Source organism: Rattus norvegicus, chromosome 14 (genome assembly GCF_036323735.1).
Source record: "Rattus norvegicus strain BN/NHsdMcwi chromosome 14, GRCr8, whole genome shotgun sequence".
Classification (NCBI taxonomy): Eukaryota; Metazoa; Chordata; class Mammalia; order Rodentia; family Muridae; genus Rattus; species Rattus norvegicus.
Window position 1 is genome coordinate 29315201 of NC_086032.1, and position 72089 is coordinate 29387289.

A 72089-nucleotide genomic window follows, 5' to 3' on the forward strand; every position below is an offset into this window, starting at 1 on the left:
GAAACTATTTCTTTTCTTACAATAAGAAAAGAAATGTGCCCCATTTTGTTAGCTCTTTAGAATTACTATCTTCCTAAAGAGAATTTTGTTACTATGACCCCAAGAAATAGAGTTGTACCTTACTAACAAAGGAAATAAACACAAATGTTACCAAGTTTAAAGTGTCCATCTGACATTTATTATTTGGGACAATGTCTTTAAAACAATGTGTTAGTGGAACACATGTACTAAACTTTATAACTATATGAAGATACTCTCGTTTTGGAATTTCCTAATTTATCAGGCGTTCATACACATTCCAGTGTAAGCTGGTTACTTATGATGAGAAAAGCTATTATCTTGACAAATCTGTGAGTCACCAACAAACGATAAATTTGTTAAGTGGAGAATAAAGAAATTTTCATACAAAGGGTATATAAGTGGAGGGAAAATTAAAAATTAATTAATTGAAATTAGAACTATTTGAAAACCCTAACCTATTAGGTTCACATTTAATCTTGAAAGGTCAAAAGTTATTTTTCCAGAAAAAATGTGTATATATATATATATATATAGCTATTTTTCTATATATTGATTTTTCATCCTGACTAAAAGAAGCAAATAATCTATGCAATCTGTATCTGTTTACTTTAAAATATTTCGAAACTAGTTACTAAGTCAAATATACAACTGAAAGTTTGGAGTTTGAATCTTGACCCAATATAAAATTATATGCTTTGGTAATTATATAAAAAAGAGATATATTATCTATACAAATGTATCTATATGAATAAAACACAAATACATATTTTAATACATAGTTATGTAAGCTAAAATTTAAACCCACTAAAATGAAATTAAATTTGGGATAAACTTCTCAACAGAACATTGAAAATTTTACTGATGATATCAAATATGAATTTTTCTGAATATCTGTAATTAAAATTAAAATTAGGGTACTAGAGAGATGAAGTAGCCCTTAAGAGTTTTAGCTGCTCATTCAGAATTTCTAGGTTCTAGGACCCACATGACAGCTTAGGCATTCACTTTGTGCAAAGACATATATGCAGGAAAAACACCCTTACATAATAAAAATAAATAAAATTAAAAGAGATTATAGAACCTTTCTATTTCATCTAATTTTCTGTCAGGAAAATGAAGTTTACAGAAAGAATTTTACATTTACAAATAGGATATTAGAACTCTCTAAATGATCAACGGGAGTCCTATTCTCAGTTCAGTGGTTTGCTGCTGGCAATCGCCTCTGTATTTGCTGTATTCTGGCTGTGTCTCTCAGGAGCGATCTACATCCGGCTCCTGTCAGTCTGCACTTCTTTGCTTCATCCATCTTGTCTAATTGGATGGCTGTATATGCATGGGCCACATGTGGGGCAGGCTCTGAATGGGTGTTCCTTCAGTCTCTGTTTTAATCTTTGCCTCTCCCTTCCCTGCCAAGGGTATTCTTTTTCCTCATTTAAAGAAGGAGTGAAGCATTCACATTTTGATCATCCGTCTTGAGTTTCGTTTGTTCTAGGGATCTAGGGTAATTCAAGCATTTGGGCTAATAGCCACTTATCAATGAGTGCATACCATGTATGTCTTTCTGTGATTGGGTTAGCTCACTCAGGATGATATTTTCCAGTTCCAACCATTTGCTTACAAATTTCATAAAGCCGTTGTTTTTGATAGCTGAGTAATATTCCATTGTGTAGATGTACCACATTTTCTGTATCCATTCCTCTGTTGAAGGGCATCTGGGTTCTTTCCAGCTTCTGGCTATTATAAATAAGGCTGCGATGAACATAGTGGAGCACGTGTCTTTTTTATATGTTGGGGCATCTTTTGGGTATATGCCCAAGAGAGGTATAGCTGGATCCTCAGGTAGTTCAATGTCCAATTTTCTGAGGAACCTCCAGACTGATTTCCAGAATGGTTGTACCAGTCTGCAATCCTACCAACAATGGAGGAGTGTTCCTCTTTCTCCACATCCTCGCCAGCATTTGCTGTCACCTGACTTTTTGATCTTAGCCATTCTCACTGGTGTGAGGTGAAATCTCAGGGTTGTTTTGATTTGCATTTCCCTTATGACTAAAGATGTTGAACATTTCTTTAGGTGTTTCTCAGCCATTCAGCATTCCTCAGCTGTGAATTCTTTGTTTACTCTGAACCCCATTTTTAATAGTGTTATTTGTCTCTCTGCTGTCTAACTTCTTGAGTTCTTTGTATATTTTGGATATAAGGCCTCTATCTGTTGTAGGATTGGTAAAGATCTTTTCCCAATCTGTTGGTTGCCGTTTTGTCCTAACCACAGTGTCCTTTGCCTTACAGAAGCTTTGCAGTTTTATGAGATCCCATTTGTCGACTCTTGATCTTAGAGCATAAGCCATTGGTGTTTTGTTCAGGAAATTTTTTCCAGTGCCCATGTGGTCCAGATGCTTCCCTAGTTTTTCTTCTATTAGTTTGAGTGTGTCTGGTATGATGTGGAGGTTCTTGATCCACTTGGACTTAAGTTTTGTACAGGGTGATAAGCATGGATCAATCTGCATTCTTCTACATGTTGACCTCCAGTTCAACCAGCACCATTTGCTGAAAATGCTATCTTTTTTCCTTTGGATGGTTTTGGCTCCTTTGTCAAAAATCAAGTGCCCATAGGTGTGTGGGTTCATTTCTGGTCTTTAATTCTGTTCCATTGGTCTATCTGTCTGTCTCTGTACCAATACCATGCAGTTTTTATCACTATTGCTCTGTAATACTGCTTGAGTTCAGGGATAGTGATTCCCCCTGAAGTCCTTTTATTGTTGAGGATAGCTTTAGCTATCCTGGGTTTTTTGTTATTCCAGATGAATTTGCAAATTGTTCTGTCTAACTCTTTGAAGAATTGGATTGGTATTTTGATGGTGATTGCATTGAATCTATAGATTGCTTTTGGTAAAATGGCAAGTTTTACTATATTAATCCTGCCAATCCATGAGCATGGGAGATCTTTCCATCTTCTGAGGTCTTCTTCAATTTCCTTCTTCAGTGTCTTGTAGTTCTTATTGTACAGATCTTTTACTTGCTTGGTTAAAGTCACACCGAGGTACTTTATATTATTTGGGTGTATTATGAAGGGTGTCGTTTCCCTAATTTCTTTCTCGGCTTGCTTCTCTTTTGTGTAGAGGAAGGCTACTGATTTATTTGAGTTAATTTTATACACAGCCACTTTGCTGAAGTTGTTTATCAGCTTTAGTAGTTCTCTGGTGGAACTTTTGGGATCACTTAAATACACTATCATATCATCTGCAAACAGTGATATTTAGACTTCTTCTTTTCCGATCTGTATCCCCTTGACCTCCTTTTGTTGTCTGATTGCTCTGGCTAGAATTTCAAGAACTATATTGAGTAAGTAGAGAGAGAGTGGGCAGCCTTGTCTAGTCCCTGATTTTAGTGGGATTGCTTCAAGTTTCTCTCCATTTAGTTTAATGTTATCAACTGGTTTGATGTATATGACTTTTACTATGATTAGGTATGGGCCTTGAATTCCTATTCTTTCCAGGACTTTTATCATGAAGGGGTGTTGAATTTTTTCAAATGCTTTCTCAGCATCTAATGAAATGATCATGTGGTTTTGTTCTTTCAGTTTGTTTCTATAATGGATCACATTGATGGTTTTCCGTATATTAAACCATCCCTGCATGCCTGGAATGAAGCCTACTTGATCATGGTGGATGATCGTTTTGATGTGCTCTTGGATTCGGTTTACCAGGATTTTATTGAGTATCTTTGCGTCGATATTCATAAGGGAAATTGGTCTGAAGTTCTCTTTCTTTGTTGGGTCTTTGTGTGGTTTAGGTATAAGAGTAATTTTGGCTTCATAAAGGAATTCGGGAGTGATCCATCTGTTTCAATTTTGTGGAATAGTGTGGATAATATTGGTACGAGGTCTTCTATGAAGGTCTGATAGAATTCTGCACTAAACCCGTCTGGACCTGGGCTCTTTTTGGTTGGGAGACTTTTAATGACTGCTTCTATTTCCTTAGGAGTTATGGGGATGTTTAACTGGCTTATCTGTTCCTGATTTAACTCAGGTACCTGGTATCTGTCTAGGAAATTGTCCATTTCCTGCAGATTTTCAAGTTTTGTTGAATATAGGCTTTTATAGTAAGATCTGATGATTTTTTGAATTTCCTCTGGATCTGTAATTATGTCTCCCTTTTCATTTCTGATTTTGTTAATTCGGACACACTCTCTGTGTCCTCTCCTTAGTCTGGCTAAGGGTTTATCTATCTTGTTGATTTTCTCAAAGAACCAACTTTTGGTTCTGTTGATTCTTTCTATGGTCCTTTTTGTTTCTACTTGGTTGATTTCAGCTCTGAGTTTGATTATTTACTGCCTTCTACTCCTCCTGAGTGTATTTGCTTCTTTTTGTTCTAGAGCTTTTAGGTGTGCTGTCAAGCTGCTGACATATGCTCTTTCCTGTTTCTTTCTGTAGGCACTCAGCGCTATGAGTTTTCCTCTTAGCACAGCTTTCATTATGTCCCATAAGTTTGGGTATGTTGTACTTTCATTTTCATTAAATTCTAAAAAGTCTTTAATGTCTTTCTTTATTTCTTCCTTGGCCAGGTTATCATTGAGTACAGCATTGTTCAATTTCCACATGTATGTGGGCATTCTTCCCTTATTATTATTGAAGATCAGTTTTAGGCCTTGGTGGTCTGATAGCACGCATGGGATTATTTCTAACTTTCTGTACCTGTTGAGGCCCGTTTTTTGACCAATTATATGATCAATTTTGGAGAAAGTACCATGAGGAGCTGAGAAGAAGGTATATCCTTTAGCTCTAGGATAGAATGTTCTATAAATATCTGTTAAGTCCATTTGGCTCATGACTTCTCTTAGTCTGTCTACGTCTCTGTTTAATTTCTTTTTCCATGATCTGTCCATTGATGAGAATGCGGTGTTGAAATCTCCTACCATTATTGTGTGAGGTGCAATGTGTGTTTTGAGCTTTAGTAAGGTTTCTTTTATGTATGTAGGTTCCTTTGTATTTGGGGCATAGATATTTAGGATTGAGAGTTCATCTTGGTGGATTTTGCCTTTGATGAATATGAAGTGTCCTTCCTTATCTTTTTTGATGACTTTTAGTTAAAAATTGATTTTATTTGATATTAGAATGGCTACTCCAGCTTGCTTTTTCCGACCATTTTCTTGGAAAGTTGTTTTCCAGCCTTTCACTCTGAGATAGTGTCATTCTTTGTCTCTGAGGTGTGTTTCCTGTAGGCAGCAGAATGCAGGGTCCTCATTGCGTACCCAGTTTGTTAATCTATGTCTTTTTATTGGGGAGTTGAGGCCATTGATGTTGAGAGATATTAAGGAATAGGATTATTGCTTCCCGTTATATTCATATTTGGATGTGAGGTTATGTTTGTGTGCTTTCACTCTCTTTGTTTTGTTGCCAAGACGATTAGTTTCTTGCTTCTTCTATGGTATAGCTTGCCTCCTTATGTTGGGCTTTACAGTTATTATCCTTTGCAGTGCTGGATTTGTAGAAAGATATTGTGTAAATTTGGTTTTGTCATGGAATATCTTGGTTTCTCCATCTATGTTAATTGAGAGTTTTGCAGGATACAGTAACCTGGGCTGGCATTTGTGTTCTCTTAGGGTCTGTATGACATCTGTCCAGGATCTTCTGGCTTTCATAGTTTCTGGCGAAAAATCTGGTGTGATTCTGATAGGTCTGCCTGTTACTTGACCTTTTTCCCTTACTGCTTTTAATATTCTTTCTTTATTTTGTGTGTTTGGTGTTTTGACTATTATGTGACAGGAGGTGTTCCTTTTCTGGTCCAATCTATTTGGAGTTCTGTAGGCTTCTTGTATGCCTATGGGTATCTCTTTTTTTAGGTTAGGGAAGTTTTCTTCTACGATTTTGTTGAAGATATTTACTGGTCCTTTGAGCTGGGAGTCTTCACTCTCTTCTATACCTATTATCCTTAGGTTTGATCTTCTCATTGAGTCCTGGATTTCCTGTATGTTTTGGACCAGTAGCTTTTTCCGCTTTACATTATCTTTGACAGTTGAGTCAATGATTTCTATGGAATAATCTGCTCCTGAGATTCTCTCTTCCATCTCTTGTATTCTGTTAGTGAAGCTCGTATCTACAGCTCCTTGTCTCTTCTTTTGGTTTTCTATATCCAGGGTTGTTTCCATGTGTTCTTTCTTGATTGCTTCTATTTCCATTTTTAATTCCTTCAACTGTTTAATTGTGTTTTCCTGGAATTCTTTCAGGGATTTTTGTGATTCCTCTCAGTAGACTTCTACATGTTTATTTATGTTTTCCTGTGTTTCTCTAAGGGAGTTCTTCATGTCTTTCTTGAAGTCCTCCAGCATCATGATCAAATATGATTTCTAAACTAGATCTTGCTTTTCTGGTGTGTTTGTATATTCCGTGTTTGCTTTGGTGGGAGAATTGGGCTCAGATGATGCCATGTAGTCTTGGTTTCTGTTGCTTGGGTTCCTGTGCTTGCCTCTCGCCATCAGATTATCTCTAGTGTTACTTTGTTCTGCTATTTCTGACAGTGGCTAGACTGTCCTATAAGCCTGTGTGTCAGGAGTGCTGTAGACCTGTTTTCCTGTTTTCTTTCAGTCAGTTATGGGGACAGAGTGTTCTGCTTTCAGGCATGTAGTTTTTCCTCTCTACAGGTCTTCACCTGTTCCTGTGGGCCTGTGTCTTGAGTTCACCAGGCGGATCACTTGAAGCAGAAAATTTGGTCTTACCTGTGGTCCCGAGGCTCAGGTTTGCTCGTGGGGTGCTGTCCAGGGGCTCTCTGCAGCGGCAGCAACCAGGAAGACCTGTGCCGCCCCTTCCGGGAGCTTCAGTGCACCAGGGTTCCAGATGATCTTTGGCTTTTTCCTCTGGCGTCAGAGATGTGTGCAGAGTGCAGTCTCTTCTGGTTTCCCAGGCATGTCTGCCTCTCTGAAGGTTTAGCTCTCCCTCCCACGGGATTTGGGTGCAGAGAACTGTTTATCTGGTCAGTCCCTTCAGGTTCTGGAGGTGTCTCAGACGCAGCAGTCCTGCTGCTCCTGGGCCCTCCTCTACGGGAACCCAGAGGCCGTATACAGTTTTTTTTCTTGGGCCAGGGTTGTGGGCAGGGGTGGGCAGTGTTGGTGGTCTCTTCTGCTCTGCAGCCTCAGGAGTGCCCACCTGACCAGGCGGTGAAGTCTCTCTCCCACGGGGTTTGGGAGCAGAGGGCTGCTGCTGGCCGGGATCTGCGGATTTCGAAAATGACTTTTTAAATTCAACAATATAATAATCCTATGGGTATACCATACTTTTAGTTTTTTAATTCACTGTTGGAACTTAAGATTATTCAATCACTTTACTATTTTAATAAAACTGAAATATGCAAGGATTTACAAGTATCTCTATTTGTGTGCCTATAATTTATCACTTATGGATAGACTTAGAAGTAGTATCATACATTCGACTTTCATTTTATGATTTAGACAATTGTTTATACTGTATTTTAAAGTGGCTAGACAACTTTCCATTGCCATTAACGTGCCAAAAGGACTCCCTCTTCCTTGCCACCATTTTTGTTTGTTTATTTGTTTCATTTCTAATAGTCACTATTGTGAATAGAATTAGAGGAAATCTTAAAGTAGTTTTGATTTTAATTCAGTTCTTGGGTAATGACATTGAAAATTGTTTAATATGTGAATTGGCCAGTTGTGTTTCCTTTGAGACCTGTCTGTAATTTGTTTTCATTTTATTGATTGGATTGCAGTTCTTTTGATGATTGCTTTTATCAGTTACTTATATATTTTGTATTCCTAGTCAACGTACAGATTATTTTTCCATTCCATAGTCTCTCTCTTCATTGTGGTAATTGATTGCTTTGCTGTGCACAAATCTTTATGTGAGTCCATCAAAGTTCTCAGTTCCTTCTATTACTTCCAAGTTGTTAAGTGTCCTATTCAGAAAATCATTTTCTATATCGATACCTTCGAATATTTTCCCCATGCTTTCTCTTGGAGTTTAAAAGTTTTGGATTACCAATGAAAGTTTTTTGTTCCATTTTCTATAGATTTTTGTAGAGGTTCTGGGAGGGAGAGGATGAAGCAGGGGTGGCAATTCAGATATGGGAGGAGATGAGGGAGAAGTACAGAGGGTCAGGAATTTGAAAGTAGGTAGGTATATAATAGTGAGATAGGAGGTTCTGGGAGTAGGCACTAGAAAGTCCCAGATGCCAAGGACAGAAGAGGTTCCCAGGACCCAACAGGAAGGACTTTAGCTGAAATATCCAACAAAGTGGAGATAGAACAGAACCTGTGGAGACCACATCCAGTGAAAAGGCACAGTCACCAGTTGAGGGATGGGGCCACCCACCTACCTCTAAAATATTAATCCAGAATTTCTCCTGTCAAAATGAAATGCAGGAACAAAGAGTGGAGCAGAACCTGAAGGAAAGGCCATCCAGAGATTGCCCTGCAGATGCACCCGGCTTGCTGACACCAAACCAGACACTATTGCTGATGCCAAGAAGTTCTTACTGACAGGAGCCCGGTATAGCTCTCCCCTAACTGGCTCTGTGAGAGCCTGACCAATACAGATGCGATGTACACAACCAAACATTGAACTGAGCGTGGGACTCCAAAGGGAAGTTAGGGCAGAGGACTGTAGGAGCTTAAGGGTTTATAACCTCATGGAAAGAACAACATCAACCAACCAGACAACTCAAAACTCCTAGGGACTAAACCATCAACCAAAGAGTACACGGGGGTACCCAGGGCTCCAGCTGGATATGGAGCAGATGATTTCCTTATCTGGCATCACTGAGAGGCAAGCCCCCTTTATCCTGTGGTGGCTTGATGAACTAGGATAGGGGAATGCTACGGTGCTGAGGCAGAAAGGGTGGGGGGATGGAAAACCACCCTCATAGAGGTGGAGGAGGGGGGACAGGAGAGGATGCTTGTAGAGGGAAAACTGGGAGGGGGTAACATTTGAAATGTAAATAAAATAACCAATAAAAAATGAAAAAAATGGGGGGGAGGGACCTAGCACAATTTTCTATGTGTCAATATTCAGCATTCTCAAACACTTGTTGAAGACTAAACTTCCTTCTGCAATGTGTTTGCTATCTTTCTCGAAATCCAATGTCTGTGGATATAGGAGTTAATCTATTATGTTGACTGAATGTTTGTTTTTACAACAGTACTATGACATGTCTAATAGAATACCTATTTTATTATGAAAGGGTTATAATGCCTCTAGCATTTTTCTTTATTCCAGAAAGGCTCATATCATGCAATTCTGGATGTCCTAGTATTTGCGATTTAGGACATGCTGTCTTTAAACTCACAGAGACTCACCTACCTCTGACTCCTGAATGCTGGGACTAACAACATGACTCACCATGACTTAGTTTATATTGTTCATTTTGTTCAGAATTTATGACTCTATAGCCTTTTGTACTGTATGATCAATATGATTTAGCTGCTACACATAATGAAATCTGTGAGCTTTGAAACATTTTGTGCATTCACCTTTAAATTTTGAGGAAAGTTGAGAAACTTTTTATGGGTTAGAAAGTAAAAGGACACAACACAATTTACTCTTAGCATGGATTCCTAAAATAGTTGCAAAAATGTTGTTGAACTATCAGGACATAGTCCAAAAATTAAGTCATGAGGATTATGAATGCTTGGGAGAATACTTCAAGAAAACAAAACAAGAGTCTGGGGCCTCAGTTTCTTCAAAATATAGAATTGGTATTGGAATGTGTTTTTGTATTCCTCCCAAGTGTGAGAATAGGAATGAGGGTTTTTTTGTTTGTTTGTTTGTTTGTTTTGTTTTTTTGCAATTGTTGGTGATATGCCTCTATGGGAAACTGTGTTTTGTCCCACATGTTGCTTTTCTTTATCATTATAAACTTTACTCAGTGAAGTAAGAGTCACCCACTAGTGGCTCTTCTTAACCTCAGAATATAAATTGTCTGATACTAGGAATAAAGGAAGATATTAGATAAGACTTAGTCTGTCTTATTTTTAGGGTCTGCTCTCCCATGTTCAGACTGCCAGTTAGAGCAGTAAACAGATAACTAATACAATTACCCTCAAATATCATTGACAAGCTTTCCTTCTCAGTTCATATACTCTGAGATATTTGCTATTTTAAATTACTTACCCCAAAACAGAATGGGAACACATTACAAATTGCTAATCTTGTTAGACACTAGACTCAAATAAGCCCACAGGAAAAGATAAACTCAGATAAAATCAGGATGGAAAGAGGGAAGGAATAGAGAGCAAAAAGACATTTCAATTCAATTGACAATGGGTATCTTTAGATTAGTAAGCATTCTAGGTCATGAGCGTTTTTGACATTTCCAAGATTTAAAGCATCATAATATTTTAACACTTGGTACATCCCTTTACCCTTTCTAAATCTGTAGGGAGTCAAGGATGTTTAAAACACTTGAATTTTGTAGCACCACAAACGAAAATTTGACTGGTCATTAAGAAACACAGATGGTTCCAAATTCAATAAGGACTTCATAGGAAGCATATTTGGGACAATTCCAGCAAACTCTTAATATCAAGCCAATGCATGGGAATCTAATCCTATTTAAATGAAAATCATTGCAAAGCACGGAATATGTCTACAATACTTCATTTAATTTTTTTGTTCTGTCACTTAAAAAACATTATGTATCTACGGATAAAATGAGAGTTATCTCTTTGATAGATGAAAAATAAACATTCAAGTTATGATTAGTCACAAACTCAAATAGACAAGCCCCTTTTCTTTTTAAAGGATTTACTATCTAATTCTTCTATCCTAAGCAGTTTTATATTTTTTCCAGTTTTACAAATCAAAAGCTGTTTCTTCACTTATCTAATCTGTTCATTGAATAATTAGGTAATTTGTTTCTATTAATTAGAGATATTATATGGTCGTAGATAAAGATGGTAATGTTTCTCATTTATTGGGCACATGCTATTATTCAAGGACATATCAGATACATGTTCATAGGGGCAGGAAGTTCTTCCTGGAAAATTCCACTGCTATAAATTTGAAGCACACTGCTTTTATTGATTGAACTTAGTTTCTGTCCACAGTGTTCATAAACAAGGAGGTACTACACTGCAGATTTAAGTTTGTTTAAAGATCAATTTAAAGATTGTAGCAGGAATTACATCATTTCATTGTACTAAGTGTAATTGGATCATAATTTCCTCAAGCAAAAACAATTTCAGCTGTTGGCTAGAATTCTTTAATTGCCCTGATATTTTGATAGGGCAATCTACTATTTCCTGGGTCCCAAACATTGAGCAAAGGATGACAAAAGAGCATTACTAACTTGAATTTTTTTGGTTGTTTGTTTTATTAATCAATTTATTTGTTTACATTTGAAATCTTATCTCCCTTCGGGGTCTCTGGTCCAGGAACCCTTCATCACATTCCCCTCCACTTTGCCTCTCTAACACACATGTACTTACCTACCTACTTTTGCCTCAATCCTCTAGCATCCTCCTTCTCTGAGGCATCAAGCCTCCCCAGGACCAACATCCTCCCTTCTTACTGATTCCAGATGAGTCAATGTTCTGTCACGTATGTAGCAGGAGCCATGGACCAGCCCCTGTATTTTCTTTGGATGGTGTTTCAGTCTCTGGGAGATCTGAGGTGTCCTGTTAATTGCTATTGATGTTCTTCCTATGGTGTTGCAATCCCTTTCAGCCCCTTCAGCCCTTCCCATAATTCTTCTATTGGAGTTCCCCAGATCGGCTCAATGGTTTGCTGTGAGTATCTGCTCTAGTAAGGTGCTGTCAGAGCCTCTCAGAGGACAGCTATACCAGGCTCCTCTCTGTAAGCACATCTTGGTATCAACAATACTGTTGGAGTTTGGTGTCTGCTGATGGAATTGGATCACTTGGTGGGGCAGGCTCTGGATGAAACTCCATTTCTGTCTCTACATTTCCTTTAGACAAGGACAATTCTGGGTTAAATTTTTAGATGTATGGGGCCACAGGTGGCCATGTCTATCTACTGGAGGTAGTCTCTCCAGGTACTATCTCGTCTCTGTTGGGTATTTTGACTAATGTCATTCCCATTAGGTTCTAGGAGCCTCTAACATCCCTGTCATCTGGGACTTTCTAGTGGTTCTCCAAATCCCCTCCCTCACTGCTACTTATTTCTCTTCATTCTCCTGGCCTTCTTGACTTCTGTCCAGGCTCATCCCATACCTGGTCCTACCAATCTCCCTCTTTTTCCGTCCCTCTTCCCTCTCCCAATCAGATCCCTCCCTCCCTTGGCCTCCCATGATTATTTTGTTTCCCCTTCTAAGTGGGTTTGAAGCATCCACACTTGGTCTTCCTTATCATTAAGCTTCATATAGTCTTGGAGTTGTATCATGGGTATTCTGAGCTTTGGGACTAACATCCACTTACTAGTGAGTACATACCATGTATGTCCATTGGAGTCTGGGTGACCTCAGTCAGGATGATATTTTCTAGTTCCACCCATTTGCCTGCAAAGTTTGTGACATCATCATTTTTAATATCTAAATAGTATTCAATTGTATCAATGTACTACATTTTCTGCATCAATTCTTTTGTTAAGGGGCATCTGGGTTGTTTCCAGCTTCTGGTTAATATAAATAAGGCTGGTATGAACATAGTGGAGTATATGTCCTTGTTAGGTGTTGGAGCATCTTTTGGGTATATGCCCAGGAGTGGTATAGCTAGATCCTCCAATTTTCTGAGAAAACTCCACATTGATTTCCAGAGTGGTTGTACCAGTTTGCAGTCCCTCCAGCAATGGAGGAGTGTTCCTCTTTTTCTACATCCTCGCCAGCATCTGCTCTCACTTGGGGTTTTGATCTTAGCCATTCTGACTGGTGTGAGGTGGAATCTCAATGTTGTTTTGATTTGCATTTGCTCAATGACCAGAATGTTGAACATTTCTTTAGGTACCTCATGGCCATTCAATATTCCTCAGTTGAGAATTCTTTGTTTAGTTCTGTAGCCCATTTTTAATAGGGTTATTTCATTCTCTGGAGTCTAACTACTTGAGTTCTTTGTATATTTGGATATTATCCCTCTATCTGATGTAGGATTTGTAAACATCCTTTTCCAATCTGTTGGTTACCTTTTTGTCCTATTGACAGTGTCCTTTGCCTTACAGAAGCTTGGTAATTTTATGAGGTCTCATTTATCTATTGATGATCTTAGAGCATACGTCATTGGTGTCCTGTTCAGGAAAATTTCCCCTGTGCCCATGTGTTTGAGGCTCTTCCCTACTTTCTATTAGTTTCAATGTACCTGGTTTTATGTGGAGGTCCTTGATCCACTTGGACTTGAGCTTTGTACAAGGCAATAAGAATGGATCAATTTGCATTCTTCTACATACTGACTGCCAGTCACATATATATGGAATTATTATATCTATATATTTGAGTGCCCTATGTATATAAGCTTATGACCCTTTCTTTACATATATGTGATTTAAATATATGCATGGAGCATGTAGAAATTATATAATTCATAACAAATACTTATAATTACACTGAAAAAATAATGAAAGCATGAGAAAGATTTCCTGTTGATGTCTTTCTATTTTCTCTGAGTTATCAGGGAAATCTTTCATATGTGGTACAAAAATATCATAGAATTTTGTAGGAGATGTTTTAGACTCAGCAATACCTTGTGGACAATTTTAAAGCTTTTTTCGTTTTATCTTGAATGACACAGAAAGTCATGTAGTGTTCTGCAAATGAAAAGAGTATACCTTGCCTTATATGTTAATTCCCACCCAATATGCTATGTATAGGAAGATGATAGAGAAAAATGTACAAAAACAAAAGGAAGAGTTCGAAGTCATTATGATAAATAGTCAAGCCAAAGAACATTATTGTCTTTGGAAAAATAAGAGACTTATAGAGCTTCTACATTAAAAAAATAAGGTCTAGAATTTTATATGTGGGTTATTCCTATAGAATTTTATGTTGTTATGTTTATTTCTCACCAGTAGCTTAACATATTCTAGTATTTGTGTTACTTTAAAATGTAATTTTGAAGTATATTATCAACATGAACTATTTTATATATTAAAGCTTATTAGGCATATATGACACTAAAATAGTGGTACATAAAGGTTAACTTACTGTAAAAATGCTAATTACTTGAAAATGATAGTAATAGCATAAAATAAAGATTTTATTCAGTTTTACCATCTAGGTACTAAAACTATGAAAATTCTTATTCATGAATATGCACATTAGAAGGATTATCATTAGTACATTGTGATCTGATTTAGCAAACACAAAAATTTTCATGTATACTAGTATATGTTTAATATTTCTTTCTATTTTAAAATAAAAATTTTATGTCTTATAAAACATTTTTGCATTTTATAATAATTATTTTAACCACCAAATAATTGTTAAGGCCAACTCTTAGAGAGTAGTACTTAATTTTGTCAGAAAGAAAACTGGCAAAATAAATTTCTCCCTGCTTACAGCATGTAGTCTGTGGTAGAAAGTACCTGGTAAGAAAAATATGTAATAAGCAACATAAAATGTAATGAATCATAATAGTATGTTCAAAACTGATGAGTGTAAAAGGAAAATAAGGCTCCTAATGTGCTTTTGTAAAAAGAGGTCCTGAACTGAATGGGCTGAATCAAAGGACAATTTTCTATTGTACTTCAAAAAAATAAGGTCTCACATCTTAAAAATTTTTTTGAAGTAAAATTGTCTTGTTTAGATTTTTTATCATTTGTTCATTTACATTTCAAATTATATTCCCTTTCCTGGTTACCCCTCCACATCACCCACATCCCATCTCCCTCTCCCCTCTCCTATTTTTATGAGGATGCTCCTCTACCCACTCAACCATTCACTCCCACCTCACATCTCTAGGATCCCCCTACATCGGGGCATCAAGCCTTCACAGAACTTCCCCTCCAACTGATGTCAGATAAGGCCATCCTCTGCTATCTGGAGCCATGGCTCCCTCCATGTATACTCTTCGGTCCAGTTATTTGATTTTATTCTTCCAATGGGGTTGCAATCCCCTTCAGCTTCTTCAGTCCTTTCTCTAGTTCTTCCATTTGGATCCCTAGGCACAGTCAGATGGTTAACTGTAAGTTTCTAAATATACAGATAGGTCAGGTGCTGGTAGACCCTCTCAGGGAACAGCCATATCAGGCTCCTGTCAGCAAGCACTTCTTGGTATCAGCAATGGTGTGGGGATTTGATGACTGCAGATGGGATGGATACCTAGGTGGGGCAGTCTCTGGATGACCTTTCCTTTAGTCTCTGTTCCATGTTTTTGTCCCTGTCTTTCTATTGGATAGAAACATTTCTGGGTTAAAAAAATTATGATGGGTGATTGGCCCCATCCCTTAACTGGGGGCCATGCCTATCTACTGAATGTGGTCTCTATAGGTTGTGTCTTCCCTTTGTTGGATATTTCCATTAAAGTCATCCCCATTGGGTCCTGGGAGGCTCTTTCTTCCCTAGAGTCTGGAATTTTTATTTGCTACCCCTAGGTCCCCATCCCTCACTGCTACAAGTTCTATTCAATTTCCTGACCTTCTGTATTTTTCTCTTGTCCCTTCTAATACCTGATCCTGTCCCCATTTTTCCTTCCCCCTCCCCTCTCCCTTCCAGAACCCTTCTTTCCTCTACCTCTTACAATTATTTTCTTCCCAGTCCTATGTAGGATTGAAGCATCTACACATTAGTCTTCCTTCTTCTTAAGTTCCATATGCTTTGTGTGGTTGTGTCATAGATATTCTGAACTTTTGTCTAATATCCACATATGAGTGATTACATAGTGATTACATACCCTGTGTGTTCTATAGGGTCTGGGTTCCCTCACTCAGGATGATACTTTCTAGTTCCATTCATTTGTCTGTGAATTCCATGAAGTCATTGTTTTAAATAGATGAGTAGTACTCCATTGGGTACTGCAGATTGATTTCAGAAGTGGTTTTACCAGCTTGCAATCCCACAAGCAATGGAGGAGTGTTCCTCTTTCTCCAAATCCTGAGATAATAATATATGTACATCATTTTTCTTCCATTTCCTCCTTTTAAACTGTCCTATACACCCTCGTGTATTTCTTGCAAATTAATGTTCTCTTTTGCTATTGACTGCCATTTTCTGTATACATGTATATACATATATGTTCCTAAATATATCCTGCTAAGTCTGAACAATGTTAATTGTATGTATATCTCAGGGGCTGACTACTGATACTAGGTAACCAATTGCCTTTTCCCTGGATAAAATCATTCCTCTCATACTTCGGATTTCATAGTGTCTTTCAGTTTGTGTAGAGTGGTAGCTTACTAAACTTACTTCTGAATTGTATTGCTGTTGCCTTTCTTAGCTTATGATTATGGTATTGCACCACACACACACACAAAATAGGCTAACGGTCTGACTGCATATTTCTGAAAATATGTTTAAGAAGTAGCAATCAGATATATAAAATGTATGTTCAATATCTTACTATCAGATATAGACACATTAAATATTAGCGTTATTTCACCCATATATGTTAGAATGCATAGAAAATGAACAATGACTATCAAAAACATGAAATAACAAGAGTAAAAAACAACACAGTACCACAATATAAAGTTATGTTAATATCAGCACATGTGTAATTCAAAATATTTGTTGAACTTATTTTGTCAAACAACTTACGATTTTTTCTAGATTATTTCATAGGATAATTATATCTTTAATTTCTTTAAAATTGTATATACATAGCAAGTTACTGTAAATAATATTTTCTAAAACTATTTTATACACTACTCAGCAAAGATCAAATTTTCCTTTCAATGACTTTTACAAACTATTAAAGCTCAACAGAATATAAAAAGGACAATTTTCATTTTGAGATTAAACACTAATTATTGACTTTAATTGCTTGATTCTTTTGATACATTTTAACCTTTAAAAAGCTAAAAATACATAAAAGTTCCATTTTTCATTTGGAACAAAGAGCTAATAGACCTTGCTTGTGTTAGATTACATTTTATTTTTCTATTTAGGGTGTTCTATATGCATTAATTAAGAATTTCAGTTCTAGGTATAATATAATTTGTAAAATGTGTATTCTCTTTAAATTTTTGCTTTGATTTAAAATAAATATTGAGTAGCTTACTAACTTATATTTGTATATATTCAAATCTCTATTTCCTTTTCAATTTTGAGCAGTAATTTCTATGAATATATTTCATAATTTAAATCCATAACATATATTTTGATGTAGAACTTATTGCTTCTTTTACTTTTGTGAATTATTTACTATTTTAATGTATTATGATTGAATTATTTTAAAATTATAAGCATTAAATTGGTGTAATATTTGAGAATCTGATCATTTAGTTTGGCCTTCAAGTTTATAATATAATCTACTTCTGAAATATTTTTCTCAGTTAATCGATGCTTTTGTATGCTGTGATTATTTCTACATTAAGTATTCCTTTCAATTATTTCACTACTTTACAAATTATGCAATATTAGAAAACTACATGTATATATAAAACCATCGGTAATGTAAATTTTACACTTTTTTAAAATCTTTTCTGAAATTTCAAATTATTTATTTTTAATCTTGCTATGTAATGACTCAACAGTCACTATTTATTTTCTATAACTTTTACTGAGTATGTGTCTATATTTAATGATGAGATGATGATAATACATTGGATGTATCTGATGGCCTTTTTAAAATATATTTTGAGAAATATCTGATTGGGCCTTTTGTCTATTTTTAAGCAGGTTATTTGAATTGGTTAATAGAATACTTCATAAAAACTTACAAATCATGAAAATGCATTTACCAATAATGAACTACATGGATATTAAAGCGATCGGTAGTAAAGTCATCAGAATACACTTTATCCATACATAAATTTGAAAAAGAATAACTTCACTATGTCATAAACAAGACAGCAACATAAGCAAAAAAGGGGGCTTTCTTTTGTCTTAGAGTATAAAGTGGTATAGAATAAAGAGAGAAATCCTATCATTTGTGTCTACTTTGGTTACCTAAAATCAACTAAGCATAGAAACCCAAAGACTGTATGTTTCTCCCTTTGATGTAAAGTTTAGAGCAATTGAACATCAACAGCAGAAACCCTGATTTTACAAGAATTATGGATATGGGAAGGATGCAGACATACTTGCCAATGAGTTCATTTTAAATTTAGGAATAAATTTTAAGAATTTGTGGTAATGAATACATAGTACCTCTATCCAATCTTTCTGCATTTTCTATATATTGAAGACTTTATAGTCCTACACAAACATATTAATATATAACAAAATATATTTTCAAAATAGGTAACACAATGAACATCTGAGTTTTCACTAAAAAAATTTTGGAGGTAACTGTCATTAAGCTTAACATTCTAAGTAACAGAAATTTTAGGATTTCATAAGCTATCAATGTTTTAGAATTTCTGTTGTCTATCTTTTGTTAAATTCCTTCTTGTAAGATTCAGAAACTGGTGATTTCGTAACTTCTCTCATGATTATTGCTATTATAAGCAAATTATTTTCTATACTTATCTCATACTTGTCATTTTATTACATTTATTTTTTCAGTAGAAAAATGAATTCTTTTTAAAATTGGATATTTTATTTATGTAAATTTCAAATGTCATTCCATTTTATGATTTCTCCTCTGCAAATTCCCTATCCCATTGCCCCTTACCCTGCTTTTATGAGGATGTTCTCCTACCCACCCACCCATTTGTACCTCACTGCCCTAGCATTCCTCTACATGGGGTCATCAAGCCTTCACAAGACCAAAGGCCTCCACTCCCATTGATGCCAGATAAGGCCCATTTAGCTCCGTCACTCCTTCCTCTAACTCCTTCATTGGGGTCCCTGTGATCAGTCCCATGGTTGGATTCAAGCATCTGCATCTGTATTAGTCAGGATCTAGCAGAGCCTCTCAGGAGATACCTGTATGAGGCTCCTGTCAGCAAGCACATCTTGGCATCAGCAATAGTGTCTGGGTTTGGTGTCTACATGTGGGATGGATCCCCAGGTGGGGCAGTCTCTGAATGACCTTTCCTTCAGTCTCTGCTTTACTCTTTGTCTACTCCCTTATTTCCTTTAGACAGGAGCAATTCTGGGTTAAAACTTTGAAGATGAGTTGGTGGCCTCATCCCTCAACTGAGAGGTGATACCTAACCACTGGATATGGTCTCTACAGTTCCTCCCCACACCCCTTTGTAGGGTATTTCAGCTAATGTGATCCCTGTGGGGTTCTAGGAGGCTCTTGCTTACCTGGCATCTGGGACTTCCTGGTTGCTACTTCTAGTTCCCCATCCCACATTGCTACACACCTCTATTCAATTTCCTGACCCTATATACATCTTCTCCATCTCCTCCCATACCTGATTTTGCCTCTCTTTTCCCCCTTGCCCTCCTTTCTTCCTCTGAAGTGCCTCCCACACACTACTTCTCCTAATTATTTTGTTCCCCCTTCTAAGTAGGACTGAAGAATTCACTCTTTGGTCTTCCTTCCTCTTGAACTTCGTGAGTTCTGTGAATTATACTGTGGCTATCCCAAGCTCTTTGCCTAATATCCATTTATCAGTGAGTACATACCATGTATGTTCTTTTGTGATTGAGTTACCTCACTCTGAATGATATTTTCTAGTTCCATCCATTTGCCTAAGAATTTTATGAAGTCATTGTTTTTAATACTGAGTAGTACTCCATTGTATAGATGTACCACATTTTCTGTATGAATTTCCACTGTTGAAGGATATCTGGGTTCTTTACAACTTCTAGATATTATAAGTAAGGATGCTATGAGCATAGTGGAACATGTGTCCTTGTTGTATATTGGAGCATCTTTTGTGGGTATGCCAAGGAGTGAGTGGTATAACTGGGTGTTCAGGAAGTACTGTGTCCAATGTGCTCAAGGCTCTTCCCCACTTTTTCTTCTATTAGTTTGAGTGTATCTGGTTTTATTTGGAGTTCCTTGGTCCACTTGGACTTAAGCTTTGTACAGTACAATAAGAATGGGTTGATTTGCATTCTTCTACATGCTGACCTCCAGTTGAACCAGCACCATTTGTTGAAAATGCTATCTTTTTTTTAATTGGATGGCTTTAGCATCTTTGTCAAATATCAAGTAACCATAGGTGTGTGGATTCATTTGTGGGTCTTCATTTCTATCCCATTGATCTACCTGCCTGTTTCTGTACCAATACCATACAGTTTTTTATCACTATTGCTCTGTAATGAAGCTTGAGGTCAGGGATGGTAATTCCCCCAGATATTTTTTTTTATTTTTGAGAATACTTTTCACTATCCTGGGTCTTTTGTTATTCCAAATGCACTTGCAAATTGCACTTTCCAACTCTATGAACAATTGAGATGGGGTTTTGATGGGAATTGCATTGAATCTGTAGATTGCTTTAGGCAAGATGGTCATTTTTATTATTAGGCCCAGTAAACAGTTTTCATGCTATCCAACGTTGCCAGTATATTTAAATCTGTTTACCACAGTATATACTAGGAAATATTTTATGTGCCTAGCCCTTTATAGAATCCTATGGTTTACAGGGTTAGTTGGCTGTTGAAATTCTGAGAACAAGAAAACAACAGAGGCCAGTCTGCTTCTCCAACTGGGCTGATTTGCAGGCCTGTTACCCTCCCACACCCTATATCCTACCATCTGTCTCCCAAGATGTCTGCAGTAACCAGGGACAACAGGTGAGAATCCCAAATACCCATGCCAGCTGGGACAGCTACAAAGCCTAGCTGACTCAGGACCTAACCCCCCCTCCCCCAAACACACACACACACACCTGAGTTTCATCTTCCTTCAGATCTGCTACTACAAGAGGGCCAGATTGTTTGCCTAATACCCTCCCACATCCCACAAACTACCTCTCTTCCAGGAGGTCTGCCTTAATCAGGAGCACAGTTGTTTTTCACACTTCATCCTGCTCACAGAACCCAAAGTCAGCCTGTCTTCCAGAATATTCACTCTAACTAGGAACACAGGATGTCTGCCCTAACCAGGGTCATAGGAGGCCAGTTCCTAAGGGAGACACAGAAGGCCCTCTGATGCCCCTCCCACGCCTACCCATGTTGCAATTAGAGACAGCACTACATGCCTTCTAGAAGGCGTGCTCTAATGGAGGACACAGAGTTCTACCTGCCTGCAAGAAGACAGGTTCCAGACAGAGACACCTAAGCCAGTAAATACCAACAGTAACAGACAAGCACGAGAACATAAGCATCAGAACCCAATGCCATTCAACACCATCAGAAATCTTTTTTTCCCACCATAGCAAGCCCTGGATACTCTAGGACACCAGAAAAGCAATATTCTAACCTAAAATGCCGTCTCCTGAAGATGATGGAGGCCTTTGAGGAGGATAGAAATAACTCCCTTAAAGGAAAAGAAGAAAACACAGGCAAACAGGTAGAGTCCCTTAAAGAGGAAACACATAAATCTATTAAAGAAATACAGGAAAATGCAATCAAGCAGGGAAAGGAATTGAACAAAATGGTGAAGACCTAAAAAATGAAAATAGAAACAATAAAGACAAATGGGGGCAACTCTGGAGACAGACGACTTAGGATTGAGATCAGGAGCTACAGATACAAGTATCACCAACAGAATATAAGAGAGAGAAGAGAGAATATCAGGTACAGACGATAAAATAGAAGATATTGACACATCAAAGAAAATACAAAGTGTAAAAAGCTCATAACCAAAAATATCAAGGAATTTCAGGACACAGTGAAAAGAATAAGCCTAAGAATAATAGGAGTAGAAGAGGGTGAAGGCTCCTAGCTCAAATGGTAAGAAAACATCATCAATGAAATCATAGAAGAAAACTTCCCTAACCTAAAGAGATGGCAATAAATGTACAAGAAATACAGAACACCAAATAGCTTGGAGGAGAAAACAAAATTCTCTCCTCACATAAAAATCAAAACACTAAATGCACAGAACAAAGAAACAACATAAAAAGCTGTCAGGGAAGAAGGCCAAATAACATATTAAAGCAAATCACAGGAAGCAGAGGGAAGAAGGGACATAGGTGGGAGAGGGGAGGGAGGGGAGAAACGGGAACATGATCAGGTATTGGGGAAAACAGGAAAGAAGCTCACAGCAATTGGAAAATGAATGTAAATATGCAGTCTCAGGATTGGGGGTAGGGGAGACCTTCTAGAAAGTACTAGAGACCTGGGAGGTGAGAGACTCTCAGGACTCAGTGGGGCTGATCTTAGCCAAAATGCCCCAAAATGGGGAGAGGTAACTTGAAGAGTCCACACATACTAGATAGACAGTGCCTCAAGTGGAGGGACAGGATTACTAGCCCACAGTCAACATTTTTGATGGAGAAATTTACTCCTCAAATAATGTTAATCATCTCTTAGCAATTAAGGGAAATGCAAATCAAAGCAACTTTGAGATTTCACATCGCCATAGTCCGGATGGCTAAGTTCCACTAAATAATGGACAACAAACTTTGTAGAGATTTGGAGAGATAGTGGGTCCATCATTTATTGCTATTGGGAAGGCAAATTGCTGTAGAATCTACAGAAAAATAATCCTTAAATGCTAAAGCTAACTCTGTTATATGACCCAGATATACCACCCCTTGGCACATGCCCAAAGGACTCAAAATCCTACCCATAACATACTTATACAAACTCTCATGGCTATGAAGAATAGCCAGGAAATGACAAAATTCTAAGTATCCTTTACTAGTGAATAGGCAATGAAAAGGAAGTTTATAAACATAACTGAATACTATGCAGAAAAATGAGCTTATGATTTATTGGTAGCCCTGGAAAAGATTTATCGTGAGTAAGTTAATCAAAATCTGGAAAGACAAATGCACTTACTCTCTCATTTGAGATTTGTAGCTCCAAATATTGAGAGGTGAGTATTCAACAAGAAATAACTACAGGAACTAGGAAATTAAAAATGTCCTACATGCCAGGTGGACTCAGGGAACTTGAGTGGTGAGTAGCAAGATATAGTTGATATGAAATGGGAACCACCACACCAATGAGAAGGATGTTTCAACTTGGGAAGACATTGGAAGGCAAATATAGAAAAAGTAGGAATGAGGAATTAACAACAGGAAAATTATTTGATAAGACCTCAAAGGATAATATTATATTTGCCTAAAATTACACTAATATTAAATCACATATGTGTGGAAATTATTTCACTTAGTGTGAGAAAGTTCTCCTCATCAATCATAGACTAACAAAACCACAAGTATTAGCCATAAGAAAACTCCTTAAAAGAATGGATTAGTAGCAGAGTCCACATGTTGCCTTAAAAATGCAGCATTCTGCCTTACTACATTCTACATCCTATCATTATACCTACAGTTTAGCATAGCTTCTACTCCTCATCAACGAAGTCTCCCTTTACAGCAAGTGAAGACCATCACAGAAAACCCACACTAGATACAATGCAGACATGAACTGATTCTGGGAAGCTCAACTGTTAACAACTACTTCTGTATCAGGACTCCTACATTTATAGCTCAGTAAAAATCATATCAGAGGAGGTAGAGAGGCTGTAAGAATTGGAATACCAGGAAGTGTGCTGCTAAATAGTGCACCCTAGAAATAGCTGTACAAAAATTCAACAGTGGCAATCTTAAGGGACAGGTTTGTTTGAAAGGGGAAATTTCTCATGGAGTCCCACTCCTATACAAAGAACTTCAAGCAACTAAGAAGTACTTTTAGAGGTAAAATAAGCCTTTGTCCCAGGTATGAAGCCCACCAGTAGGTTATCCACCACCATATAATCAACCCTAAACACTGGAGACTGAGACTCCTCAGGAGGCCAAGCTTGAAATTTTCCTTCACAGAGCAATGCTTGTTTGAGACTCAATCTTGTTGAATTCAGCAAGGCAATGTAAGAAAACTGTGAGCATTAGCATTTACATTTCAATAATAAAATGACACAGAGGCTTCCTTCCTGATGCTCAGAAGTGCTGAGTGAAGTGTCAGCTCTGCTGGGGTTTGTGAAAGAGCACTGTCTCCTAGGCTCTTCTCTGAGGTCCAAAGAAGACAGCAGGTTCCTTGTGTGTTGCACACGTCTTCAGCCCTCTCACAATTGAGTCTTACTTTCCTCATTCTAAAAGATCGTAAGTAATCATAGGAGATTAGCATATATCTGAAGTAATTCATTTCTTTAGTAAAGACTTGTTTGCAAATACATGCCCATTTAGGTTTCTGGTAATTAGCACTTCAGTATATGAATCAGTATATCAACACAATTATCCTTTAAGTTAGTAAATATTATAATACCTTTTCTGTGTGCATATGCTGAGTTTTGTCAATGTGTTTCCAGTACCTGTCATAATCTCAAGACTCTTTCTGTATTGTTTCACATGCTGGCTTCGTTAAAAGATGTTCTAATATCTTTAAAGCTCACTGTTCACGATTCATCATCTCCTTGCGATATTGCTGGGATTTATTGAAGATTTCCATGTTTGTGTTCTTCAGGGATATTAATTTTCAGTTTCCTGTCATTTTCCCATGTTTGCCTACTTTAGTATTAAAATAATTAATAATGAATAATCCTATTCATTTGTAGAGTTGATATCCTCTCTCTTCTGAGCGTTTGCTAGATTGTTTTCATTGGTACTTCTCTGCCTTAGAATTTTTTTCAGGGGAGTATTTCAACTGTAACTCAATTCCACTAATGTATACTGAAGTTCTCAGTTCAAAGGATTTTTCCTTAAATGAAGTATAATAATTTCTCTGTATCTGAAAAATGGAAAAGTAAGGCAGTAGAAACTAAAGAGACAGACTGATGCAGCATCATATTTGAATATTCAATGAACACATTTAAATATTCATATCTTCAGAAAGACAGCTTCTACTAAATTTTAAAAAGAATTGTTTTCTTTTTGTTATTTTTGAGATTTGCAAGTGTCTTTTGTGTAACAGACAGTTTTTAACTACTTTAAAACATATTAGTGCTCCAATACTATTTGTCTGGGGAAAAGTGTCCCCAGTAAAAAGTAAAGAACGTCTATAGTAAAATGCTTTCTATTTTCTTTTTTCTTTTTATCTTTATTAACTTGAGTAAACTTTTCAAGACCAAGAATTCTACTTCTGGAGACTACTAGTGATAATAACACTTCAAAAACATGTTTAAGAAAGGGAAATAGATGTAATGTAATTAAGACAAAGAATTTTTAAAAAGTGAAAATCTGTTCAGAAGTACAGGGTACAGGCTGTGTATGCCTGCTAAATTTACATGTAAAACCTAATACTCATGGTGGGGGGTATGTGTGAGAAAGCCTTTGAGAAATTAATGATTAGGGGAGTCTACTTCGTGTATAAACCATTCTCTCTGCCAAACCTAAAAGCAGAGCTTATTAGAAATTTGGCCTATCTCTATTCCTCTTGCTTCCTCTTGCTCTCTTGTCCTTTGTCTCTTGTCTCTCCTTTCCCCTCCCCTCTTCTCTCCATGTACTCATGGGCAGTCTCTACTCCTCTCCTTCTCTACTCTACTCTCTCTCACTGCCCTACTACCCTCTTAGCTCCCCTCCCCACGCCCTGAATAAACTCTATTCTATACTAAAAAAAAGAAATTAGACCTATGATGTAGAACCTCAGTTCCTAGACTTGTGAGGAAAAAATGTTTTTGTTGTTGCTTTTCAAACTAACAAATACATGAGCTAAGTTCATGAGTGAGAGAGTTAAAGAAGAACGTTAATCTAGTAAGAAAGCTCTTCTGACAAGGGGTCACATTCTAAGACCTTCTCAGTCTGTATAATCTGGGTGGAATATAGACATACAGTTAGCATACAACCTTAATTCTGAATGCGAAAGTAAAGTAGTTTGTAGAAGGAAGCAGCGCTGTTTGAAAGTGATGTCTAATGGATGGAGAGTTTAGTTGAGTTCAGGCAACATAGTAGAGTTCATCTGAGTTCAGTCAGTGCAGTTCAGTTTGTGGAATTTAGAGGCAGCTTTTCCAAGCAGAGCAATTCACTGAGAATTTGAGAGAAGACAGTTTGAATCAGACAGCTTAGAGAGGGATTTTTCAAACATAACAGCTGAGTTGAACCAGCCATCCAGAGTTTAGAAAGATCTAGAAAGAGGGAGCTTATTCAGCACTAAGCCTCTGAGATGACAGTTACATCTGGCGAAACAAATAAACAAAAAGTCCATTACTTTTACAGAAAGTGTTTCTGAAAAAAGAAATTAAGATAAGCTAGTGGAATAGTTGTTTCTGCCTTTACTTATACACATCCAAGATAAATTAATACAACCACATATTACTAGTGCCACTTCATATGATGAAGTCTGGTCAATGACTGACAGCCTATAAAAACATGGCACCATAGGACTACAATGGAGGTAAGATAATTAATGCTGTCCTGTAATAACAGCATATCCATAACAGTACAATCTGTTACTCAAATGCTTATATTCAAGTTGATGACAAAAAAAACCTATCCATCAGTCAACCATGATCAAAAATAGGACATGCAGTTAAGGATAATATTTAATGTAATAATGGTAAAATTTTTGACTATATTCCTTGTTTACCTGTTTGCTCTTATTTGGGTTTAATGTAATTATATAGCCTGTTTCTACTTACAGAATGAAGGTTTGCTGTAAAATAAAATTCTATGTTACAATAGCATTACTCTCATAAATCACACTCTTACTTTATCTTGATTGAATCAAGAATTTCTGTGGAGCTAAAGACCAACAATCTGGCCATTTGTGAATTCCCTAGATGATTCTTATACAGAATAGCATGTTTCTACTTGTGAAATTCTCAAGATATATCCCACACGTTAAGCAAAACATTTTTCTATGTAAATAGTTCAATATGAATATCATTTACTTCTAAATTATGTTATGAATTAAGTTATAACTTATATTTCAAATTAAAAACAAGTATTTGCCTTGTATCTCCTACTCATTTTACAAATAAATACATCTATCTTTCCTTATTTTCCCTTGAGTATTTGCCACTTTGAGGACAATTCTTAAATTCCCCAAATGAACGTGGAAATTAATAAATTATATATTATAATAAATTATAAAAATTAATGAAATCAGCAAAACTCATGTATAATACAGTAATTTTTATATTCTTTATGCCAAAATAAAATTACCTCAACAAGCTTACCTACTAGGGAGGAATGGATCTAAGAGTAAAAGTTATTGTTCAAAACTCCGAAGGAAACAACTTTATGTACCCAAAAGGCAAGTAAAGATACCTTTAAATCCAGGGAATTTAGAATGAAAGTACTCAATATTAAAAAATAATTTATGCTCCATTTGACACATGTTGAGCTACATATATCTAACCATATTAAATAATCCAATTTCTCAAAATGACAGAAATGGCAGAAGCATTAAGCTATCAGAAGTAGATTTATAAGCAGATAGTCAGTACATAACATTGCATAAGATATTGTCTTTCCCTTCTAAGCTGACAGACTGTGTTCTGCGGTTCGAAGAACAAATCATGAGCATATTATATTATTCAGTATAGCATAAAACAGGCATAAACTTTATGTTTCCAAAATATTTGCCAATAACAGATTATAGGGAGATTATAGAATAATAATTTAAAGTAATGTAAACAATGGGTTTGTTTATACAACATTTGTAAGCTTATGTAGTGAAAAGAAAATGTAGATTCCAAAGACTGCTGTTTTGAATTACAAAAAAATTCAATTAGGAAATATATTTGATGATAAACATTAATATAACAGATACCTTTGAGAAAAGAAGCTAGTAATAAGAAAGGAAAGCAGGGTCACTACCGAGATGCCGAGAAGGAAATGTTCCTTTGCTCTATGCATCTCTCTGTCCTTCCTATGGCTATGTTCCGTGTGTGTGTGTGTGTGTGTGTGTGTGTGTGTGTGTGTGTGTGTGTAGAGGAATTTTGATCAAACACCATGGTTACTATGGCATGGGGTCACACACAAAGACATACATTTGTGTGATCCAACTGTAATACAGTCATGCCATACACCTCTAATCCCTTTTACTGAAGTACATACCTTTAAGATAAAATAAGTTTGTACATAGAAGCAGCCATGTTTGAAAGAGCTGTCTGAGGTGCTGACAAAGAAATCAGAGAAATATCTGAGAGAATGAATCAGTGAGAGATTTGAATGAATGAGTGAGAGATAGGATATGCCCACTTGGACAAGAACATCACAGGAAAGAGTAGCTACTTAGCAGCAGTACGCAGATAGAGTCAGTCCATTGTGAATCTGCGCAGAGGGTGCAGAATAGTGGAATTGAGTTCATCCGTGTGTTCAGGTAGTTCAGTGCAAGTCAGCAGAGCAGTTGAAGCCAGAGAGTAAGAAGGAGCCAGATAATTAGATCAGATTCCCAGAGTTAGTTTGAGGCCAGGCAGAGAAATTCAGGAAGAATTTGAGAGAAGCTAGGTCGAATCAGTTAGCTTGAAGAGGAATTCTAGCTAGAACAGGTGAGTTGAGTCAGCAGCCAGAATTCAGCAAGAACTAGAGCGGGTGAGCATATTTAGCAGTTAGGCCTCCAGGATAACAATTACATCGGACAAAGAAAAGACAGTTTTACATGTGACTTTGTGAGTTTAATCTATGTAGTCCTATAGGTGTTTTCACCTAAAACTTCATGAAGGTGCAGCTTGTATGCTCCTATTTTATACTAAACATAATCACGAATGATAACTGCTGACACTTATAAAAATCACAAATATATAAGGAGATATATCATGATAAAGTTTAGAATCATTTAAAATCCAATGAAGAACACAAATACATATATATATACATATATATATATATGTATATATATGTGATATAAGGTATTCTTTCACTACATGATTTAAAACACAGGCAAATAAAAAAAATCAACCTATCAACCTTTCAAATAAAAATATTCTCACAAAATATCTAACTACCATGTGTTTCTGTGGATAATTTGGGGGGATAAAATTATTTATAATTTGATATTATAAATTTATATATGCAATATATTTATATTATATATTAATGTAATTTCATGTTACATATTATGTAAATAGAAATTTTAACAGTGCATATAGATATTACTTGTTACTTATAATTATTTATAAACATGATTTATATTGACTTTATTTTAGTATATTTTAATTTACAGATCATAAAATAAAATTATATACCTTCTTTTTCTTTCCTCCATCGAACCCCTCTCTATACTTCTCATTCTCTTTCAGTCCCCTGGCTATCTATTCCCCCCCTCTCTCTACATATATATATATATATATATATATATATATGAATAATATTATATATTTATATATAATACATAATAAATGTGTGATTTTAAATATTTTTATGAGTTATCTAAGTATATGATATGTATTCCTAAGTACATAAGTACATGCTCTTCAGGCTGACCCTTGAGTATTGGATAACCAACTTTCCTGTAAATGCTTGGCAATTCCTCTGAACAGCAGTAAGGTTAAGTTTGTATTAAGAATGCATGTTGTATGAGGTATCTTTTTTACCTTGCCTGAAGTGACAAAATCTGTGTGTATTTACTTTAGATAAGCAATTCCTTGCAATAAACAATTCACTACAGCTACTTTTTACTTCTATCACTAACACAATGTCAAATTTACACAGTCAGAGCTAACAGACAGTATATTCATGCTTACTAAGATTGAGTCCTTCATGATAGATGAATAAGTAGTCGCAGTAACCTTCACAATGTTGATTTTCCTGTGCTACTGCTTCATCAAGTAAATGCAATGCTTTTGTGAAACTTTAATATTGAGGGGCTTTCTCAGATCTACACAGTGGTTTAAATAAGGCTCAACGAGTCTATGTAATTAGTTTAAAACTTTACAGCTCTATCATAGGTACTCTCTCAGCAAGCTTCTACTTAACCTGACTTTCCAGCCTTATAGCTAGCTGTTTACCTCCATGCTCCTCTTCCTGCTTATCCTATTCCTGTCTGTCTGTCTGTCTGTCTCTCTCTATTCTCCTACCTCTGTTGTGTCGTTCCTGGGTCTATATCTGCCCAGAAGTTCTGCCTCCACACTTCCTGCTCTAGCAATAGGCAGTCAGATACTTATTAGAACCAATTAACAGCAAGAGAATGTCTGCTTCATTGCTTTCCCTGTCTAAGGCATTGAGAGCTCATGACCTTCATCATTTGGAAAGATGTGGAAGAACAAGAATTTAAAAGTAGAAAAGTCACTGATAGACTATAGACATGACAATACCAAAACCTTGCCAACACTTACCTCTCTTTTGGTACAGAATTACAAATAAAAAAATCATAGATACACTGTTATACAACATGAATAATGTCATTCCATTTAGTTAAAGAAACAGCTGCATCTATGTCATTAATAAACTATATAAAATAAGGTCAATTATGAGGACTATTAGGTAAGTATTACATTTATAATGCCAGTCCCTTTGTATTTGACAACCTTGGAGAAAGCACTTCAGTTTCTAACTTATCTTGGTGAGTTCAAAGTTCTGTACCTAAATCAATTTATTATCAGCATTTCAGATTTATATCCTCTATTCTAACTTGCATTTTACATATCAAAATTCTTCTTATACTCTAAAACATTTTTAGATCCTAAACAACTTAGGATTTATTTTTTATTATTAATGGATATTTTATTTAATTACATTTCAAATATTGTTCCCATCCTTGTTTCCCCTCCCCAACCCCCCCAACATATCTCTCCTTACCCCTGCCTCTATGAGGGTGCTCCCCTACCCACCTACCCACCATCCCTGGCTGACTGCTCTAGGCTTCCCCTAAGCTGGAGTAACAAGCTTCCACAAGACCAAGGGCCTCCCCTACCATTGATACCAGATAAGGTAATCCTCTGCTACATATGAAGCTGGAGCCATGGGTTCCTCTATTTGTACTCTTTGGTTGGTGGTTTAATCTCTGAGAGCTCTGGGGATGGGGGGGCATCTGATTAGTTGATATTTTTGTTCTAACAACAGGGTGGTAATCCCCTTCAGATCTTTCGCTCCTTCTCCTAACTCTTCCATTATGGAACCTGTGCTTAGTCCAATGGTTGTGTAGGAGCATCTATATCTGTATTGTCTCAGGGGTCAACTATACAAAGCTCCAGTAAGTACTTCTTGGCATCAGCAAAAGTGCCTTGGTTTGGTTTCTGAGGCTAAGATTGATTCCTGGAAGAGGCAGTCTATGGACGGCCTTTCCTTCAGTCTCTGCTCCACTCTGTCTCTGCAGTTCCTTTAGACAGGATCAATTCCAGGTTTAAATTTTTGATACGAGTAGTTGGCCCCATCCCTCAAACAGGAGCCATGCCTGTTCACTGGATATGGTCTCTACAGGTTCAATCTCCCCTTTGTTAGATATTTCAGCTAATGCCATTCCCTTTGGATCCTGAGATGCCAAGCTTTATGTCCTTAATATTGATAGACTTCATACCATGACCTGCTTGTTTTCCCTTTCCAATTGTGCTGGGAGCCTCAGCACTTGAACCGAAGCCACAGAGCCTGCACCGCAGTTGCAGTTCAACTTCCCAAGTATTCTGACATATTCAGGCTCACATGCTCACATGCTCACATGCTCACAGGAAGGACAGTCTCCAGTCAGAGACAGGGAGGAATGATAATACCAGAGATAACCAGATGGCAAGAGGCACACTTAAGAACATAAGCAACAAAAACCAATTTGACCTGGCAATATCAGAACCCAGTTCTCCCCAGCAAGTCCTAGGTAGTCCAACATACCTATAAAGCAAGATCTAAATTCTCATTCATGAAGATGATAGAGGACTTTAAGGATGACATGAAAAATTTTTCCTTAAAGAAACACAAAAGAACACAAGTGAACAACTTGAAGCCCATAAAGAGGAAACACATAAATTCCTTAAATAAATAAATTTGAACACAATCACACAGGTGAATGAATTGAACAAAACTGTCCTGGATCTAAAAATAGAAATAGAAATATTAAACACACACACACACACACACACACACACACACACACAAAGGGAAACAACGCTGGAGATAGAAAACCAAGGAAAGAGATGAGAAGACACAGATGCAAGCATCACCAATAGAATACAAGAAATAGAAAAGAGACTCTCAGTGGTAGAAAATATCATAGAAGACATTGACAGAACAATAAGGGAAAATAAAATAAAAAAAGCAAAAAGCTCCTATCTCAAAACATTCAAGAAATCCTGGACACAATGATAATATCAAACCAGAGAATAATAGGTATAGAAAAAAGTGAAGAATCCCAACTCAAAGGGACAGCAAACATCTTCAACAAATTATAGAAGAAATCTTCCCTAACCTAAAGAAAGAATGCCCATATACCTAGAAGAAACCTACAGAACACCAAACATATAGGACCAGAAAAGAAATTCCTCTTGTCACATAATAATTAAAACACCAAATACACAGAACAAAGAAAGAATATTGAAAGTAGTAAGGAAAAAAGTCAAGTCACATATAAAGGCAGACCTATAAGAATTATATCAGATTTCTCAGCAGAGACTAAAAGCCAGAAGATCCTAGGTAGATGTCATGCAGACCCTAAGAGAACACAAATGCCAGCCCAGGTTACTGTATCCAGCAAAACTCTAAATTAACATAGATGGAGAAACCAAGGTATCCTAAGACCAAACCAAATATAAAGAACATCTTTCCACGAATTCAGCCCTACAGAGGATAATAGAAGGAAAAGTCCACCACAAGGTAAGAAACTCCACCCAAGAAAAAACAAGAAATTAATCTTTTCGCAACAAACCCAAAGGAAGAGAAACACACAAACATAATTTCACCTCTAACAACAAAAATAAGAGGAAGAAACAATCATTGGTCCCTAATAATTTGCAGCATCAATACACACAATCCTGGATATATAAACAGATCCAAATTGTTCCTACAAACAGGATACAGACCTCAGTGACAAGACAGACATTACCTCAAAGTAAAAGGCTAGGGAAAAAATTTCTAAGCAAATAGTCCCAAGAAAAAAGCTGGAGTAGACATTCTAATATCTAACAAAATAGACATTCAATCAAAAGTTATCAAAAGATGTGAAAGAACACTATGTACACATCAAAGTAAAAATCCATCAAGATGAACTCTCAATTCTGACCATTTAGGCTCAAAATGCCAGGGCACCCACATTTGTAAAAGAAACGTTACTGAAACTCAAAGCACACATTGAACCTCACACAATAATAGTAGGAGTTTTCAACAACCACTCTCACCAATGGACAGATCATGGACAAAAACTAAACAGAGACACAGTGAAACTAAAGGAATTTATGAACCAAAAGGATTTAATAGATATCTTTAGAACACTTTACCCTAAAACAAAAGAATGTACCTTCTTCTCAGCACCTTATGGTACCTTCTCAAAAATCAACCAGATTTTTAGATACAAAACAAACCTCAATAGATACAAGAACACTGAATTATCCCCATGGATTATATAGGACCAGATCAGACTAAGGGTGGTCTTCAATAGCAACAAAAACTACAGAAAGCCCATATATATGTGGAAGATGAACAACTATCTACCCAATGAAAATTTGGTCAGGAAAGATGCTCCAACATATAATAAGGACACATGCTCTACTATGCTTATAGCAGCCTTTTTATAATAGCCAGAAGCTGAAAATAACCCTCAACAGAGGAATAGATACAGAAAATGTGGTACATTCACACAATGAAATACTACTCAGTCACTAAAAACAATGACTTCCTGAAGTTCATAGGTAAATGGATGGAACTTGAACATGGCATCCTGAGTGAGGTAACCCAGCTACAAAAAACACACATGGTATTAAGTGAATATTATGAAAATAGCTTTGAATACCCATGATACAACTTATAGACAATATGAAAGTCAAAAAAAGGAAGACCAAAGTATGGGTGTCTCAGTCCTATGTAGAAGTGGGAGTGAAATTGTCATGGAAAGTTGAGGGTGGGAGAAAGCTTAAGAAAGAGTGGAAGGGGGAGAGGAAAAAAGGGTAGGATTAGGAACAGGAGGAGATGGGTGAGATGTATAGAGGGTCAGGAAATTGAACAGAGGTGTGTAGCAATGAGGGGTGGAGAACTGGGGGTATATGCCAGAATGTCCCAGGTGTCCCAAATGTCCCAGAATGTCCCAAAGCTAGAGGCTCCAGCACCCAATGGGGATGACTTTAACTGAAATACCCAACTAAGGGGAGAGAGAACCCATGGAGACTATATCCAAAGGTGAGGCGTGGCCACTGGTTGAGGGTTGGGGTCACCCAACTTTCACAAAATTTAACCCAGAATTGCTCGCACTGTCTAAAGGAAAACAAAGACAAAGAGTTGAGTAGAGACTGAAGGAAAGGCCATTCATCAGAGCCTGCCCGAATTGGAGATACATCTCCAGATGCAGAGACCAAACCCAGACATTATTGCTGATGCCAAGAAGTGCTTACTGACAGTATCCTGATATAGCTGTTTCCTGACAGGCTTTGCCAGAGCCTGACCAATACAGATGAGGATGCTTGAAGCTAACCATTTAACCATAGGATTGAGCAGAGAAACCCCAATGGAGAAGTTAGGGGAAGGAGTGAGGAATTTGAACAGGTTCGAAACCCCTTAGGGAAAACAACAATATCAGTCAACAAGTCTACCAAGAGCTCCCAGGGACTAAACCACCAACCAACAAATATACATGGAGAGACCCATGGCTCCAGCTACCCATGGTAGCAGAGGATGGCCTTTGGTATCAGTGGGAGGGAAGCCCTAGGTCCTTTGAAGGCTTGATGCTCCAGCATAGGGGAATGATTGGGCAGTGGGATGAGAGTGGGTGTTTGGGTGGGGGAGCACCATCATAGAGGCATGGGGAGCAGGGTTGGAATGGGGGGGTGGATACTGGGAAGAAGGAAAAATATGAAATGTAAATAAATAAAATAACCAATTAAAAAACCTTTATACCACAATTGTGAGGGTTCAATTTTGAATTTGATAACAAGGAAAACTGTAACTGTCTCAATTTTAATCTCACCAGATACCAGAGAAGGATAAATTGAACATGAGTCAAAAGGAAATACAGAGCAAGCACCTTGCAAATCTATAGAAATGACAGAAACTTATTAGCTACCTGGAAAGTTACCAAATGGTCTTCTGTTCCAATAGGACAACCATCTTTGGCCTCCAAGCCAAGAAAACTTGACAGACTTTTCTTTGAAGCTGGAGGTTCTTTTCTGCCTATCATTCTCTTCAAGGAGAATTGAGGGTCTTCCAGCAGTTGAAACTGTCTTTCTGTCAGAAATATCTTTTATTGTTAAAACATCTTAAAGTTCTTTTCAGATCATAAATCTATTTAAGGTATATCTAAATATGCAAACTGCTTGTTTTTAACTGTTGACTTTCTGCTTAACTTTGAAAACCTATACAGAAGTTAAAGTGCATATCTCTAATAAAACTAGTAGCTAACATGACTACAATGGCCAAGCCAGATCAATCAACAGGGTCTCAAGAGAGGGAGTGAGGAATAAGAAGAGAAGAGACAATTAGACAACGTTATAACATGACCCAAGTCAGGGTTGACGTAGGGTTGTTCTTATTTTTCCAGTCTGCTTTTACATCATTCTAGGTTAGTGCAAAGAATAGGGTCGGTTCTTAGAACAAAGACAGTCGTCAAGGAAAAAACAGGTCATAAACATAGTAGTAAGGAACATAGAAGGCATAAGCAAAGGTCCCAAGATTAAGGTTTTAATAAAATGATCAAGATACAAAGAACACATTTCTCAGCTGTGTTCATCTTGAGCTTTGACCTAGCTCATTATCAAATTCTTGCCTGAGAGCTTACTTTCTTATCCTAACTCACTGTAAATATTCTTGTCAGTATCTTGAAGTGGTACCAAGAGCTCTCCATACAAGTTAGACTACTTATAGGTGACTTACTATTAGCTTGCATTCCTTAATTACCTTTGAGAGTTTACAATAGTGGCTTCCACAGGACACTGTGTTTTTAAATGAGTTACATGTTTACTTATACCTTGAACATGAGGTAAATCACATATACTATATTCTGAAGCAAATATAACTGTAAACTTCAATCATCATTCAAAAATCTGTACCAATCTCAAATATTTGAGAATTGTTGCTTTCTAGTCTAAAATGAGGAACAATAATTCCTCCTTCTTTCCTCTTTTAAGGAGATACCATAATCTACCTAGTTCTGTTTTGTTTCATTTCGGTGTTTTTGTTTTTATGTTTGTTGTTTTGTTTCTTTGTTTTTTTTTATTGTTTGTTTTGTCCTTACATTTCCTTATATCCCCCTTCAATACATTAATACTAGATACGAGAGAAAGAAGAATAGAGGGAGGGAAAGTTATTCCTGAATCTTACCTCCTTCATTTTGTTTCTTCCTTGATCATGACCAATAACAACTTGCAAACGCCACACTTAAACAGCAATAACCATCCATAACCCACTGGGTAACCTAAACCACCCCACCCCACCCCTAGGAAATGTGGCTATTATAATCATTGGGAAAGCTTTCTGCAGTCTGGGGGTAAAGGCATCTTTGGAGACCTTAAGAAAGTTACCATATTGCCAAGTCCTGGGAGAACTGGCTGTTTGACTCACTCTCCAGGTACTGGAAAAGGAAGTGCACAGCTTAATGGAAGCTCTGGCTAAAGCAGTCTACGAGGCTGAACACCTGCGTCTGACTGCTTTGAAAATGTCCTGGATATAGTTTTTGAGGAAACATCAGGCGAAGCAGTCTGTGAGTCTGGATCACCAGGGACTAATTGTTTTGTCTTTGTTGGTGTCTGGTCATTTGCTCTGAAAGCACATTAACTTTTAAAGGCAACATTTTTAGGACAGCTTTGTATGGACACATGTACAGGCTGTGCAATGTGCACAGATCAGCCAAACACGACGCTCTGCTCTATGCTTGAGCAGGTGAATGGCATCTGTTAATTTTTACCAGTCTGTTTGGACTGCAAAGTGTAATAAAATTTCCATCCATGTCATATTAAAGATGGAATGTAAGAGTAAATTCCAAGAACCAGGCACCCAAAAAGTTTCATAGTCTTCTACAGAGACCTCTGTCTCAGCTGGTCTCTGAGTTGTTCCCATGAAAGGGGATCAGCATCTGTGTCATCTATGTTTTGCTGTTCTTCTGGGTTTATTCTTTCATGTCAGTAGATTTTTCAGGTCATCTGTGATCAAATATCATCTTTATTAACATTGAATGGGTCTATGCTTTTTTGTTTTCTGTAGAAATAAAAACATATCTTCTTCCCCAAGACATTTCCTGACATTCTGAGGTTGACACATCCTTAAAATATATAGATTGCTTAATTTAGTTGTCCCTTCTAAAATCCAGTGTTATTCAGCATCTGTGTTGCCTGTTTCATGGACATTTAAATTTGTTTAAGTTCATAAATTATTAATCATTCTGTTCCTGGGAGATCTTATATTTCCTCTTTTGTATTATGAGCATTTCTTTTAAAGGTGGTTAGATCTTTCCACAATTGTTTGACCTGTAACTTGTTTTATGTTAGAATATTTGAAAAAAAATTCATTGTACTTGATCTATATGCTGGGGAATTGTCACGTTTAATCCATAAGGTATCCCAAAGAGAGCCATTACCTCTAATAAATGTATAATTACAGAACCAGCCTTTCCAGAAGTCAAGGCAGAGGCCTGTGTAAAATCCTAAATAGGTATCAATTATATGATGGACATGGCTCAATTTTCCAAACGTTACAAAATGAAACACATTGATCTGCCAAATCTCATTTCTGGGTACATTTAGGGTTACTTCTTTCTGGTAATATAGCTTGATTATATAAAGAACAAGAAGGAAAATATTTTATAGTTTCCTTTGCTTATTGGAAGATTGTAGAATTATTTACATGATACTTTTTTATGAAATTGTGAAACTTTCTAGTGCATCTCTCATAAATAACTCTTCTATATTCTCATTTAATCACACCAATAATCCTAGAAAAGCAGTATGAGTTAGAATATGGGTAATGTATAATGAATGATCTGTTTCTAACTCCCTGTAATATTTGTATAAAAATCAAAGTAAATTCTGAATGATCTGGAATAAATTAAGCCATTTCTATATGCAAACTATCTTTTCATATTGAGAGTCAGTAACTTATATTAAGAGAGTCTGGAAAATCTAATAGATCTATGGGAGTAGCATATAGTTCTGATTTTTTTAACTGAAGTACATGGGCTTTGAACAGCTTTGCTTACATTTCTTGACTTATAACCTGCCATTCTTAATTTATTGGCATGTGTATAAAAGGTAGGAGTGTTAGAATTTGATGTTTCTCTCACTATATGAGAAAGTATCCAATATTTTTTGTAAACTGAAGTTGCTGTTTTCAGGATGTTTGTTATTAATTTCTCCAAAATAATTATTGCCAGCCCTTTGCCAACCTTCTTTGATTATTCATAACGAGATAATTTCAGCGTTAGTATAAGGGATTATTATCTTGGCTGGGCTAACTTGACAAAATTCTTATTTTATTTAAAAGATCCTGTAACTTTTCTTCCAAAGCTTGTAATTTAGCATACTGTCTCTCAGTCCTCTCATTATTTAAACTTAGTATTTCTTCCTTTGACTATCTATACTCAGTTTTCTTTTATTTTCTATGTCATGGACACACTAAAAAACATTTTTTTCTTATTTATCAGTTACTGATTCCAACTTTAAAACTTCCAAACTTATATCAGTACTTAAGTTTCTCTAAATTCTGTCCTCTGGTAATTGACTGTTGTGAGCATATACTGCTGGTTCTGAGCTCTTTGGTAAATGTCTTTACTCAGCTTCCTGTGCACAACTGTTCCTCTCCTCAGACCTAGTGCCACACAGCCCCATCTGCTGATGTAGGGTGGCTAAAGAATGACTCTAACCCATTAAGGTAGGCCTTACCCTCTACCTGGTTTTAGATGATGCTGATGCTGTCCAGACTGAGTGGACAACAGCTTCTGACAACCACTGAACTCACAAAAGAGCATGTAATCACTAGGAAGATGCTGCTTCTGTTCGCATCCTCTCATCCAGCTCCCATATCTGGGATTCGTAGCCTGAGTCTGACTCTATTACCTAGGCTTGGAGTTCACACCCCAGGTTGTTGTGACAGATATTACAGGTCTTTTTTTCCCAGAACCCATTTACGGTTTAAATAAGACATGAGACGTTAATATAGTTGAAAGCATTAGGCCTTTATTTGGGGCACTCTCTGAGCGAGCTTCTAACTTAAACTGACTACTACCCAGCTTATGTCCCTGACACATGGCTAGCTCTTAACATCCCTGCTCCTGTTCCTGTCCGTCCTCTTCCTTTCGATGCTTCTCTCAAGTCTCCTACTCCCTTTTATCTTCCTATGTCTTTGCCTGGCAAGAAGTTCTACCCCCATACTTGCTGCCCCAGCTGTTAACTGTTAGTGTTTCATTATAACCAATCAGTAGTAAGACAATGTCTGGTCCATCTCTCAGATTGCCTAAGACATTGTGGGCTACATGACCTTCATTTTTGGGCAGGTGTGGAAGGGCAAACATTTAAAAATAGAATAGAAAAGCCGGTGATGGACAACAGAAATGACAATACCAATATCCTGCCTGCACTTAGCTCTCTCCCAGTAGAGATAACAATAAAAAGTACAGACATGTGCCTGAATACAATGTGAAGAAAGGCTACCACAATACTCTGAAACCCATATGTCATCAAAGTTTCACTCTTTCATAGTTTTATAATTTGACAATTTCCTTCCCATATTGAATGTAGTCTAACTACTCTTCCCAGCCTATTTTATCCCCTTCTTCTAGGACTTTTGATTCTATGTTATGATTATGTGTTCTAGTTTTCTTGCTATTGTTATAAAACCCTGACCAAAATTAATTTGGAAAGGAAATGCTTTATTTGTGCTTATAGCTTATAGTCCACCATAGAGCAAAGCCAGAGCAGGTGTTCAAGATGAGAACCTACAGCCTAACGGAAGCAGATTACTGCTTGCTGGGTGGCTCTCACTGGCTTGTTGGTAATTTCGGTAACTCTTGCTGAGCTGTATAAGGATGCAGAATCCCTGAGTGGACTAGGCTCTCCTATATCAAATAGCAATTTATAAAGTGTCCTGCAAGATAAGTCCTCTATGATGGAGATAATTCCTCTGTTGGGTTTCTCTCTTCCTAAGGAAGAGGTGTCCACTCACCAGCAGAGATGGTGATTATTTAATAGTAATAATTAAAAAAGTTTCATTCAAATGTTGACTGCATTCCTGTAAGTGTAACACATTCAGAAATTAATGAAATGAATTTTACAACATAAACTAGAAAAACAAGAATGCGTTCATTAGATTATGTATTAGGTAATTAGAAAGCATAAGATGTGTTCTAAGTTAGGCCACTAGTTCTTAAGGAAAACACACACACACACACACACACACACACACACACACACACACAGAGAGGAAGTGAAAAAAATCCACTTGGACAATAAAATAAAAAGATCGTTGTTGTTATATGTTACTTAAAATTCACTGAAACTATAAGAAAATATAATTTGTTGCTTGAAGATAGAAAAAATGTTATTTATATATAAATGATCAAACCTATTTGTTTTACTGAAAATAATACTTGTGAAGCACTGAGACCTATTTCATAAAATCAAACATTATGTTTATGTTCAAACTCTACAATGAGAATTTGATAGTCAGAGGAAATGTGCACTCTTACATCTACACATGTAAATTGGAAGAATGAAGGAAATAACTCTTGTCCATGTACTAATTTTATGGTTTTCATCAAATGCATGGTAGCGTCCCACAAAAAGATCAGCCCCATATGTTATTGTGCATTCATATTGTTGCACAGACAACACAGAAGAGTACTCACATGAAAAATATAGACTAAGCATGCATATATAAGAATGCACAAGAAGTGAGAATTCAAAACTGGAATCCTATGTATGATTAGTTGATTGATTTAAATTTCAGCACAAAAGGAAAAGTTAGTATTTGTAAGATGTTATCAATGATCTATAAAATGCCATTTAACTAAGAAGAAAACCCTATCACAGACATAAGACTGACAATTATAAGACCCTTTGAATGAAAATGTAAAGAAACTTGGGCCCATGTATAACAGCTTACCTCTTCATTTATTTTTTTATTTTATTAGAAGAATATGTATCTCATGTATTACATTCTGGGCACAGTTCCTTTCCCTCCATTACTCCAGGTTCTCCACCAACATTCTTGTTAGGCAAAAGCCACTTCTGCATTTTTTTTCTCAGAAAAGAGCAGGTCTCCACAGAATAGCTACAAAACACAGCATAACGAGTTACATTAAGAGCAGGCACAAACCTTCATATCAGCATGAGGAAAGCAACCCCAAGGAAGGGAAAGGTACAGAGACAGTCTCCACTACCCCTGTTAGGAGTCTCACAAGAAGTCTGAGTCTCACAACCATAATACATACATAAAGGGTCTAGCCCAAACCCTATAGGTTCCTTTGTTGTCACTTCACTATCTGAACTCTATGAGCCCCGCTTAGTTGGTTTTGTGGGCCTTGGTCTTACGGTTTCCTGCACCACTCCTGCTTCTACAATCCCATGCCTTCAATCTAATCACTTTTTCTTGAGGGATTCAGGAAAGAAAGCAAAAAATAGTTAACCTGTGCTCCATGAAGTTTGCTTCAAAATTATAGCAGTAACAATTTCTTTTAGAATTTGAATAAGAATTCCCCAATATAGATTGGATGTATAGATCATGAAGCATAAAAGAAAAGTGGTAAATTAGACAATATCAAAAATAACACTAATGACAAATCTATCCTTTTTAAAATGGAAAAGACGTATCCTGAATGGAAGGAAATCATTTATGAAATATCTATATGATAAAGAAGATCATCATAACATTAACACATACATAAAACTATCAGTAAATTTAAAGGACAAAAACTGTACCCACTTAAGCTTTTTTAGAAAAACAAACAATTAACTTGTAGAAACATGCTGAATTCTGTCAATGGAAGCACACATGGTGTAAAAAAAAATTACCCTTCACATCTAGACAATGGCTAAAATATGGACAATGCAAAATTCAAAGCAGAATATGAAGCTACAGTAATTCCCACCTTCTTAAATCCTCTATGAAAAAGTCAAAATGACAGAGTCACTTGTACAAATTGCAGCAGTGTCTGATGTTAATCTCAGACATGTTTTTTAATGCAAAAGAAACATGATTGTGTAAACTTTTACCTTTCATTACATATGCTAGCTTTATTTATAATAGCCAAATCTGAATTCAATGGTGTGTCCCTTAACTTGTAAGAGAGTTGCAAGTAACATAATATGTTCATCGATAAAATATAGCAAATGACTGGCATCTAAATAATCAACATATTTTCAGATGCTGAATTGTGAGGTTACAGATAGCAGGAATTGATAAAATATGCATCATTATTTGTTTATTATATATAATTAGTATATAATTGCATCATTCCTCCTTCATTTTCCCCATTCTTGATCCTCTCATACACTGCTACCTTCTCTCTTTTAAATTTGTAGCCTCTTTCCTCATCAATTGCTGTGGAAAGCCTGCAGGTATATTCTATACATATTCCTAGATTAACCTGCTCATACATGTTTGTTTTCAGTATTAGTCATTTGATAGAAACCTATAATAAAAAAACATGTATCTATAATAATGTATAAATATAACTTAGAATAAATTGACTGCATATGGGGTGGGGGGAATGTCATTGAATAGAGTTAACACTCTACCCATGAATTCGGAGTATTTAAATAACAGTCCCTTGGTATTATGACATCATGACTGCTGAGCTGCCTAACCTGAGCCTAAATAACACTTGGCCTATTAACATCCAGTCACTAACTGGACTCACAGAGCCTGTGCTCTCCTTGCTGACCTTTTGGCTATTGCTAAATTCTGAGGATGGCCCAGTCAGTTTCCTAGGTTGTGTAATATTTGTGAGCCCATCACTCAGACAGGTATCTCCAAACTCATGAGCATACATATGACCAGGGTTGAGCCCAATTCCTCACAAAGCCAAGCAAGAATCATGAATTTTCTAGAGGAAGAAAGAAGGTTGACAGAAATGGGAACCAGAATCAGAATAACATCAGATTATACTGTATATGTGTACATGTGTGGTGGTTTGATTATGCATGGCCAACGGGAATGGGTACTATTAGAAAGTGTGGCCTTGGGATTGGAGATTTAGCTCAGTGGTAGAGAGCTTGCCTAGCAAGTGCAAAGCCCTGGGTTCGGTCCTCAGCTCCGAAAAAAAAAAAAGAAAAGAAAAATAAAAGTGTGGCCTTTTTGAAATAGGTGTGTCCTTATTGACAATGTATAGGCAGGCTTTGAGATCTCTTGGTCCTCAGGTCCCCCAGTGTTGAAGTGAGTCTTCTCTGGTTGCCTTTGGATCCTAATATAGAACTCTCAAGGCCTTCTCCAGCACCATGTCTATCTATAGGCTGCTGTAATTCTGGCCATGATGATAATGGACCGAATCTCTGAAAATTTAAGCTAACCCAGGAGTTTCCTTGCTCATGGTATCTCCTCACAGCAATAAAACTCAAGCCAAAACAACATGTAAGTAATTACCACAAAACAAACTGGAAGTTTTCTAGTGTGTATTTCTGACTTATTTATGAAAATTGGATGTCCAAAGGCATGCAAATTAATACCTGAATATTCAGTTTGATTCTACTGAAAAAAATGTGTCTGTTTTGATGTCAATATCATGTTGTTTTTATTACTATGTTCTTGTAGAACATTTTAAGGTTCATAATGGTCATATCTCTAGCAGTACTCCATTAATCAGTGGCATTTTAACTCTCCTAGAATTTAGAATTTTAGTTTGAGTTGAAAATTGTCCTTTCAACTTCTATGAAGTACTGTGCTTGAATGTTGTTAGCAATTGCATTGCATCTATAAATTGCTTTTTATAAGACGGGTAAATTTCTACTATATTTATTCTACTCTATATTTGCTATATTACTCCATGAACATGAGACACCATTCTACCTTCTGATAATTTCCTTCCTCAGTTACTTAAGTTTTTATAATGCAAATCTTTGACTTGCTTAGTGAGTGCTACCCTACTATATTTTTTAAACTCTTCTGAAAGGCATGATTAACATGATCCTTTCCTCAGTCCATTTACTATTTGCATTAATAAGGCTACTGGGCTTTGCAAATTAATCTCACATTCAGCTACATTGTTGAAACTGTTTCTTAACTGAAAGAGTTTCCTTGTGGGTTTTTTTTTAAGGAAAACACACTTATAATCATATTATCTGTGAACAGAGATTCTTTGACTTTTCCCCTTTCTATTTTTACTTACTTTATTTCATTCAGTTGTCTTTTTGATCTAACTATGACTTCAAATAATATACTGAATAGGTATAGAGAAAGTGGACAACATTTTCTTGTTACTGATTTTAATGGAATCCCCTGGTGTGAGTTCCTCTCTGTTTTAGTGAATGCTAGCTATGAGCTTACCATAAATTGCGTGGATTATACAAGATATGTCCTTGTATCCCTACTCTTTCTGTTTTATCTTAAAGGGGTATTGAACTTTGTTAAAGTCTTTTTCTGCATCTAATCAGGCTATCATGTGACTTTTGTCTTTCAATCTGATTATACGGTGGATTAAATTTATTAATTTAGATATGTTGAAGTAACTCTTTATCCATGTGACAAATTCGAACTGACCATGTTGAATGATTTTTCAAGGTGTATTTAATTTGTTTTGCAAGGTTTAAATAAAGTTTTCTTATTCCTCCAAATCAATTTATGATTCTTAAGAAAAGAGACCAAAGTGATTAACTATGTTCAGAATATCCGGGACTGCATTAGTTATAAAAATCTTGAGGTTTCATTATTTTCGTGTTTAGTTTCTGTTTTTAGAACTCACAGACTTCTGAAAAACTGTTGGGTATGTCTGTATATGCACACTTTTCTGACACACAATGGATAACAATAAATTTGAGATTTTAAAGATTATACAAGTTCTGCAAAATTATATTTTCTGATTTTTTTATCTTGCCACATCTCATCACAATCTTGTAGCATTTCCATTTGATAGTTATTCTTTGGGCAGCTCTCACTTCTCTGAAATAGAGGAGTGCTGTGTAAGTCCTCTGTTTATCTTGGCAATGTGCCTCCTTGCACTAAGGTTCCCATGCTAGAACGTTCATAAGTTTATCATTCTACACCATCAACTCTTCCCTCGAGGATTGCTTCTCCATCTTCCATCTAGTTCTAATTATTTGAATACAGACACAGCGAATTGCCACATGTGTGTGTATATGACTTTTATTTCAATTTTGATGTCCTATCTCCAATGGATCATTTTTAAATTGTTTTTAAATACTGGAAAGTTAACTACATTATTATGAAAATTTAAGTACATATTATTTGACGTAAGAGACTGTTTTTTCAATTTACAAAATGACAAAAACAACAACAATAATCATTTTGCTCTACCCATAGTCAATTGAACCAAGACTAAAACTTGAAGATTACCTAAATCTGTGCAAACAATTGTTTTTTTCTGGATATGATTTTAATGCTATGGCAATAGTTTTGACAGCATATAATTCAGATTTGGCAGAGAAGATGGAGCCAGAATCACTGCCAAAGGATTACCCATCTTTTACTTAAAAAAGTGTTCCATTTAGATTTACCAGAAATCACAAAAGAAAACCTTTAGACATGCTAGAAGGCTTGAAGTGTACTAGAGAATACAATAACATAACCACGCAGCCTAATTCAGAAGGCGTTATAAGGCAGTTCTATATTTCAGAAAATACAATTATACATTGAGGACATAAGGATTTTGAAGTATTGTTCCACAGTACACATACAACGTGGACCTACTTCTTCCTCAAAGAGCTTGCATAAAGTTATAAGACATGCCTAAAGACAGAATGTAAGAAGTACAAACTGAGTGATTTTCCTAAAATGTACTGTGAGAATCTAGGGTAAATTATCCACACACACATAGAAAGGTAATAGTACTACAGACTTTAACCATGGATCTGAGAATTACAAATCACGTGGGATATTTATAGGAATGAGGAACTCCATTTCAATTGGAAGGGAGCAAATGATTTTAAAACATCCAGATTCAAAATTTTAAGTTTAACTAATGTTCTGAATATTAAAAAAATATGTAAAGGATGTAACTTGAGTGAGGCTTATTGGGTAGAAAACCTGATCATCTAGAAGACCCAAACTCTATTTCCAGTGTACGCACAAAGGCAACTGTCAATAATGGTAACCCCAGGTGATCCGAGGTTCTTTACTGGTGTCCATAGGCAGCCGCCTACAGAGGACACACAGACATGCTGGGAACAAACTCAGATACATGAATAAATATAAGTAAAGCTAAAACTTTGTTGAATTTGCTTAGTAACCTTTCTATTGCTTTGACAAAACACTATGAAAAATTTAGAGAAGAACATTTGAAGGAATTTACAATCTCAGAGGGTGAGTCCCTATCCATTATTTAGGGGATCATGGCAAGAGGCAGACAGACATGTATCTCAAACAGTAGATGGAAGCTTATGTCTTAAAACCACAACACACACACACACACACACACACACACACACACACACACACACACACACACACACAGAGGAAGAGAGAGAGAGAGAGATTGAAAAGTTTAAGAAATTTTGTAACTTCAAAGCATAACCACAGTGACAACCACTCCAAAAAGACCATTTGGCCTACTCCTTCTCTTCATTTTCTTTTCTTCAAAGAGAGAGGAATGAAAATAAGGAGAGATCTTTTTGTTGAAAAGTTTAACATGACAAAAGGTAAAGTTATCTGAAGGGCAGGAATGAAAATTGAAAATGCTTCCATGGAATTCAGCTTTAGAGCATTTTCTTAATTACTTAATGATGTGGGAGGGCCCAGACCACCGTGGGTAGTGCCAAAACTGGGCTGAAATTTCTGGATTCTATATGAAAGCAGACTGAATAAACCATTGGGATCAAGCCAGTAAAAAGCACCCCTCCATGAGTTTGCATCAGCCCTTGCTTCCAGGTTTCCTGCTCTGAGTTGCTGCCCTCACTGCATTTTATAATTAACTGTTGTATGTAACTGTAAGCAAAATACATTCTTTCCTCACCAATTTGCTTTTGGTCATGGTATTTCTTTACAACAGTATTAACCCTAACTAAGACAGTCTTGTACTGTGTCACAGCTCCTGCTAATGGAGTGTACTGAAGCCATAATTTAGATTTTTATTCAAATTTCCAGATTCATGGGGCTTTATTTAACTAACATTTTGACAACAATTTACATTTCCTTCATCGCAAGAAGTTATTGGAAGCAGTTCCTTATTTTCTCGCTTTTTCCTTATTTTTTAAATAATATAATCTAATGTATCTTATGGTTATTCCTACTAAGGTCCCATAACCAAAATAACACATTTGTGCATTTTATTTCACGAACTTAATTCTCTGAGAATAAACTATAACAGACTTCATGTCATCTCATTTCAAGTTCACACACTTTGTTTCAATAATGACATGACACCATGATTCAATTGCAATTATGAAGAAACACTATGTAAAATACAAATTTACTAAGAAAATTCTCATATATTGTTCCAGAGGGATATTAATGTGCAAAGTCCCTGCCTTTTCTAGACACTGACAGATTATTTGTGATGGGGAAGATTTACTGTTTGCTTTCACTTGAAGAGATTTGTTCTTTCCCACCTCTCACTTGATCAGTAACACCGATGCTGAAATGAGCGTCAGAATAAGAAGGAAACAGATACATTACAAGAGCAGCACGTGTGTTTAATAGAGATCTTAATTCAATCGCAAGCACTTGTAACTCAGCGGTGTTCCCTCTAGATTAAGCATCTCAAGGACACGATTATCTAATTAGGGAGTGACATCCCAGGTTTTCAGCTTGGCATTAGCAGGAAATGTTGAATATCTATAATTGAAAATAATTTCAAGTGTGTGAGAATGATTGCTGAGTCACACTGTGTGGGAGCTGTCACTGAGTTACCACACATTGGGGATTAGTTTATACTTTGTCTCTAATCAAATTATCTACATGGGGAATAGGCACATATGTAAGATTAATATTATCGTGGGGAAATTCTGATATTCAAATTCAAATGCAACTCTCTCTAATCACAACATAAAACACTGGGCCTGTTTTTGAACATGATTGGCATGACAGAATGAACAAACTGATTTCAAATGAAGCTAATTTAAGCCAGTTGTGTCCTTTATGTTTCAACATATTATAATGTATACAATGTATTTGATCAAATTTACCTCCTGTCATTTTTTCCCTCTGATTTTTCTAATACCTAATTCTCTCTCCCAAAACTCTATACATAATTTTAACCCACTGAGTTCATATTTCCACTCATAACTTAGGAGATTTTGACAGGTTTTCCTGATGTTTGGTAGATCTCCCATCCTCTGGTAGATGGTTATACACCTACTGATAATCTTATCTGAATTTTGTTTTTGCAGAAACACCATCTCTTTGAGAAGAGCGCTTCTCCATGCTTTGCTTCAAACAATAGGACACTTCACAGCAGGAAGGCAAAATGGTGATATGATACTTATATTCAAAGAAATTAGTACTTTCAGAAACATGTGTGGGTTTTATTGTTTGTATATACTATATCCATATTGAGTTCTGTACAGCAACAGAATCGAGAAATAAACATTTAATCCTAGGATAAGTCAATTACTCTAATTGTTTCATAGAGTTTATTAATGCCTACTATATCTATAATGGTTTGTCAAAACTAAATATTTTGTAGTATGGAGCATCCCCTGAAGAACCCATTGTTTGTGTCACCATCTGCTTCATGTTAGATAAACAAAAGTGATATCATAAAGATGATTCTAATATTACCTTATTGTTCCATTGACCTTACCTCTTACACGAGAATTTATTTTTCCTGTTGTTGCTGTTGTTGCTGCTGCTGCTGCTACTACCATTGCTGCCACTGTGGGTGATGATGATGATGATTCCTTCAGAGCTAGCAGAACTAGTGCTTTCGAGCTATTATGGATATAAAATCAGTAGCTCTCTAGAAACCCTCTAGTCTCCTGGCATCATATTAGGACTGTTAAGGCACCCTGATTGTAGACTGATATGTCTTGGAGTTCCCCAGACTTTAAAGAAGCTATGTCTTCAAACACCAAGTAACCATTATGGGCTGAGCTTCTCAAGTGTCATTGAGTCGTTTACAATTTTAAAGCTGATATAAAAATTCAAAGACATACAAGACACACACGCACACACACACACACACACACACACACACACACACACAGAGAGAGAGAGAGAGAGAGAGAGAGAGAGAGAGAGATCCATTCTCTTGTTAATGTTCCACTTGAGAACCCTAACTAAAATAAAAAGTGGTATCAGGAATGGAATACTGCTTTGACAGACCTGAGTAGGTTTCAGGGTAGATTGCAGTGGCATTTGACATTTAGGCTGAAAAAGAAGGTGATGGTTAAGAGCAGAGAGGACTATTGTATGGGAACTTGGACTGTAAAATTGTTGAGAGTTGGGAAGACAATAACTCTGTCCAACTTTTGAAGTTTCAGAGGGAAGAGAGAATATTCAGCCTTTACAAACCTGTTTTAAGTTAAAATATGAATTAAGACTTTGTGGTTCTGATGAGTTGGAGCTGAAAATATGGCTGTGGTTCTCAAGAGACCAGTAGCACTAAAAGAAAAACTTTGCTTTGCTGGGAAAATTGATATTGGATACTTGTCATGGGATAGGTACAATGTAGGTGGTTCTTTGTCCTTGAAGAGAGTCCAGGAGAGGCTATCGGTGAAGATGCAGTGCATTGCTATAGGATAACCAAGGGTTTTTGGAAATGCCAGTCCAGAGGGACAATCCACCAGGTAAGCAGGGTGTATGAGTGAGGCCAATCTGAGTCTTGGAAAAACTGTGTGTTCTCCAGGGAACAGACCCAGAGAAAGAGCTGCTCAAGCTTCTTGAAGCCCAGAATAGCATGAATCCCAAATTCTAACACAGTGTTATTCACTGTTTCAATTTGATTTTGTTTTGATTTGATTGAGACAGTGGCCTGATCTTCCTGAACATTGTTAATTTTATAGGAACCCATAGTTGTGAGACTTTGGATACTTTAGAAAAATTGTGAACTCTTATAGGCGCATTGATATTTTCAAATATACTGAGTTTTATTTGATTTTTTTTTCGGAGCTGAGGACCTATACTGAGTTTTAAATATGTACTTTTAAAATTGGGAATACATTTCTATTGTGATGTTGATCTAAGCAAGATAAGAAAAATGATTGATAGTATAGTATTGGGTTTTCATGTTGACCATGAGACAATTTTGTTTTGTTGTTAATGTTGTTGTTATATTACATAAACATAGACATATTTAGGAAGAGAAAATATTAATTAAAAAACACATCTTCACAATATTAGCATGTTGGCAATTTTTTTTTGTTCTTTTTTTCAGAGCTGGGGACCGAACCCAGGGCCTTGTGCTTCTTAGGCAAGCGCTCTACCACTGAGCTAAATCCCCAGCCCCAAGGCAATTTTATTCTTGGGAGCATTTTATTGATTAATGATTGATGTGGAAACGCTTGGGCACTGGGCACAGGCAGTCTCTAGGCAGATAGTCTTGGAGTAGGTAAGAAAGCTAATTGAGTAAGCCAGAAAGAGCAAGTTAGTAAGCCACATTCATTAAGGTTTGGCTTCAAGTACTGTCCACCTCCCCAGGTTCAGCCTTAAGCTCTTACCCCAACTTCTGTGGACTATATTCTCTAAGATAGAATAAAACTTTCTTTTTTTTGTATTTGTTCATGGCATTTGATCACAGCCGTATAAATACTTAACTAAGACATACTAGCATTTTGAGTTTCACACACTCTATTTCCTGAGGATTTTAATTGAATACTTGTCAGACACAGTGAAAAGAATAACCCAGGGTGAGCCTGACTTGAGGAACTGTGAAAGAGACTGCAGGAAAAAAAAGCAGAGGGCCTTTTAACTTGGGTGCATTTTGTTTCCTAAATTGTTCTTAAACATGATTTCATTCTTGTAATAAATGTTTACATTCAGTATTATTTATTCTTCCTGGATGTCAGATCATAGTTATAAAGCCTAATCTGGTCAAGGTCCTCTGATTCAAAATATAGCCTTTTGCCTTCCTTTCATGCTTTCCCAGATAGAATCTATACTACATGTCAAGCAATTGTGTTTAAAATGATCTGTCTTGAGAAAGTTTTATTCTCAACCATTCAATACATACAAACTGCAATTTATTTACAAGTTTTTACCATTCAATACATACAAACTGCAATTTATTTACAAGTTTTTCTGATCACGTTCTTCTTACCGTGTTTTTCTTAACTCAAACAGCCTTCTTTGGAGCATTGCTTTCTTTGTTACATTCACACATAAAAGTAAACTGAAAGCGAAGTAAGAGTGTCTACACCACGGGACTGTAGTCTGCCCCTTTCTTTTAGGTTCATAGATCCTGGGTCAGTTGAAAACTTGAAAAATATGTATATAAATCCACAAATTTCTGCTGCAATAAAATAATATTCTCAATGTAAAATACATTCCTCAGAGACTAGACTGAATTATATGATCTAGTACTCTTGATATTGTACAAATCTCAAGCTTACTCTGGCTAGAGAACTTGAATTGCATATATGTGAGAATATGGACAAATGACTAGAGCATAATTATAGGCTTCAACTTCCTTCTACTGCTCCTTCCAATAGATAAAGTTCATATTACAACTTTAGGTTGGGCTTCAATAAATATTTTTCAGCAGATTTTCATGTGTATACTATTGAAGACACGGATTCAGTTAACCATTGCTACTGTAAAATATACACTAGACATTTTAATTCTTTAATTATTTTCAAAGTTCAATAGTGTTCCTAACCCATCCTTGAGTTTCCTACAGGTCACCAATGGGAGAGCAATGAGATTTAGAGAATTACAAAACCTTGATATAATTTCCACTGGGATTTTAAGCATAGATAGGATTTTCATACATGTTTTTCCAAATTGTTTTCGCATTTTGGTGTTAATTATTGTGCTGATATGCCCATTTAAATTTTACAGCCAAATGACACACCTGGTTAATAATTAATGTCTGATAATAACATGGAAATAAATAAATGTAATAGAATTAAGAATTGTTTAGACTAAGAAAACCATAGGATGAGCAACTACAATGGTTTTCACGAGCGCTGTTTAGCTACTATGACGAAAGAATGTGGCTCTGGACCTGGATTACATAAGTGTACAGTCAAACTATTGTCGCTTAATGGAAACCATTTTGTGACCATTTTTATTTTATGTTTAGATTGACTCAGAAAAACTAAGCGTTTTTTTCTCTTAATCTTTGGACTATTTCACTTTAATGATCCATGGAGAAAAAAAGTCAAATTAATCTCCCTGAATTTGTAGTATTTTAGTACCTTTTTTTTTTTTTTTGGACATTGTCAACTTGACCAATTTGGTTTTTTTTGGTTAAGTTTTGTCTCACTACTGATCACTGTGAATCAGATCCAGAACAGAACTAGAGTTAGGACATCATCAAAGTTTTCTTCAAATACATAGTTAAAATAAGAGAATATTTTAATTGTTGATTTTAGTTAGCAGTATAACCAATTTCTTAGGAAAGTAATCTACAGATTCAAAGCAATCCCCATAAAAATCTCAAGTAAATTCTTCACAGAGTTAGAAAGAGCAAATTCATTTGGAATAACAAAAACCCTGGATACCAAAAACTATTCCAAACAATAAAAGAAATTCTGAGGGAATCATCAACCCTGACCTCTGGCTGTGTTACAGAGCAATAGTGATAAAAATTGTATGAAATTGGTACAGAGACAGGCAGGTAGATCAATGGAATAGAACTGAAAACCCTAAAGTGAACCCACACACCTATGGTCACTTGATCTTTGAGAAAGGAGCTAAAACCATCCAGTGGAAAAAAGACAACATTTTCAACAAATGGTGCTGGTTCAACTGGTGGTCAGCATGTAGAAGAATGCAAATTGATTCACTCTTATCTCCTTGTACAAAGCTCAATTCCAAGTGGATCAAGGACCTCCAGATAAAACCAGATACACTCAAGCTAGCAGAAGAGAAAATGGGGAAGACCATTGAACATATGGGCACAGGGGAAATTTTTGTGACCAGAACACCGATGGCTTATTTTCCAAGAACAATAATAGACATCATAAAATGTCAAAGTTTGTGTAAGGCAAAAGAGACTGTCAATAGGAAAAAATGGCAACCGACAGATTGGGAAATGATCTTTGCCAATTCCTACATCTGATAGAGGGCTAATATCTGTTAAATACAAAGAACTCAAGAAGGTAGACTGCAGGGAGCCAAATAACCCTGTTTAAATATGGTGTACAGAGCTAAACAAAGAATTCTCAACTGAGGAATATCAAATGGTGACTAAAGAAATGTCCAACATCCTTAGTTGTCAGGGAAATGAAAATCAAAACAAGCCTGAGATTCTATCTCAAACAAGTTAGAATGGTTAAGATAAAAAAATGAGGTGACAACAGAGGCTAGTGAGGAAGCAGAGGAAAAGGAACACTCCTCCATTGTTGGTGGGATTGCAAACTGGTGAACCACTCTGGAAATCAGTCTGGAGATTTCTCAGAAAATTGGACATAGTACTAACTGAGGACCCAGCTATACCACTCCTGGGCATACACTCAAAAGAGGCTCCAACATATAAGAAGGACACATCCTCTACTATGTTCACAGCAGCCTTATTTATAACAGCCAGAAGCTGGAAAGAACCCTGATGCCCTTCAACATAGGAATGAATACAGAAAACGTGGTACATTTACACAACGGGATACTACTCAACTATTAAAAACAACAACTTCATGAAATTCTTAGGCAAATGGATGGAACTAGAAAATAATATTCTGAGTGAGGTAACCCAATCATGAAAGAACACACATGGTATGAACCCACTGATAACCAGATATTAGACCCAAACCATGGATTAGCCAATAATACAGGTCATAGGAAGCTCAAGAAGAAGGACAATCAAAGAGTAGATGCTTCGGACCTTCTTAGAAGAGGAACAAAACTACAGAAGGAAATATGGAGACAAAATGTGGAGCAGAGACTGAAGGAAAGGCCATCCAGAGACTGCTTCACCTCGGGGATCCATCCCAGATACATCCACCAAACCCAGACAATATTGTGATGCCAAGAAGTGCATGTTGAGAAAAGCCTGCTATAGCTGTCTTAAGAGAGGCTCTGCCAGAGCCTGACAAATACAGAGGTGGATGCTCATAGCCAACCATTGAACTGAGAATGTAAGAGTTAGAGAAAAGACTGAAGTAGCTGAAGTGGTTTGCAACCCCATAGGAAGAGATGGTATGCATCTGGTATGCATGAAGAGAGCGATAGTACTCACATACATAACATGAATAAATCCATAGCAAACAAACAAGCAAGCAAAACAATACATTTGGATACCTATGTGGCCACATAATTAACTAAATACTAACAATGATGGTATTTAAACTTCGAGTTTTCAAGAGGCCAATCCATACATACATGAGGGCAAATTGAGCAAAGTATACAAACATAGCCAACTTCATTATTTTAAAATTTTTAACATTTAACCATGTAAAACCATGTTAGTCTCTCTAGATATGTGCATTTATGTATATGTGTATTGAGGCAAGAGGGTTTGGATCACCCTGGAGCTGCAGTTTCAGGTTCTGAGAGACTTGATGTGCAAGCAGGCAGTGGTGATTACTTTTAATCCATGAGCCATTTCTTCAGCCCCTAAATATATAATATTTATTCAATAAAATTGTTGCAGAAAATGTAAATAAACACTCAAGACAGCAGTAATTTAGAATCTCAATTTAAATAACCAGAGAAATCCTAGACATTTTAGTTGATATGTTAACAATACAAGAATCAATGATGAAAGGTGTAAAAATTCTAAACTCGAGCAATGACAATGAAAGACACATCAAACAACATCAGAAATTTTTGATCAACTTTAAAAGTCAAAAGAAACTGAAAATATGCACATCTAGTTATTATAGTTAATGAGACACCAGGTAGGCCTGTACTAAGCTAGATCTTTCATAAAAAGATGGTCACCATATATCGACACAAGAACAATTCCTCAAAGGATTTTATTTAAATGATTTTATGCAATATATTGTTATATTTGCTTCTCTCTCAACTTCTCTAAGATCCTCCTAACTTGATATTATCCTTCCTACAACCTCTTTCAGTCTATTTCTCAAGAGAAAGAGAGAGAAAGAGAGTTATAGAGAGAGACAGAAACAGAGACAGAGACAGAGAGAGAGAAAACTCTCTCAAAAACTCAAAGTGAAAACCTAAACAAACTGTCAAAAGACCAATAAGACAAAAATTGTCAAAGCCATATCAAACAAAATCAGACAATTATATCTATCTCTATATTGATATAGGCATAAGATGTACATATTTATATATTTCTATATATCTATATATACATATTCATATTTATTAACATATACCTCATAAAATGGTTGTGAAATAATTTCAATTCCTCAACTTCATTTTTAGATAAGTTTTCCAAAGTAAAAATCAACATAGAAACTTCAATAATTGTATCACCATTTTATTTAACAGAAAATTTCAAAATATTATATTCTTCAGATAATGTTTCACATAATTAGAAAGATCTAATAATATTTAATATAGGTTTATGACATTTTAGCCACAAACATTAACAAATTGTGGTAAAAATGAAATTATACTTTATATATACTTGTTAATAGGGAATTATAAATCAGCGTCCATAGTATTTACAGAAGCTCCTCTGATATGCAGAGATCAAAAAATCCATTTTGAATCAACAAGGTTTTAATGGAAAATTAAAAGCAGCAATTGAAAATCGTTAATATTGATTGATGGTAATAACCCAACTTTTAGTATCTCTGTGAGAGCTATGATTCTTCAGAATAAAAGTTTATACTTTCAAATGCTTACCTAAACATTTTTCTGATCACAAGACAAAACAAAAGTACAGCCAGAATACAGCAAATACAGAGGCGAATGCCAGCAGCAAACCACTGAACTGAGAATAGGACCCCCGTTGAAGGAATCAGAGAAAGAACTGGAAGAGCTTGAAGGGGCTCGAGACCCCTTATGAACAACAATGCCAAGCAACCAGAGCTTCCAGGGACTAAGCCACTACCTAAAGACTATACATGGACTGACCCTGGACTCTGACCCCATAGGTAGCAATGAATATCCTAGTAAGAGCACCAGTGGAAGGGGAAGCCCTGGGTCCTGCTAAGACTGACACCCCCCCCCCCGTGAACTAGATTGTTGGGGGGAGGGCGGCAATGGGGGGAGGATGGGGAGGGGAACAACCGCAAAGAAGGGGATGGGGAGGGATTAGGGGGATGTTTGCCCGGATACCGGGAAAGGAAATAACACTCGAAATGTATATAAGAAATACTCAAGTTAATAATAAAAAAAAAAAAAAGAAATCTAAAAAAAAAAAAAGTAAAATCTTAAATAATGTACGTAAAAGTTGCAAAGAGTAAAGATAAGCCCGACCCAATATAGATGGATGGAAGGAAGTTTAAAAAGATTAATAAATTGATGATTAAAATATGTAGATTCAAAAAATGTTTCATTTAAAAGAAAATTAATAGTAAAAAACTTGAGCCAAATTAACCCAAGAAAGGTGACTCAAATTAATAAAATTAAAAATTAAAAAAGGTAATTATAATAGACTGTAATAAAATCCATAGTATATTTGCAAAAACTCTGAAAACTTATATTTTAAGAATATGCAACAGCTAGAAGAGATGAATGATTTGTAAAATATTATTTGCTACCCAAATTAAATTCTGAAGGTAAATATGGCTGAGAGAGATAAAAAAAATTGAAATGGTATTCTAAATTCCATCACACACAGACGTCAAGAATCAAACAGATTCAAAGATGATTATACCAAACATTTAACAGCTTACACCAATACATTTATATTTTTCACAGTAAAGAAAGGGATACAGGACTCCCAACTCAGAATGAAATGTCAACATTCATTTGATACCAAAGCCAGATTTAGACCGACACAAAAGAAAACTATTGATCAATTTCCCTACTGAACAAAAATACAAAATTTATCAAGAAATTTTAAAAACCAAATAGAAAAATGATTACTATCATGCAAGAGAACGACATTGATTTCATCCTGGGGATGAATGTTTGGCTGGTTCCGTAAAGGCCAATCCATAAACGTCAACTGTGACCAGTACACCCCAGCTCCTGACTCCTGTCCTTATGGAAGCCAGGAAACAGAAGTTTTAGTCTGTACGTTTTACTTTATTCCGAGAACTGGCAGTATGAGAAGACCGTGGACTAAGCACTTAAAACTTACCCTTTATCTGATACCCAGGTAGTCAATTATTTTTTTTTTTCGGAGCTGGGGACTGAACCCAGGGCCTTGAGCTTGCTAGGCAAGCGCTCTACCACTGAGCTAAATCTCCAACCTTCAGGTAGTCAATTATATATGATAAAGAGGAGTTCAAAGTCGGGCAAACTAATTCTGGGGTTCAGAATTCCCCCACTAGTCTGGCATGTAACAACATTTCTGAGACATATGATGTAAGTCTTTCTTCATTCTTTCTCTCTTTCTTTCTTTCTCTCTTCCTTCCTTTCTTTCTTTCTTTCTTTCTTTCTTTCTTTCTTTCTTTCTTTCTTTCTTTCTTTCCTTCTGTGTCTAACCCCTGTATATTCCAATTTTGTGAGTATTCAGGCTGACACTTCTAGAAATTTCAAAAATGGTAACTTTCTACTTCTTTCAAACTTGTGTTTCCTCAGGATTATGTGTGATAAGGAAAGGCTACCACAAACAATATTTAATAATTTTTATGTTCCAAGCTATTAATAACATGTATCCATACAAAGTAGTTTAATAAATATCCTCACAATAGATATTATGAAAGTATTCACCTTTTTTGCCTCTTGTCTATTTTCATGATGACCACCCACCCATAAATCTATAGAAAGACAGAAGCATATGGTTATCTCAATACAGAAGGGAAGTGCCTTGAAATAGGAAACATCTATGAAGGAATTTTAATCCAGCAACATGGATACTCTGGCTAGCATACAGATAAACAATGTAGAAGCACATAAAGTGATGGATGAATCAAAAAGAATTTGACAGAACGAGTGAGAGATACAATATAACCAACTGTTTTGAGAACACATAGGAAAGAGAGGGCATTTAGTCAGCACAGGGTGCCTCAGTTATGTTCAGTTGTTGAGTTCAGAATAGTGGATTTGAGTCAATCAAGTGTGAGTCAATGCGGTGAGTACAAGAGAGTAAAGCTGACTTCATTCAGGAGTTCATGCAGTTCAATGCACATTAGCAGATGCAGTTGAAGCAAGAAAATTAGAAGGATCTAAAAGATTAGATGAAATCGCTAGAGTTAGTTTGAAGCCAGCCAGGGTAATTCAGTGAGAAGGTGATAGAATTAAGATTGAATCAGTCAGCTTGAAGAGGAGTTTGAGCCTGAACAGCTGATTTGAACTAGCCACCTAGAGTTCAGAAAGAACTAGAAAGGGTGAGCTTATTTAGCAGTAAGTTTCAGAAGCTGAAATCATTCTTGGCATAGATTAGATTGCATGGAGGCCAGAAAAATCCAGGCCTAAGCCTAGATTAACAGACAGAACCAATGAGGGTAAGAAATAAATTACATCAGGCACACCAAAGTTACTTTTATAAACACATTCCATAACAAAAGCCCTGAAGAAATATGTAATTGATGTTACTTTTATATCAATATAGTAAACAACATGACCAACCCGTAACCAATATGATAATAAAGTTCAAAAATTGTGAGTATCCACCTCCCCTCAAACTGAAAAGGTGTGTGATACTCACTATCAACATTTCTACTAAATACAAGCTTTGAAAATTAGCTCCTTTACTAAGACAAATGAAAGAAGATATGTCAGAGGTGAATAACAACATGGAGTGAAGTTACTCCTTATACTATGCAAAACCTCCCAAAAGACTGCTTCAGAAAACTCTCATTTGATAATTTCTCCATTAATGTAGTGAGGTACAAACAAAATGAATATTAAAAAAATGGAGATTTTTTTCACTTATTACATTTGATTTTATCCTAGATTTCTGGTTCTTGGTCTCCCAAGAAGAGTGGGCATTAAGTCAAATCAAACACTGGTTATTCCTTCAGGTTTTGTGTCCTCTTTGCCATATCATATTTTACAGGTAGGACGGCCTTGTAGATCAAAGGTTTTACACTTGGGTTGGTGTTTTTATTTCTCTTTTGGAAGTGTACCGTCATACCAAGGAGAATGGAATGTAGGGGCCAATTAAGGCATAAGCTGTGTTACTTGGTGATTAATAAAGAGGGTGGACATTATCTTTAGCAACGGAGCTGTCCACTTGTGAAGAACAATCTATTCTTTTGGCAACAACCTGGGTTGTTTGGTGATTTTCACTAGACCCTTTGGTTCACATGTCAATTGGATTTAACCCAGTTCCAGAAGTAGAATGTTCACTTGGTGACTATTACCTGCTAAGACTGAACCTTGGGGGAGGGCGGCAATGGGGGGAGGGTTGGGAGGGGAACAGCCATAAGGAAGGGGTGGGGGGAGGGGGATGTTTGCCCGTAAACCGGGAAATGGAATAACACTCGAAATGTATATAAGAAATACTCAAGTTAATAAAAATATTACCTTCATATATTTAAGACAATTCCTAATGATTTAGGTTGAAACCTACCATCCCTCAAAAGTCCCTCAATTCTAAATATATTCCTCCACATTGCTTCTCCTTCCCACTACAACTCTACTTTTCAGTCCCTCTCCCCTGCTCACAGCCCTATAAAATCTATTCTATTTCCTTCTTCTATGGATACCCATGTTTCCCTCCAACCCGACCTGTTCTAACCTAACCTCTCTGAGTTTATGAACTGTAGCATGGTTATCATTTATTTAAGGGCCAAAATCCACACATAAGTGAATACATAAAATATTTATCTTTCTGGATCTGGATTACCTCATTCAAGATGATTTTTTCCTAGTTCCATGCATTGGAATGCACATTTTATAAAAGTAGTGACAAGATGATACTTAATGATATTCTGAAATACTCATAGATCAGTACCTTCCTCAACATCAGAAAAACTTCCTAATGTAGGAAATTGGAACAAATATAGAGAGAAAGTGCCAGGAGAGAGAGAGAGAGACAGAGACAGAGACAGAGAGACAGAGAGAGATTGAGAGACACACAGAGACACAGAGATACAGAGACAGAGGGAGGATAGAGGCAGAAAGAGTCAGAGACGGAGGCAGAGACAGAGACAGAGAAAGACCTTGGAACACTCAACTGTAAATGGAATGGCTTCACTAAATCCCTTCCTCAGAAGAGAAGTCAGGGAACACCGAAGAAGAGGAGGCAGAAAGAGACTGAAGCAGCATGCATAAATCCTGCATCAATCTTTCATATATTATGCTTCTCAGTTTAGTGTTTTTATAAGACTTCTAAGTATATGAATGTCTAGGACACTGATTCTTTGCCCTCACTTGGGTTCTTTGGTTCTTTCCTTCAGCTGCTATGTCTTGTCTAACTCCAATGTGATGCTTTTTCTTTTTCTATTATATTTTCTTTTATTATGTTTTGTGGTTTCCTTAAAAACATGGTCTTTCCTCGTGAAAGACAGAAAGGGATCTGATAGGTGGGGATGTAGAGAGAAACTGGGAAAAGTGGACGAAGTGAAAACTGTAATCAGGATATATTGTATGAGAAAAGAATCTATTGCTAATAAAGGGGAAAAAACAAAAATAATGAACTTGGGGAAAAATGGTTCCATCCACAGTAATTCAAAAAATATCTAGGAAAACATGTATGGTGGAAGATCAAAGACCCTGACAACAAAAAGCTTAACATACTAAAGAAAGAATATAGTTGTTAAGAATTTTCACTAGATCTTTTGGTTCAAAAAACATAGAGAAATATGCAGAAATATATATGTGAAGTAAGATGTATGAATTAATTTTAGAAACTAATATTGTGAAGTTGGCTATATTACTGAAGCAATTTACAGATTCAACATAATTCCAATCATGTTTTGTATAGAACTTCACAGAACTAGTAACTATAAAAACTTCCATATACCCCCAACAGACCTAATCAGAACTCTACATTGAATTGGTAGATTACTTTTGGTAGGATAACAATTTTTAATACAATATATAAGAATGGGAGATCTTTCATATTTTCATATCTTTGATTTCTTTCTTCAACGTCTTAAAGTTCTCTTCATACAAATCTTTCATTTGTTTGCTTAGAGTTACCCAAGTCATAGTATATCATTTGAAGTTATTATAAAAGTGCTGTTTCTTTAATTTCTTTCTCAGGCTGTTTGACATTTGTATGGGGGAATTCTATTAATTATTGTGAGTTAGTTTTATAATTTTCTACTGTGTTGAAAGTGTTTATCAGCATGAAGAGTTTTCTAGTTTCTTTTCAGGGTCACTTATATATTCTACCATATCGTCTCCAAGTAAATGTATTTTACTTATTTCAACTTCTATCCTTTTGGTCTTCAGTTGACTTACTGTTCTAGCTAAGACTTCGTGAACTATAATGAGTAAGTACAGAAAGAGTGGACAACTGTGATATAACTTTACTTGAAGATTATTTCTCTTTAAAGTGATATTGGGTATGGCTTGCTGTAAACTGTTTTTTATTATGTTTAGGTGTGGCCCTTGTACCCTAAATCTCTTCATCATTTTTTTAAAATACTTTATCTCGTATTTTGGGGGGCTTTTTTATCCTTACTTGTCTGTTTAAAAATTTATTCTTTAATCTTTTTATTTATTTTTTTTTGCAATCCAGACTTATCCCCCTTGCAGTCCATGCTCTGACTGTTCCACATTTCATACTTTATCCCACCACCCAACTTCTGTCTCCAAGTGGATGGTCCCACTCCCTACCCAACCAGACCTCCCCATTTGCTGGGGCCCCAAGTCTCTTGACGGTTAGATGCATCTTCTCTGACTGAGTCCAGCCCTGGCAGTCCTCTGCTGTATATGTGTTGGGGGCCCCATATCAGCTGGTGTAGGCTGCCTGGTTGGTGGCTCAGTGTCTCAGAGATTCTGGGGGTCCAGTTAGTTGAGACTGCTTGTCTTCCTATGGGGTGGCCCTCCTTTTCAGCTTCTTCCAGCTTCTCTTCACAGCTTTTATCATGACGGTATGTTGGATTTTTGTCAAAGGCATTTCTTCTTGCATCTACTGATATTATCAGTTGCCTTTTGTATTTAGCTTGCTTATATGGCAAATTACATTTACCAATTTATATATGTTCTACTGTCATTCAACTTCTGGAAAGATGCTTACTTGATAATAGTTTGCAAATATTTCATCAAATGTATTAAAGTTCATAATAAAAACTGATTTGTATTTATTTTGCTTTGCAGGGTGTTTAGGTGGTTTGGAGATCAGAGTAACTGTGTCCTCATAAAAGAATTTGCTTCATTTTGTTTCTACTTTTGTCAAATAATTTGAGGAGTATTGGCATTAACTCTTTATTGAACCTGAAAGAAATCTGCACTGAAATTTTGTGTTCTTATACTTTTAATCACTGGAGGACTTTTAATTGTTGGTTCTATTTTTTCTAGGAGTTTTATGTTTGTTTAAAGTGCATCTTTGAGCCCTTGGTCCTGTGAAGGCTCATTTCTCCAGTGTAACAGAATGCCAGGGCATTGAGATGGGAGTGGCAGCATCTTCAAGGAAGCAGGGAGAGGAGGAAGGGGGATAACATTTGAAATGTAAATGCATAAAATATCCAATAAAAATAAAATAAAATGCTTCTTTGATCTAAATTAACTTTGGCAAGTAGTATGCATCAAGAAAAGTATTTTTTTTTCTAATTTAGCAGGGTATAGGTTTTAAAAGTATGGTTTATGTATCTTTGGATTCCCTCACTCTGTGTTCCTATGCCCCCATCTGATTTCTAATTTCATTAATTTGGACATTTTCTCTCCACCTTTTAATTTTCTCAAAGAATGAACTTGAGCTTGAATGGGGTTTGTAACGAAGCTCCCATATGTCTAAGCAGAACTCCTCATATACATATGATACTCACTGATCATCACTAACATCATTGACCATACTCCTGAAGAATACTCCACTCGTAACTGTGAAGAGTACTTTTAAACTAGTGATGGGAGTTCATGTGTCCATCTCATATCCAAACTGGAATGCTGACTTTCTTCATTTAATTCAGGACTATGTAAGCTTCTATGAATTAATCAGTGCAATATCGCTCTCAGGTCCATAAGAAAATGTTTGGGTCCAATTCTCACGGAGCTCTAGCCCTTACAGTTTTTCCATTCCATCATCTGTTAATTTTTATGAATCTTGGAGATGAGGACTATGACACAGATATTTCTTTTGTGATTCAATATTTCACAGACAATTTTGTTCTGTATTTTGACCAGTATAAACTTTTGTATTAACCCCCAGATTTTGAACAAAGAATCTTCTCTGATGGACATGTAGAGTTGTAATAATTTATGGGTATAGAATTATACACAGAGGCATTTGATAGTATGTCTATTTTTGTAAAGTTGTTGCAGTATATTGACCTTAAAGACTTGTAAACTCTGAGCCAGAAGATTGTTGCTGGCATGAGTCTCTGTACATGAGGGTTTAAATCCATCTTGAACATTATTAGCTACTCTTACACATTCATGTTCTATTACACACATAAGCGTATCTTTCCAGGCCAATCTAACTGAAAGGATTTAAAGTTTGGAACGACTATTGATGCATAGTGTTTTACAGGGACCCATGTAGCACCTTCCAGTACTGTGAGAGCTAGCCTAATGAATTGATAGAAAGCTTCTAGGTCAAATGGATTTTGCCTTGACATGGTACCAAAGCCTACAGTGTCTTTATCAAGGCTTGGTGGACATCCAAGGGCAATGGGAATCCCTTACCAACCAATTCAAAGGGAGGCAACACAGATATGCTGTTGGGAATTTTATTTGTCAGCCTTTGCATTATGGAAGAAGAACATATTTTACCCTGCTCTAGAGTAACTCCTATTAATTATAGCTCTCGCCCTTCGTCTTTCCTTTCCATCTACTTGACTTTTTTGAAGGAAAGAATATATCAAGCTTCTAAATGTTGGCGTTTAATGAATTTAATAAAAGGCATTCCCAAAAAATTGCATTTCACAATCAGCTTTTTTATATCATCACTAAGAATACCTGAGAAAATTGTATCTGCATATATAGGTGTGACCTTACCAAAAAGGGCTAACCTGTAAAATTTATAGGGTGATCAAATTTCAAAATGCCAAACTGCTCTCTCTCTCTATCTCTCTCTCTCTCTCTCTCTCTCTCATATATATATATATATATATATATATATACATATATATATATATATATCCTGCTCTCTTTCGCTCTCTCCTCCACCCATCCCACCTTCCCTCCCCGCCCCCCCCACCTTTCTATGCCTTTGACTTTATACATCTAAGTCTATTTCTATTAATGGGGGACATTTAATAATTACATAATCCACAGTTAAATATATCATTTTTTTAAAAAAAACACCGAACTTATTGATGAATAAGACAGGAAAGTTAGAATTAATTAATTAATAACTTAATTTAATTTAATTTTATCTTTTTTTACAGTCCTGACTTTATCTTTTCCCTGTCCACCCTCTGACTGTTCCACATCCCTGTCTCCACTATGATGTCCCCACCCCCACTCCTACCCCACCAGACCTCCCTACTCCCTGGGGCCTCCAGTCTCTTGAGGGTTAGGTGCATCTCACTGAGTCCAGACCCTTCAGTCCTCTGCTGTATACGTGTTGGGGGCCTCTTTTCCATTTTAGTCCCTGCAGGTCTTTTAGACAAGAGCAATTCTGGGTCAAAGTTTTTGACTGTGAGATGGCAACCCCATCCCTCCTCTTATCTTTCTATTAGAGGTGGGAAGTTAGACTTTATTAATGAGCCCTTTTAAAATTATGTTAAATGTTCTAAACAAAGCATTCTCTTTCCATAATTCTTTTCTTCACTTAAACCTTATGGAGTAAACATGTGAGAATATATAAAGCCAGCTTTATAAAAAGATGTTCACATATGATTACCCTTATATATGATTTTATAACTGTTATATGAATAGGTATGTTCATGTATAAACTTTTAACTTACATTCTATTGATTTACAGAAAATTTTTGCCATGTGTGCAAAGTCACTTTTGGAGTTTAGCAGAGAAAACAAGCAGAACAAAAAACTTGATATGTAACTATTTCATTTTATTTATATTTTTATCCTACTTTGTTCAAATTTTAAAGTGTCAAACTTGAAAAGTGAGAGAAGATAAACACTTATCTGGTATCTTCACACTTGGCCTGATGTGAAACCATTTCAGCCTAATTGCTGCCACAGTCTACCTCCTAAAATGGCCCCATGGATCACTTCTACTGCTGATCGTTCCCTGGGTCGCAGCACACAGAACCACTAAATTTTCGTTCTTGGAAAAATAGATGTCTACTGTAATCTCAAAAAGGGTTACAAAACAAATCGCTGGCTATTTAGCTGTCACCTTGGCTTCTATGCTATTCTCTAAGAGAATAATTTTCTATTATTTTTCAATGTATCTTGCTCCCTAGAAGTAAAGTTTTCCATGAGATGTGAGCCCCCTCCAGAAAGAGTTTAGATTTGTGTGGACGGGTATAAGTATATAAGTAGTAAATGTGAAAGAGGTTCAGGAAGAACTTCTAATCCTTTCTATATGTCCCTTATGCTTCTATTTTGACATCATTTCTTATGGAATATTTTGAGGGAAAACACAGTACAGCATAGATAAAGCACATGATTCCCACCTCTACCAGATTTTGTTTTATGTTGCCAAAATGCACTTATTTTCAATGATCCAGTAAATAAGTAAGCACTTCTCCAATCCATTCTTGTGCCATTGTTATTCATTTTCTACACATACCTCCTTGGATGTCATCCCTCATCAAAGCAGCTATTTCGCTGGATACTAACGTCAGAATATAGAGGAATTTTAATCCAACAACATGACTGTTCTGATGAGGTTCAAATCCAAAGAGCACCTAGGTATGTGTAATCTGGCTGGAGTGCAGAAACACCACATGCCTTTAATCTCTTTGGCTCGAATACAGACATGCCCTTAGTAAATATTTTTTAATACCCCTGCCCTCCAATGAAGGTGAAATTAGTTTGAGAAGGAAGCAATCATGTTTAAAAGTAACAATTAATTGAGACGCAGACAAAGTGACAAATCAGAGAAAAAATTAAAACAATGAAGTCAGTGCTAGTATATAACCATCTCTCACGAGAATTTACACAAAAGAGACTATTTCAATGCAGAATGGGTCAGGAATGGAGGGCAGGTCAGTGAGTACAGTTCAGTTGAGTATAAATATAGCTTTCATTCATCAGATAGAATTTTCATCTTGGAGACTTACTGCCGAATAAATTCACCCTTTCTAGTTCTTTCTGAATGCTGCCAGTCTGGTACAACTCAGCTGTTCTCCCTCAAACTCCTCTTTACCCTGACTGACTCAATGTGCCTTCTCTGGCCTTTTCACTGAATTGCTCTGTTTGGCCTCATACTAACTTGGGCAATATGTTCCAGTTTTCCGGCTCCTTTTTATTCTTTGGCTTATTCTGCTTTCACCTGTGTCAGCATGTTCGCTCTGTAACCAGTCTCAAAAACAAAACAAAACAAAACAAAAAAACAAACAAAACAAAAAAAAAAAAACTGATCCTATAAAAACTGCCTCTGATGTGAACTCAATCAAACTCAACTGTCTTGACTCAACTCTCTCCCTCCTCACTGCACTAGAGGTAGCCTCTCTTTCATGTCTGTTCTCATGAAACTTGGGCATATCTTATCTCTGACTCATTCTGTCAAATCTTTCTCTGATTCATCACTTTTTCTGACCCTCAGTTAGATATCACTCAAACATTGCTGCTTCCTTCTACAAAGTAACCTTATCTTCATTACTAGGAATTACAGGTACTTATGAAGTATGTCTCTGTATTCCAAGGAGATTGTACTATATCCAGGGTTTATCTACATTCCAGCCTGATCACAGAAACCTAGAAAATTTTGGGATGTGATCCCTTACCAGAGCAGCATGCTGCTGGATTAGAAGTTCTCTAAAATTCAGTTCAGGCAATGCAGTGGAGTTCAGTACAGTGGAATTCATGCAGTTCCATAAAGTTCCATTCCGTTCCATTCAGTTCCTGCAGCCAGTGCAGTCGGTGCAGTTCAATTCATAGAAGTCAGAGGCAGGTTGTCCAAAAAGAGAAGTTCAGTGAGAAGCAAGAGAAGCCAATATGAGTCAGTCAAGTTGAAGAGGAGTTTGGGCCAGATCATCTGATTTGAACCAGCCATCCAGAATTCAGAGAGATAGAAAGGATGAGTTTATCTGCAGTAAGCCTCCTAGACAATAATTATATCTAGCAAATAAAAGTTATTTTTACTTATAATCCATCTTTTATTTTAATTTTAATTGTTTCAATAAATTTAATATATTTTATAATTTTACATGACTACTTTGTCTTTAAAGATTTTTTCATTAAAATTTAATTATATCAGTTTCTCCCTTCCCTTTCCTTGGCCCAGACCTTTCTAATTCATTTCCCTTCAACTCTTTTTATGTCTCCTGCCACTCTTAAGTTAAAAATCTATTTTCTTTAGTTATTATTATGACATATATATGTATATGTATATGTGGCTCAGTTTTTGTGTATATGGTATAAATTCTAATAACTTTGTATTGGGTAACCAACTAAGGAGCTCAACCTTGGAAAATGCGAATTCTCCCTGTTTCCACAGCTATTAGTTTCCTCTAATTCTTTATCTACTGTGGGACCAAAATTTTTTATCATTTGTTTCATCCATGACTTGTGGCAAATTTATATACTCTGTCTTCTTCCTTTCATAAAGGCAAACATTGAAGAAAACTATTCATAGGCAAATATTATAATTATTTTATGATATATTCTTATGTTATTCTGTATTTTATTTGCTTCAATTTAAATTATGATAGTAATAAAAATCTGGTTGTTTATAAATTGGTCCAAGTGAAAAGTAAGAAATTTATTACAAAACTAGACTGAACCTTTGCCAAAGAGAAACATAGATAATGTGTGTGTGTGTATGTGTATGTGAAAGAGAGAGAGAGAGATACAGAGAAAGAGACAGAGAGAGAAAGAAAGAGAAAGAATGAGAGAGAAAGAATAGGAAAAAATCTTAAAAGATACAGAAACAGGGAAAAGGAGAGAGAGAAAGAGAGAGAGAGAGAGAGAGAGAGAGAGAGAGAGAGAGGAATGCAACCCTTAATATACATTTTATGAATCTAAGCACAATTGATCTGTTTTCTTACTAAATGAGTTAAAATAAGCCTTTTCCTTTATCACCTGTAAACAATTTTAACTGATTGCAAACACAATGCAGATTTTACTGTCCTTGAAAATACTCTGTATGAAACCAGAGACTTCCCTATTCTATTCTGTACCAGTTCAACTGTTTTATACCCACCAGCACTTTTTTTCCAACTTGGCAGAAATGTATTTTGTTCCTTTTTATTATTATTATTTTATTTCTCAGCACAACACTTGATCAGAGTAAAATTCTCTAGCTGTCATTTTTCTTGCCAAATAATACTAATGCAGGCATTCTATTGTATGCTACAATAACTCTAGAAACATATTGTTTGGAACAGTAACACTTTCGTTAGATTAGTAGTTTTTCTCTGGAAATAGTACACACTGTATCATTTGGCTTTGGAACAAGGCAATACACGAGAGAGTTCTAATCACATTTTCTCTCCATGAACTTCAATCTCCACTGATTACAGACACAAAAAGCATAATACTCAACATTCTGACAAATGTGTAATATGTAAAGCATTCATACATCAAAGCTATGCAGAATTACTTAGATGAATTTACATTCTCCTCCAGTAAGTAGCAATTCCCAAATCCCATAAACAGGGATTTACATGTACAACCGGAACAATTGAAAGGCATTGTCAACATGCAGATATCATAGCCCTGCAAATGTGGGATTTTTAAAGCTATCATTTTAACATGTTTATCATAAGACTATATGTTTTTGTCAAGAGAATGGATTTACACAGTAAAAGGTCTGTATACTGTATGAGAAATTTTCAGTTAGGATGAAGTAACATACTATCCCCTTTACAGTCTGTAATCCTTGCTCATTTTCATTGAAAACAATTTGAATCAGTAAAAAACATTAACTTGCAAGTATATTACCCTCAAAATGTAGCATATTTTTCACCCGAAGGCAGAAATTAAGTAGCATCCTAATCATTTTCCCCACAAGCGATGTTTACATTGTAAACTGTGGATCAAATAATAGGTGGAGAACAAACAGCAGGGGCAGATGAACTGCAGAAAATAAATGAGGTCTATTCAAATGCAAATATTGTCATTATTAAAAAAAAGACAGGAAACTTCTTAAAATATCCAGTACATCGAAGTGAATGATTTCCCAGTGGTTTTTCCTGCATCATATATATAAAATAGTTTTCCATATGTTGATATCTAATTATTAGATTTATTAGTCTTTATAATTTATATTATCTTTATTTCTTGTCTATGTATTGACAATACTTTCTAAAAACACTTTTAGACCTTCAGTTTTATGCTAACTAGGAAACAGTATTTGATGATTTAATTTATTCAGAGAGAGAATAGATGAATAATAATTTCAATATATTGCAGTGTTAAAAGCCCATATCTGACCTTCTTTAAGCACGAATGTTACCATTTAGAATGATAGATGATCCTAAGCAGTGATCTGTCTGGGTAATATGCATCATGATGTTTAATCTGCATAACTCTTTCTACTTACGTATCTATCATCTATATGACTAAACTGTTTGCTTACTATCTTTCAGTTGGTTAGGGAAAGTTCATTTTGTAATCAAGAAGAGGTTAGAAGCCATAACACTGTTCACTGTACGTGTAATATCTGGGAGTTAAGAAAGATGCAATTGCTTTGGCCATTGGAATGTTTGATGGCGTTAGGTTATTTTGTATGAAATTTAAATTTTTATCAATTTAAAAAACGAGTTCATCTTGGTCACTTAATATATTTTTTTAAAGACCATGCCATTACATGTGCCTTTATTTTTCCCTACCTTGCTTTCCTGCATTGTCTTGCTAATATTAATTCATAGTCAAATGTGACCTTTTTATGTTAGGTTTCCCTGCATGTCTATGTACAATTACTTCAAATGCCTTGAGTTTATTAGATGGACACTTTTATTATATATTCGGGTATATCTTAGAATGTAAGACTTTTGTCTCATAAAAATAAAACCAATAGAGCCAAAACAAGAAAAACATATTTGTTTGAAGTTAATGACAACAAAAATATAACAATCATCTGAAAATGATTATGAGGAAGTTATTACCTTTCTATTTCTATTATTTTTGAAGACGTTAACTCTTAAGAAAAACTACAGTTAATTATGAGATGATTCATGATACTTGAAAAAAATCAGTAAAAATGTAGAAATATTTTCATGTTTTTTTAATAGCTACAGAAAACAGAAGAGACATAAACCAAGGACAAAATAGTGTTAGGAGTACCAGGTAAGTGGGTGAGAGCGAAGCCTAGAAAACCCTCTGGTGTAACCAAGATACTGTCTAATGACCTTAGCTTTTCATTGTGGTAACAAGTAATCTGTTATGGTTCCCTATTTACCCATTCATAACAAAGATTTTAGGTCACACATACAGATAGGCAAACTATGGCAGTTACATTGACTAAAAATAGCCCCAGAGAGTATAGCTATGAAAGGTTATTTCTAATGACTCACAGTTTGAAATTTCTGATCATTTCATTAGCCTTGCAGTATCTTTACCATGGGTATGGCTGCTATGGAAGCTCAATGAATATTAGAATTTCAATCGAGGAAAATGTATTGAAATAGCTTTTAAATTAGAGTCAAAACTTTACAAAATAGTGGGTGCATAAGAACTTTGAAACTGGCAGGTAGTTGAATATTCCATCAATTATGTATAGGGAGGGAAAGTTTCTATGAAGAGCCAAGTTTTCCTCTAAGAAAATGTTTAGGATTTATAATAATATAGAAGACAGACAAGGAGAAATATTACACGGTGCTCATCAACAAGTGAATAGCATTTTGGTAAACTGTAAATGTCAACATACATCTAAGTTCTTTCATTCATGCTACTGAGAGTCAGCTAAGGGCAAACAAAAATTAATCCTTTTTCCAGTGATTGTTTTCAGTAGTTCAGAGCAATGCTACTTCAGTTTTTTTTCTTTCCATAATATTTTAACCATCTGCATTACCTTTTAGCAATCTTCTGTGCCTCTTAATCTCTTTTCTTTTTGGTTTGCTGTAAATATTGGGCTCAATTCTTTAATACAAAGGACACCATCAATAGGATAACATGGCAACAGATTGGGAAAAGATCTCTAGCAATCCTACATCCAATAAAGGGCTAATATCCAGTATATACAAAGAACTCAAGAAGGTACACTTCAGAGAATCAAATAATTCTATGAAAATAGGGTACAGAGTTAAACAAAAATTCTAAGCAGGATTATCAAATGGCCAAAAAGCACCTAAAGAAGTGTTCAATATCCTTAATCATCAGGGAAATGAAAATCAAAAGAACTCTGAGATTCCACCTCACACCAATCAAAATGGCGAAGGTCAAAAACACTTGACAGAAGATTCTGGTGAGGATATGGAGAAATAATAGGAAAGAGGAACACTCCTCCATTGTTGGTGGGATTGAAAGCTGGTACAACCATTCTGGAAATCAGTCTAGCAGTTCCTCAGAAAATTGGACAAAGTGCTACCTGAGAATCTAGCTATATTACTCCTGGGCATATACTCAAAAGATGCTCCAACATATAACAAGGTCACAGACTCCACTATGTTCATAGCAGCCTTATTTATAATAGCCAGAA